This window comes from Cornus florida, unplaced genomic scaffold, assembly GCF_030987335.1.
Source record: "Cornus florida cultivar Cherokee Brave unplaced genomic scaffold, ASM3098733v1 CherokeeBrave_3.0.0_Hap2_Chr05, whole genome shotgun sequence".
NCBI lineage: Eukaryota > Viridiplantae > Streptophyta > Magnoliopsida > Cornales > Cornaceae > Cornus > Cornus florida.
This window is the reverse complement of record NW_026775575.1, coordinates 68175284-68247372: the sequence shown is the minus strand read 5'-3', so window position 1 is coordinate 68247372 and position 72089 is coordinate 68175284. Positions and strand designations below refer to the sequence as shown.

At 35.7% G+C, this 72089-nt stretch overlaps 1 protein-coding gene across 1 annotated transcript; it reads right to left on the bottom strand.

Moving 5' to 3' along the window:
* Positions 1-45927: 45927 nt before the first annotated feature.
* LOC132309413 (uncharacterized) lies at positions 45928-46824 on the bottom strand. Its single transcript, XM_059807724.1, has 2 exons — positions 46639-46824; positions 45928-46527 (listed from the first exon to the last, which is right to left on the bottom strand). Exons 1-2 carry the CDS (start codon positions 46822-46824, stop codon positions 45928-45930), a joined length of 786 nt encoding a protein of 261 aa, XP_059663707.1.
* Positions 46825-72089: the final 25265 nt, after the last annotated feature.

Genomic DNA, 72089 nt, shown 5'->3' with positions numbered 1-72089 from the left:
TTAAATCATTGTGTTTCAAATCATTTTTTAACAAAACCTTTTCAACATCATTTTTCAAAACTTCTTTTTCAAACACATTTTTCAAGACTTTCTTATTCACAAGATCATGTATATGCAATGAAGGAGGAATGGGATGTGAAACGGGACGGGTGACAACTTGAGGCTGCACCGGTTCACTCTCTTCATTGGACATTTCAACTTGATTGTCCACAATCCTACCATTCCACAAGGTAGTCACCGCATTAACATGTTCAATGGTGTGGCCTTCTGATGAGAAATGGGTTTCCACAACACATTGTTGCTTAGGTGGGGCATTAATAGGCATCTTTCCCTTCTCTCTTGCATTGAGAGTGCTTGCTATTTGCCCTACTTAGGTTTCTAGCTTCGTAATAGATTGAGAGCGAGAATGAAGCAATTGAGTGTTAGCCTCTAAAGTGCCTAAAGCATTCAAAACTTTTTCTTCAAAGGTGGGACTTTTAGTATTTCCTTGGGAATAAGATTGGTTGGGAAAATGAGAATTAGCAAATTGATTCCCTTGTGATTGATAAGGTCTATAACCTTGGGATCCTTGGTTTTGAAGTGGAGGTGGAATGTACTTCCCTTGAAAACCGCATTGGGAAGGGTTTGAGCCCTCTCATTAGTTTTTCCAAAAGAAATTCGGATGATTCCTCCAACTTGGATTATAGTGAGTACTATGAGGATTGTTCCCTTGGTTCACAAAAGCTGCATTGACTTGTTCATTAGGTTCTTTTTGCACTTGTTCGTGAGGACAATGAGAAGTAGAATGAAGAACACTAGAATGAGTCATACATGTTTCATTTGATGCACGATGAGAATGGTTAGGGAAGGAAGATACTTGGTTCACCGAGTTTTGGTTAATAAAAAATTGATCAAACCTTTGAGATAAAGACTTCATTTCGGCGGTTATTTCATTTGAATGGTCGACTTAATGTAAGTCAACACTCTTCCTACCTTGTGAATTTCTACCATTCTTGGATGATAATGTTCTATACAAAGAATTTTCACTCATGCTCTCATAAAGACGCCACACGTCATCCTCATGCCTATCGATGTATGAGCCACCCATGGAAGCATCAACCATACCCTTATAATTGTCTGATAAGCTCTCAAAGAAATATTGAACTAATTGCCATTTGGGCATGTCATTATGTGGATACTTCCTAAGCAATTCATTGAAGCGTTCCCATGCCTCATGAAACGTTTCTCCATCCCCATGTGAAAATTCTCTAATTGAGATTCTCATGGCATTGGTCTTAGAAACTGGATAGTACTTCTTCAAGAACTCTTGTTGCATTTCTGCCCAAGAAGTGATTCAAAAAGGCCTAAGATTGTTAAACCAATACTTTTCCTTGTCTTTTAAGGTGAATGAAAAAAGTTTGAGTCTTAAAACCTTTTCCGGTGTGTCCGTATATTTTACGGTGGAACATACTTCAAGAAACTCATCCAAATGCTTGTAAGGTTCTTCACTTGGAAGTCCATGATAGTTAGGAAGCATTTGAATGGTTTATAGCTTAATTTCATAATGATGTGCTCTAAATGGAGGCAATTGGATGCATGTAGATGCATTATACTCATTAGGCACATAATAGTCTCTTAAGCAAAAGGTGGATTAGTTATTTGAGGTGTAACATAAACACCTTGGTTTTGAATTCCTTGATTGATGATGGGAGGTTGTGGAGCATACATTGGCCTTGGTATTCCATATGGAACTTAGCCTTGTTGTTGTGGTGGTTAGTGAATGTATGGCCTAGGCATGCTTGATGGCACTTGTATGTTCTCATTGTGCACATTAGGATGAAGGATACCTTGTTAGTCTATGTGACCAAAGTCTTCAACATGATCATCATTATGGTCATCCATTAATAGATTGGTTCTATTTGAACTTCCTCTTCCCCTAGGATTTCTAACGATGGATTCAAGATACTAATCAAGAGGGACAAGAGTTGGTCTCAATGAATGACATCCATGCATGTACAATGCAAAACACAACTAGCACAAAGAATGACAAACACTATGCCTTCACAACAATGCAATTAGACTTCTTCCACAAACACTTAATTCATACTCCCATGCTTTAATAACAATGATGCAAAGAACAAATAAAAATAAGCCTTCACGTGGGCCGACTATTTAATTAAGGGATTGAGTAAAGAAAGTCTCACAAAAGTCCTTTAGTACTTCAACTCCAAATTTAAAGCTTAGCTTAGTAAATTTTTTAAATTTTAGCATTTTACTTTCTTTGCTTGCTTGAATGCTCCTTTGCTTGCTTCCTCTCCAACAATGCACCTAGTCAAGTATGAACAACACAATAAGTAACCAAAAAGAAAAATAAAAATAAAGTAAAGACACGATCAAAAGAGTACTAATCCTAATTGATTCCACAATTCTGACGTTGCCAAATTAAATCAATCCCCAGCAACGGTGCCAAAAACTGGTGGTTCAGGTGTCGCCGTCCTACCACATCAAGTTTGGAGAGTGTGCATTGAGGCGAGGGCCAAGAGTTTTACATTTATAAAAGCCACTACTACCTTTCACTATCAATATAGCTAGGGCGAGTAGGGATCGTCCCAAGGGATTGTGAGGGTCGAACAAGGTTTTGGAATCGCTATTAGGGCTAGTAGGTCGAGTGATCAAACAATTGGTTGGTTGGTTGATTAGACTAGAGAATAACTAAATTAAACTAAGTGATAACAAAAGAATGCAATTAAGAACAAATAAGAGAGAGAAGAGTCTTGGGGTTAGAGATTACCACCAAGCAATGCATTTCTATACCATTGACAAGTGACTAATGAGGGCTAATGGTGTGTTGCAATATTGGTGTGTGTGTGTGTTTGGTTGATTCAACAAGTAAGGATGACTAGTTAAGCATGTATTGTCTGAACATCATGTGAAAGGCATAATATATCTAAGCAATGAAGCATATATTGTCTAAACAGCATGTGAAAGGCACAATAGATCAAAACAAGTCATTAATCATTTCATTAAGCTAACAATCCAAATACAACACAAGGTTAGAGACATATGCTACTTGCATTCAAAAGCTTGGATTATCAAACAACAAGCATGGATTGTCCTCCCATTTAACACTACACTACAACTACACTACATCTACATTACTAGCATGAAAATAAATTAGGGGAGAGGCACAATCCATCAAGGAATAAGCATGAACCATCAAGAAAATCACAAGAGTATTCCATTAAGCACTATGCTTTGACAATTTCTAAATCTATAGCATCAATACACATAAACATGCATCAATAACACAAGAAATAGAGACAAGCACATGAACATCTATTCTAGCATACATAGACATATGGATAGAATGAAATGGTTAATTGAAAGCATTTAACCACATAAATTATTGAACAATCAAGATCTATATATATCAAAGTGTCAAAACATTAATTACAACACTAATCCCTCAATAATACACAAGATTAAGATATACAAAGCATGCTTGGGGCTAACTTTAGCCCCAAAAGGATGTTTAGCCACTCATGGTGATGTTGCTCCAACCCTCAAGGGCTAACTTCATTGAAGAAATCTGTTCCTTAGATGATAAAGAGTCTCCAATGGTGTTTCTAGCCTCCTCCTCTTTTCTTTTACACTAAGAATAGCCTCTAAAATTGTCTCTACCAAATGCTAAGTCTCTTCCTTAAAAAGTGCATTATATTCCTTTTATAGGTAGGTCAAGTGACACACCAAATGAGCTAGGGTCGTGCAAAGAATATTCTCTACTGATTGGATAGAGGACGGATTGAACAAGCTGGCTTTTTAACTTTTTCGCACTGGAGGAAGTTCGATCGATCGAACCTTAGACTTGGATTAATCGAACATGGCTGAGATCCATCGAACTTATGCTAGATCGATCCAACTGGTTGAGCTTTTTGGGAAAAGACAAATCCGAGATAATTTTGGGAAAAAGACAAAAGTGGTTAGTGGGTGGTACAGCTGTGGATAAGATCAATCATTTGAATAAGGACAAAAGTGTTCGATCGATCGAAGGGTGGTGTTGGATCGATCGAACTTTGGACTTTATGCTTTGGGTCAAGGTTTGGATTTATCTTGAAGTACTGAGAACGATCATTGTTCGATCAATCAAACCTTGAAGTTGGATCAATTGAACTTTGCTGCTTCCCACCTTTGGCTTCATTTGCTTCTTTTTTTCTCCACTTTGCTCCTTTCTTCATTTAATCCCAGAATTGCTTCAATTAAGTTCTTATTTGGCTGAGTTAGCTTATTTTTTGATAAGTGCCTGAAAATAGAAATAATACGAAATCAATCTAAAATGGTAAAGTAAGATAGATAAAGGTACTAGAATGCCTAAGCTTGAGAGGTTTAAATACGCACTTTTCAGCGCTCATCACAAGGTCAAAATGGGAAAACTCCTCCGTCTTTTTAATGACTGTTGTGTCTTCATGGGTCGGGAACTCCGTGGAAGAGATGGATGGACCACCTCTCTATGTTGATTCCCTGCTTTGTTCCACTTCGGTCTCATTTTAGGGAGGATTATTATCCTTCTCCTCAAGATTCCCATTACCACCGTTTGGATTCAGGAGATCTTATCGTGGGTAGTTCTGTTGAACCAGTGGAACAAAATGTTGCAGGAGTTTTGCATTTTGTTGGATCTTCTAGTTGATACCCTAATTCAGAGTTTGGAATTGTAGTTCAACGCTGTAAGCCGATCCTCGTCGTTTGGGACGTCTAGGTGATCATCCGACCCTTCCCCTTGACCAGATCCCTGGAACGATGTTCCTTCGGTAACCATACCGGACCGCACACGCATATACCCAACCGAACAACTTATGGATTTAAGGGAATCATCCTTCCCACAGACGGTAATTTCGTCGCGGCCTGATACGACACCGTTTCTTGTAAAATAAAGACGGCTAAGTTAGGCACTGGTGTGGTGCCGGTCTTAGACCCTCCGGCCATCAAGTTAGTGGGGGTTTAGAAAGAGAATTAAATTGTAATAGTTGAAGTATGATTTTTTGTCTTATACCTTATTCCAGAGTTGTCTCATATTTATGGTCTCTTGTTGATATAGTTGGTTGAGTGTATCTCGTTATTAAAGATTTGATTTATCTTCAACAACAACTTCCCTTATCATTGTTAACGGAATGGCGTCGTTCTTATCGTAGACTCTGTCATCATTCGAAAGTTGAAGAGGTCTGGCGGCTGGTCAACACTTGGTTGCTTCTATCGTTAGGTCATTGTAAGTTTATTTTACCTTATCAATCACTATACATGTCACATGAGTGGTAACATAAATAAATTTACATTGAGTAATGTTATTACGAGGTCTATATCAATGAATTCTATTTCAAATTAGTATACTTTAGACAAAGAAAATAATGCACAAATTATATTATTATGTTGCAAAAAATAAAGTAATTTCACTATTAAAAAAAAAAAAATCAATTCAAAACATCATAAAATGAAATTATACGAGATGATCAAAGTTAATAATATAATTTGGCCTCAAAAGAAAGAGTGTAACACTTTGACTGATTTATGTAATTTAGTGGAAATGAATGTTGATACTAAATTTTGACTATATAATCTTCATGCAATCCTCTTTAAAATGGTTAGAATCAAACCCTAATATTTGTAAGAATTAATCATTTTACTAGTGACATTTATGTCATTTTCTATTACAAGAAGATTAGGGGATAATTAAGAATTGATTGAATGAGTTTCTTGTTGCATCTTTAATTATATACAGTAATTTTTTAAAAAATACTCCTCTATGCAAATAAAGCCAACAATTATGTAATTTTCTTATTATAAAGGGATAGTAGTAAATGAGTTTCCAGTTACTTCTTTAATTATATTTTAAAAATGGATAAATTACGCTAACTTTCCTTAAGGTTGGACAAATTACATGCAGGTAGAATATTTGATCTTTATTACTTTGACCTCTCCTAAAATTTGACATGTGTGCTTAACACCCCCTATCGTTAATGAAAATTCAAAAAATGACTAATTTGTCATTTTTTGTGTTAAAAGATCTCAATAACTTTTTATTTTGATATTAAATAACAAAAATACTATGAAATGCCATTAAAATAATGCAGATTATCAATTTTCATACCAATTTTTTATTATTAAATCTTACAAAAACATTTTTTTAAAAAAAAAAAAAAAGAAAGAAAAAAAAAGAGAGGAAGAAAGTAAGGGTAATATACCATTTACAAGTAGGAAAAACAAGGACTAATACGGACTTTTGATTTGACAGATTATTTTTTGCTAAACTATCATCAAATTAGATAAGGGTAGTATGAAACACATTTCATACTTTTAGGAGATGTCAAAGTAATAAATGTCAAATGTGTGTAATTTGTCCAAACCTTCGGGGAGATCAATGTAATTTACCATTAAAAAAATACTCCTACCTACATAAAAATTACTTACATTTGTATTTTTTTCTTATTACAAAAAGATTATTGATTTTCCAAATGAGAAAGAACTAATTATATAAGGACGGTAGTAAATGGGTGCGCCTCATAAATAAAACCAATCTGCATTTATATTATTTTCCTATTATAAAAGGATTATCCGTTTTAATGAGTTTCCTTTTACAAATTTGATTATATTGACAATTTTCTCCTCTTTATAAATGAGCAAGAATTAATTACTTTAATTGAACTTATTCATATTAGCATACTATATCTGTATTTAAAATGCTACCTAGACGTAGCAATTTTATTGGGCGTTACAAAGAAGTAAAAATAACTATCAATTACCTTTATATAACGTTAAAAAAATAGATAGAATGATCCAATTTATTAAATCCATAAAAGGAAAATGATGCATAAAAAAGAATTTGTGTCCACACAATCACAAGATTTATACCACAAATAATTAACACTGGCCCACTCGAATTCATATAGCTAACACAGTTCATCTCTATAAATTAGGTTTGCCAAATCTAGATGTGAAACAAACAAACAAAGTTTCAAGCAGTATACAAGATGGCTAAAAGCAAATATTCTCCAAGCATCCAACTTCTTATGGCAGTCCTATTAACCCTTTTGCTTCTGGGTTCAGGTAGAATCCTATCTTAATTCTTAATTTGTGTACTAAAAATTAATATATATATATACACCCACACACACACACACAACAGAATTTATGTAAGAAACATTGGTCATAGTATTTTAATAATTTATATTTCTTGGATAGGTTGAATAAGGCATTGATATAAATCTCTATTAGAAGTTTTGGCTAAACTATTAGGTCTGAATAACATTCTTCCACTTCTTTCGAGCTTTTAAAGCAATGGGAAGTTAAAGGATATAGATTATATATATTTTTTCAACGATTTTTGCACTCCACAAATTCTCACTTTTTTATTTTTATTTTTTTTAAATAAATAACAAACACACACTAACACACGATTGCTCACGTACACTCGGACTGCAACCCTTCCCACCTCTGAGGATAGAGAGATTTACCATTGGGCTACATACCCATTGGTACGTACATTTTATTAGGTTATGTAGTTATTATCATCATCTCCTTCTTCTTTTTTTATCTTTTCCTAATTTTTGCTAAATTAGTAGCAGGGCAAGCAACTAAAGAGCATGCACGTTCTAGTTGCATAGGAGATTGCAATCAAATCAGGCACTGCGACCATAGCTGCCGAATGGCTGGATATGCTGGTGGATTCTGCGTCCGTCCTCATGAATGCTGCTGTGACCTAGTTTGATTGGAATATTGGACTTACCTTGGTTTAGAGTACAACTCCACGTACCCTAAAATTATTTAACTTCTTATGAATAAAATGGTTCATTTTCTTTCATCTTCTGAGTTGTAAACCTTTTTATCTGTATAAGATATTGAACTTCTTATGAATAAAGTGGTGCTGACGTTTCTAGTTCAAATTTTTTATTTTCGGTACGTATCACAAACATAGAATAATTAGGGGTTCTGTCATGTTAATGATTGCTTTTGATCTATTCGAAAATTAGAAGCAAATGATGCAACATGTTACATACGGGTGTCCTCCCATCAAGGATGGAGCCAGTTAAGGTTCGGGGCATGTACCACCCCTGCCCCCCAACTTTTTAAAAATTGCATTCTCTTCCCACTATTTTTAAAAATTTCATTTTTATATGTATAATTCTTTAAAATTTTAAAATTGCCCCTTCAATTTTAAATTTGTTTATTTTTGTATTATAATTCTTTAAAGTTTAAAAATCCCCCCCCCCCCCCCCCCTAACTTTGAATTTTTTTATTTTATGTATAATTTTTTTAAATTTTAAAATTCCCCCCTCAACTTTTAATAATTTCACTTTTGTATGTATAATTCTTCAAACAAATTAAAATTGCCCTATCTCAAAAAAAATTATTACATTGTGTCCCCTGAACATAATTTCTAGCTTCGTCCCTCCTCCCATGGATCATTGATCACAAATAAAGAATAATATTCTTATATTTAATATACTTAAATTCCCGCCCAGCACAATACTTGTGCCAACATGGAATTTGTTAGGGGAGAATGCATCCCAGATGGGGTAAACCCACCTCAATGACACAACACACTCTTTCAGAATTTGTGTTAAAAAGTTTAACCCCACTAAGAAATGATACAGGCGTCGAGACTTTGTGCAGAACAAATAGCTAAAAATTTTGGAACCCGTTTAGACCCTCAAAAGGTCAAATGGGCGGGCTGACCTAGTTTTTTTCGGATGATTTTGATGAATCCATTTTTGACCCAAAAAAAGTCTAATTTGATCAAAAACAGCCTAACTCATAAAAATCAGAAGCTTTGCTGCTGAAGTAAGGCGCCTTTTGGCCGAATTCAATTGTTTAGAGCTCAAGAATTGAGTTTTCCCAATTTTGAATATTTCAGTTTGTTAGGGGAGAATGCATCCCAGATGGGGTAAAACCTCCTCAATGATGCAGCAAGCACACTCTTTCAAAATTTGTGTTAAAAAGTTTACCCTTACTAAAAAATGATACAAACGTCTAATACTTTGTGATGCAGAACAGATAGCTGAAAATTTTGGAACCCGTTTGGACCGTCAAAAGGTCAAACGAGCGGGTTGACCTTAGAGGTGACAATTCGTGTTCGTGAGTCATAATCGTGTCATGTCGATGTAAAGGTATTCTACTAAATAGGTAAACCCAAACTCGACCCACTTAAGAATCTTGTTCGGAACCCTTAACACTAAACCATTTAATAACCTATTTATCAAAACGAGACATTTAATATTCAATCAAATAATAAATACAAGAAAAATTTCATCACAATTAACCCAAATATTCAAAAAAAAAAAAAAAAAAATCATAAGGCGTAGTCAAGATTTATGTTAAAATGACTTAATTGTTCATCGTCATTGGATTTAAACAGGTAACATATTACATAGGTCATATTCATTATTATGACATGTTAAGTTAAACAGGTATAAACGGGTTACGCGTGTTGAACCCCCTCAATCCTAACCCGACACGGCTAAGTAAATATGTTAATCGTGTTAACTCGTTTATGACCTGAACCTAATAAAGGTCAACCCAAACCTACTTATCTCGTGTCGTGTTCAAGTCATATTGGCGGATCGTGTCGTAATTTGCCACCCCTAGCTAACCTAGTTTTTTTCGATGAATCCGTTTTTTACCCAAAAAAATTCCAATTTGACCAGAAACGGCCTAACTTGCTAAAATCAGAAGCTTTGCTATTGAGGTAAGGTGCCTTTTGGCCGAATTCAATTGTTTAGAGCTCGGAAATTGCATTTTCCCAATTTTGAATATTTCAGTTTGTTAGGGGAGAATGCATCCCAGATGGGGTAAACAATGATGCAGCTAGCACACGCTTTCAGAATTTGTGTTAAAAAGTTTACCCCCACTCAAAAATGATATAGACGTTTGAAACTTTGTGATGCAGAACAGATAACTGAAGATTTTGGAACGCGTTTAGACTGTCAAAAGGTCAAACGGGTGGGCTGACCTAGTTATTTTCGAATGATTTTGATGAATCCATTTTACCTAAAAAAAGTCCAATTTGACCAGAAATGGCCTAACTCGCAAAAATCAGAAGTTTTGCTGGTTAGATAAGGCGCCTTTTGGCCGAATTCAATCGTTTAGAGCTCGGGAATTGCGTTTTCCCAATGTTGAATATTTCAGGATTTTCGTTCAGAGAGTAAATGGATTCAAATTGCTTTCCTTTTTGGTATTTAGTAGTTTTTAGTAATTAAGTTTCTTTCCTTATTTTTATATAATTTTCAGAGCATATTTATTTTTGAGTAGTTTTCTTGTGTGAATTCTCTTTTTCCTTGTGGATTCAAGGTACCACCTTATGAATTTAAGGTAACCCTCATTTCTTATGAATGTTTAATTGTTTTTGTTGTATCACTTTGAGGTGTGTAATTCACTCTCCTTAAAGTGTATCCCCACTTGGAAGAGTTTTCTATCAGGTTGTTTGAAAAAATATTTCTTGAATATGATAAAGTCTGAATTCTACGATTAACAATACTATTTGAAACACAATTATAACGAAGATTGAAAATGATTAGAGAGAAAAGAGAGAAGAACAATGAAAATTATATGAATAGGGCATAGAGGACGAATACACAAGTTTAAACTAAAAGTCGTCAGGTGTGATTGTTCGTTCTGCAGCTACACCATCTAAATAGTTTAAACAATCAATGGTTGATGCCAGAGTTGGCCCTGAGTTTCTCAAAATTTTGAGAAGTCTTAAGCGAACTTTCAAATGTGATGCACTTTATATCATGAAGTTGATATGGACATAATGCATTGTAACAATGTTTGGCTTCTAAATGTAATTAGAGAGGACCTCATTGATAATATTTGTTGTTGGTTGAAAAATAAAACTAAAAACATAAACAATTAGGAAAATTTTATTTTCCCTCCAATTAATATACTTTCTAAATTTACAATTTAAAGTATTCACCTCTATATATTTAACTTTAGTAAAAACTCTTTAAACTTTTCATTTGGAGTTTGTATCATTGCTCGTCGTATTAGTCGATTTGTAAATCTTAATTTTTTAAATGTGTGATACCGCTACACACCTTCATAAATTGACCGGTTCGATCGATTTACACCTATATTCATCCGAACCCGTTACTCCGCAACTACATGCAACTGATACCGTAATTGATACGGCCGCGACTACAAACCTTGGCTTTTATTATCAAGACACTTATATTGATTATTATATTACAATCTATTTACAAGATTATGTGGGGCTCATAAAGAATTGTCACTAGACAACTAGACTTAAATAGAATAATTTATCTATAAATTATGTTTGATGTACTATATTTATTACTCTCTTATTCAAGTTTAATAGTTATTTTTTTTTATTTTATTCTATTATTATTATTTTTTGTATATAAAATGTTCAAACTATTTAAATACATCTTTTCAAAAATATCTTTTTAAGTCTTTAAAAAAAGTTTGAATTTGATGCTTAAATATATAAAGCATTTCTTGGGCATATGCATGTCTGAGAAGCAACAATCTACAAAAATATTTTCTGCGACTTAAATCTTAGTAGTTTATAATCATCTATGTGATAGTTAATTATTCGGCATAATATAAATAAAACATTACTCCAAAAAGAAACATATAGAACATAAAGAAATATAATTTTAAAATAAAAAGTTTGGGCGAAAAGATGAAGGGAAATTTTTTTTTTTTTTTTTTTTCCATTTACTTTTTTGATCATTGACATTTGATCAGTAACTAAGGACATGTTTGGTTCAATTTTGTGAAAATAGTTATCAAGATTTTATAGATTTGTTTTCAAAAAATTATTAAAAAAAAAAAAAAATTATAACCGAAAGTTTTTCTAAGAAGAATTTGATGAATTTTCAGGAAAATATATCTAAAAAACTATTAACCAGACAAATTTTTATACTATATTCTAATATCTGAAAGATTTTTTTTTTCTTTTCCATTTAATTTGATGAATATCATTGATATCTATTAATTTCAGTGTGATTTACGTAGTAGATAGACTCGTCATGAATTTTAGAGGTTATGAGTGATGAAAGATCTGTTTGGATCAATTTTATGAAAAGTTCCTAAGAATTTATAGATCTATCTTCAATAAATTATAAAAGGATTTTATTTGAAAATAGACTTTTTTAAATGAGTTTTCAAAAAATTATTAACCAAACAAAATTTTATACCATATTCTAATTTCAGTAATCTGAAAAAAAAAAAAAAAAAAAAAAAAAAAAAGCAAATAACTGATGGGTTCTAAATTTTTTCCTCTCCTTCAGCCTTTAGAGTAATAGGAAACGTTTGGCATACTAATGATGGATTCAGTATCCGTACAGTGAGCAATGTAGAATATATAAATAATTAACACACAAGTATATTATATCAAATATTTTTAAAATTTTGAAAAGAAGGGATTTTTGCACTCCACAAAGTCTCATACTGTAAACACACACCTTTTTTATTTTTTTCTTTTTTTTATTTTTTTATTTTTTGGGGGCAAGTCCCCTATAAACAAATAATTTCCTTTTTATGATGATTTTTTTTTAGTTGAAAAATAGACCAATTAATCAAAATACAAATGGAATGTGAGCAATAAACATAGATGCAATTATATTAGATGAATATTCATATGATAATGATTTGAAGCCTTAAGTTTGGATAGCTTTGACAGATTTATATGTATGGGACTGGCGACATCATGATGACTTTATATCATTACTCGTACACATATTAATCACTTTCTTTTCGCAACGATTAGTCTGTTAATTTTTCCTCATTTTGTAGGAGGACAAGCAGCTGAAGAAGGTAAACAACAAAAATGCGTGGGACCTTGTACAGAATTTCCGAACTGCAACAATGATTGCACCAACATGAAATATTCTAAGGGAGAATGTCAATCAGTTGAAGGAACTCCTCCTCAATGCTGTTGTATCCCTTGATAGTGTACAATTCAAGCCTAATATTTATTTTCTTCATCCATTCAAATGGCTTTGAATTGTAACTATATTATCTGAAATAAGAATGTTGAACTAGTTATGAATAAATGGTCTTGTTGATGTGGTTTGTGAGTTGCGTTGATGTTTTACTCAAATTTTTGCTTATTTATTGAATTAAAAATAAATTAATTAACACACGAAGTAAAAATAAAGTAAAAGTAAAGTAAATAAAGTTTGAAAGATGACACTAAGGTTTTTGTGTGTGAAACTCTAGTTGGAAGAAATCCAACAAAGCGGAATGAGAACCACGAAGTCTTTCAAAACCTCGAGTGAAATGATACACTATAACTGAAGTAAAATATAATAAATTTAACCTTAAGCTCACACCATTTCCCTCTATCAAGAACCAATTATTGGCCATTTTTGGCTGCGATTCCCCCGTCCAACAACTCTCGATCTCAAATTTACTCCCTTGATTCTTATAGACGGATTGCTGGTAGATCAAACAACACTCCGCGAATGCTTTGACCACTTCAAAGTCTAATTATTTCCTCTTTTTCTTCAAGTCTGAATTTGATGAAGATAAGTAAAAACTCTAGTTTTCTGAACGGAATAGACTGAATCTTCATTATGCTTGAACTCCAATTAAATGGAGAACACAATCCTAAGATCATTCTAAGTGTAACAGTGTGTGCTCTCAAGTATATAAAAATATGCAGAACAATCAGGGTGATTCTCTGTAGAAAAATACTTTCAAACAATTCTCTTAATTACAAAAATAATAATCTTCAAACTCTAAAAATTTAGGAGAGAAAGAGAATTTATATAGAGTTTTAGGAAAACGAGTTTAATTCGTGCAAAAAAAAAAAAAAAAAAAAATCTGATTAAAAAAGAATCCTAATTGAAATAAAACTACAATTTCCATATTTGTTCTAGGATAAAATAACCGGTTCTGGTTTGGCATAAGCCGCGTAACTGGTTCTACTTAACTAGTGAGTAATTCATCAAAAATGAATTCAAAAATCAACCAATGCAACCTGTTCCGCCACTTTTTTAAAAATAGAACTTTGAAAATGTTATAAGTGCCTACACCAAAACTCACCAAAAATGAAAAATAAAGTGTCCACACCAACACACCTTCTCTAAAATGATGTTCTCATACAAATCAAAATTGAACACATATTGGTTACATTTGTTGTTCCGCTTCCGCCATTGAGACTCAAAATCAAATCGAAAATTTCAACTCGATTAAACACGTTTTTGCATCGAAATTTACCAATTATAAAATTAATATCTCACAATCTCCCTTTTGGAAATTTTGCGACAAAACCCCCTAAGACAACATGTAATCTACTTAAGTAGAAAAAGAAAATAATCTACCCAAGGGAGAATTGAAAAGCAAGGAGCTAAGCTAAGTATAAAAAGGCTAAAATCTAAAAATTGCAAGTTGAGCAAAATTGAAAAATGAATTGAAGTTGCTTAAGGACCCTTTGTGAGCTCTTTCTTAACTCAATCTCTAGTTAAATCGTTGGTCCGTATGGTGGCAAGTTCTTAAATTCTTAGATAGATCGTGAGCCCATGTGGAGGCAATTTATTTTTCTTTGCATATTGTTGAAGCATGGGAGTATGGGATCATCGTATGTGGAGATTTGTTGATTGATTTGTTGCGGGGGCGAAGTGCTTGCTTTGTTGATTTTGTTGTGTTGCTTGATTTTTGTGTGGTCTTAATCAACCCTTCATCATTCTAATGGAAAATCTAAAGGGCCATCTTGGTTATTTAGACCCGAATTTCATGGAACATCCGCCTTTTAACCAATTTCCACCCGGAATTCAATCTCCAATTCCTTCAATGATCTTTCATGATCATTACAACCTTCATGAATATCATTCACCAACTTGCATCTTGCTACCTAATTTTGGGGCCAATCATTATGAAATTAAGCCTGAGACTATTCAAATGTGTCCACTTTTCTATGGCTTAAATGATGAGGAACCTTACAAACATCCTGATGAATTTCTTGAGATATGTTCCACCGTGAAATATATAAATGTTCCGGAGGCAGTTCTTAGGTTACTTCTCTTTCCATTTACTCTAAAAAATAAGGCGAAACATTGGTTCAACAATTTGGGGATAAATTCAATAACTTTTTGGATACAAATGCAAAATGAATTTTTGAAAAAATTTTACCTCGTAAGTTTAACCAATTCAATGAGAACCACCATTAGAGAATTTTCTCAAGGGGAAAGAGAACTTTTACATGAGGCTTGGGAAAGATTGAATGACTTGCTAAGGAAATGCCTACACCATGGCATTCTTAAATGGCAAGTGATTCAATATTTCTATGAAACTCTATCTGACACTCATAAGGACATTTTTGGTACATCATGTGGAGGTTCATATTTCGGAAAACATGAGGATGACATTTGTCACCTTTTTGAGAAAATGAGCGAAAATTCATTGCATAAGTCTCACACTTCTCGGTTGAGTCATGATCATATTAATAAAAAGATAAATTTGAAAATACATCAAATTGAGAGTCCAATAGAGATTGTTTCAGAGGTCAAAACTCTTACTCAAAAACTTGATCAATTTTTATTGAGTCAAAAATTGGTAACTCAATTATCTCCTCTTCTTAATCATCATCTTCATCATTCTTGTAAGCCATGCATGAGTTGTTTAAGTGTATTACACACTACTTCCAATTGTCCCCATAGACATGTGCTTGATGAATGCTATGAACAAGTCAATACCGCATTTGCTCACCCTCTTCCAAATGCTTATGTTCCGGTGTGAAGTGAACATTCAATTCCTTTTCAAGTTAAAAATTTTTAAAACCGATATATTCCTCCTCATCAAAGAAATAAAGGTTCAAAAGGATTTGTTTCATCCTCTTCTTATCATCAAAGAATGAATCATTTCTCTCATCCTTAAGTTTATAATTCTCAAAGTAGCTCTAATCATCCTCATGCACTTTCTAGCAACTCCACATTTGAAGATAAGGTCTTAGTGGCTTTGGGTAGTTTGTAAATGAACACTAATTTGTTACATTCTCATTCTCAATCGCTATCAAAGCTTGAGTCTCAAATTGGGATGATAACTAATGCATTGAATGCGAGAAAAATTGGTAAATTGCCTAGCCAACTCGAAAGGAACCCAGAAGCCCAATATCTTGTGAAAGCAAACTCTACGTCAGGGTGTCCCTCCCAAGAGCAACTGCAAGCAATTACCACTTTGAGAAGTGGTAGGCAAGTTGACAATAGGGTTGAACAACCAATTGAAGATAGTGAACCGGTGCAATCAAAAGTTGACACTCGTCCCGTTTCCAATTCTACTCCTCCTTCCTTAGATGAAAGTGTCATCATCAAGAATTCTCAACCCTCTTCATTATCCCCTTAAGTTGCAAGGTCTTATGAGCTAAAAACTCCATTTCCTTATGTTTTGAAAACGACTTCGCCTTTTGGGAGGCAAGAAGGAAAAATGCATGACATAATGGAAGTCTTTAAATAAGTTAACATAAATCTCCCTCTCTTGGATGCAATTAGGCAAATCCCGCCTTATACAACATTTTTGAAAGATCTTTGCATGCAAAAGAGGAAGATTAAGGGATAAGGCCCTAAAAAAGTATTCCTAACGGAGCAAGTGAGCTCCATCATTCAACATAACAATCCACCTAAGTTCTAAGATCCCGGTGCTACGACCATCTCATGTGTAATTGGAAATCACGAAGTTCGTAGAGCTCTTCTTGACTTAGGAGTGAGTGTTAATTCAATTCCTTACTCCGTGTATTTCCAACTAGGTTTGAATGAGTTGAAGCCAACCTCGGTTGTACTTCAATTAGCCGATAAATCAATCAAAACACTTAGGGGCATGGTTGAGAATATTCTCATCAAGGTTGACAAATTTTATTTCCCGGTTGATTTTGTGGTTCTTGATACTGAACCGGTTACTAATCCTACCAATCACATCCTAATCATCTTGGGAAGGCCATTTCTTGCTACCGCAAATGCAACTATCAATTGTAGATCTAGGGTTATGGACCTTTCTTTTGGTAACATGATGGTTAAGCTTAATGTATTCAATGCAAGTCGACATCCCATAGATGAAGACAAGTGTTGTCTCATAGATGTCTTAGATGAGATTGTAGAGGAGTCCATTCCTTCCATGGTCATAAAAAACCCAACCGAGGACAATCTTTCATCTTTTCTAACCAAGGATCCTCTTGCATCTTATCTCCTTGAAATGTATGAACGTTGTGGATTTGATAATGAAAGATCAATGAGTGAGGTTAATGACTTAATAAAATCCGTTGCAAGTTTAGATTTTCCACCTTGGAAACCTCCAAAAGAATCTCTTCCTCCACTCTCTAGCACTCAACCGGTCCCATCTTTAGTCACTCCACCCACTCTTGAGCTTAAAACTCTCCCTCCCGATCTTAAGTACGCTTTCTAGGCCCGAAAGAGACTCTTCCGATCATCATCTCTTCAACTCTTGAAAAAGATCAAGAGAATGCTCTTTTGAATGTGCTTAAAGAAAATAAGGAAGCTAATGGATGGAGTGTGGCGAATTTAAAGGGAATTGACCCTTCCATTTGCATGTATCGCATTCTTATGGAAGATGATGCAAAACCTTTTAGAGATGCCCAAACGAGATTAAATCCAAACATGAAAGAAGTGGTTAAGAAAGAAGTTGTTAAGCTCTTAGATGCCGGTATTATTTATCAAATCTCTGATAGCAAATAGGTTAGTCCAACTCAAGTAGTTCCCAAGAAATCGGGGATTACGGTGGTTAAAAATTTGAAAGGTGAGGCAATTTCTAAGCGTACTGCCAATTCATGGCGAGTATGCATTGATTATCACAAATTAAATGCCGCCACTAGAAAAGATCACTTCCCTTTGCCATTTATTGATCAAATTCTAGAGCGATTAGCCGGCAACACTATTATTGCTTTCTTGATGGCTATTCAGGTTACAATCAAGTAGCCCTAGACCCTTTAGACCAAGCGAAAGCCACATTTACTTATCCTTTTGGCACATTTGCTTATAGACGGATGCTATTTGGTTTATGCAATGCTCTTACAACATTCCAATGGTGTATGATGTCAATTTTTTCGGACATTGTGGAAGAGTATCTAAAGGTCTTTATGGATGATTTTTCTGTCTTTGGGTCTTCATTTGATGTATGTCTCAAAAATCTAAATTTAGTGCTTAAAAGATATCATGAAACAAACCTTGTTCTTAGTTGGGAGAAGAGCCACTTCATGGTTCAAGAAGGTATTGTTTTGGGTCATGTCATCTCAAAAAGGGGAATTAAGGTTGATAAAGCAAAAGTTGAGCTCATTTCTAAATTGCCTCCACTTTTTACGGTGTGAAAGGTTCGCTTTTTTTTAGGCCATGTTGGCTTCTATCGCCGTTTTATCAAAGATTTTAGCAACATCGCTAGACCCTTGTGCAATCTTCTTACCAAGGAAACTCTATTTCTCTTTGATCAAACATGCCTTTACGCTTTTCATAAATTGCATGACTTATTGTCATCTGCTCCTATTATGCAACCTCCCAATTGGTCATTACCATTTGAAATCATGTGTGATGCCTCTGATTATGCCATGGGAGCAGTTTTGGGGTAAAGGGTAGGAAAACTTCCATGCACTGTATACTATGCAAGCTCTTGGGAGCTCAATTGAATTACTCCACTACCGAGAAGGAATTACTTGCCGTAGTGTATACGCTTAATAAAATGTTGTCCTATCTTTTAGGGTCAAAAGTCGTTGTCTATTCTGACCATGCTGCTTTGAGGCACCTTTTGACTAAGAAAAAAATAAAGCCTCGTTTGATAAGATGGATTTTGCTTCTTCAAGAATTTGATTTTGAAATCAAAAATAAGAAAGGCACCGAAAATGTAGTTGCCGATCATCTTTCAAGGTTAGTAGTAGAATCTTCCCCAAGCCCACCAATCCATGATTCATTTCCGGATGAATAACTCTTCCAAGTTTCTAATGGACAAATGCCTTGGTTTGCCGACATCGTAAATTTTCTTGCAATTGGCAAACTTTCGACTAATTGGTCAAAGCAAACAAAGAAGCGTTTCTTTGCTAACATCCAGAATTATTATTGGGAAGATCCTGTCTTGTTTCGATATTATCCAGATCAAATTGTGAGAATGTGCATTATGGAAAGTTAAATTCCAAGTGTACTTGTGTTTTGCCATACCCTTGCATCGGTGGGCATTTTAGTGTAAAGAAAACCGCTTTGAAAGTGTTTCAAAGTGGGCTATTTTAGCCTACCATCCATAGTGATGCCTACAATTTTTGCAAGGAGTGTAAGGGATGTCAAAAAATGGGATCAATGTCGAGAAGAGACATGATGCTCTAGACAAATATTCTTGTTGTTGAAATCTTTGATATTTGGGGCATTGATTTTATGGGTCTTTTTCCTATGTCTTAAGGATTTCAATACATTTTGCTTGCCGTTGATTATGTTTCTAAGTGGGTGGGGGCTTGTGCTACCAAAACCAATGACCACTCCGTGGTTGTTCAATTCATTAAATCCAACATATTCACTCGTTTTGGTATGCCAAGAGCCATGATTAATGATGGAGAAAAGCATTTTTGCAATCAATTCTTAAGGCAATTATTTCTTAAGTACTCCGTTACTCATAAAGTCGCCACTCCTTACCATCCTCAAACAAATGGGCAAGTAGAAGTTTCAAACCGGAAAATTAAACATATTCTTGAGAAAACGGTTAACACAACCCGGAAGGATTGGTCACGTAAGTTGAATGATGCTTTGTGGGCTTACCGAACGGCATATAAGACTCATATTGGCATGTCTCCTTATAGACTTGTTTATAGAAAGCCTTGCCATCTTCCGGTTGAGTTAGAACACAAAGTTGTGTGGGCAATTAGAAAGCTCAATCTTGACCTTAAGAAAGCCGGAGAGAATCAGTTACTCCAATTGAGTGAGTTGGAAGAGTTGAGACACAATGCCTATGATAATGCCAAACTCTACAAAGAGAGAACTAAAGCTTTTCATGACAACACATTGTGAAGAAATCTTTTGAACCTAGTTAAAAAGCTTAGCTTTTCAATTCTCGATTAAAACTCTTCCCCGGAAAGTTGCTAACCAAATGGGAAGGTCCTTATGAAATCATTTCTGTTGCGCCTCATGGGGCGGTTGAAATTCGAAGTTTAAAGAATGGCAACACATTCAAGGTGAATGGGCAAATGTTGAAACCCTACACCGAGGGACAGATTTTTCAAAAACATATGGAAGCTGCCCCTTTGGTAGATCCAATCTATGAAGAGATATAGTGATGCACTCATTGTTCTCAAGAGAAAGTCTAATTTCCTGCATATTCTTGCATGCTCGATCGATCTCAAAAGAAGTTCAATCGATCGAATAGTCATCTCTGTATCCAATCACCTCTCTGTCTCATCGTGCGTAAATTTCCTGTAAATTTTAGCTCTCTGTGTATCGTTCGAACTTTATTTTCGATCGATCTGAAAATTCCTAAATCCATCCAGTTTCCCTTGGATCGATCGAAGTTCTATACTTAGAAAAATTTTGGATGCCTGCATATTTTCTCTCTGTGTGTATCGTTCGAAACTGTCTGCAGAATTTTAGAGTTTGGATCGATCGAAGTTTGATCAATCATTCTCAGATCGATCAGAGTTTGCAAAAAAAATAAAATAAAATAAAATTTCAAAGCAGCATTTCGTTTTGCTAGAGACGTTAAACTTAGCACATACACGACACATTGTGTCTTTTATCTCTTGTATCATACATGTTCATTTTCATTTCTTTATTTTTCTTCCATTTAGTTTCATTGTACATACTTTCATAAAGAGAAAAATATAAAAACTTTTCATCATTGTGCCCTTATGTGTAGTCATGCTACTTTCATGCTTTAGTTAGGCCTTGATCTCATATCTCTTTCATCTTGTGTTATATTGCCTTCAATTGCATGCTTTGGTTATGCTTATCCCATTCAATATTTGATGTGAGTTTACTAGTGTGGTCATTCAAGTAGGTTGTTGATTCCAAGTTTGGGGGAGACGTCCTTCGAATTGGATCACCACTGGGCTTCATGTTCTTCCACTACGGTATACTCTTTCCATCTTTTCTTTGTTCTCTTTGCATATTGAGGACAATGTGCGATTTAAGTTTGGGGGTAAGGTGTCTTTGTTGCATTCTACTTAAAATTGAGCTTTAAATGCATGATTGAGATTGGAAATCCATGTTAGCTATGATTTTGACCTTTTGACGACTATATTGCTTAAAATTTAAAAATTGCTTGACTTAAGAGTCCAATATTCCTTGTATGCCTTATGGATGCCACTTAGGAGTAATTTTTTTTGAAAGATTTGTATCTTGCTTGCATTTGTGGTCTACATCATCCTGATTTTGTAATTGTTTTAAGATTCACTCTAGGATTTTACACTAGCACAGTCGCACACTAGCATTCATTTGTGGAGTACATACTTTGTTGATTATTGAATTGATTATATCTCAATTGGGCTAGTAGTGCATTAAAAGCTTTCATTCTTCATAAAGGTAGATAACAAACCCTTTTCATTGAGTTGTTAGGATTCTAGCCTCATCAAGCACTGAATTTCTCGCACCGAAAGGTGGAAGGCCCAAACTCTAGGTTAATAATTGAATGCTAAAAACAAAAACAAAAAAAAAAGAAAAAAAAAAAAAAAAGAATGTGAGGACTTCTCCAAAAGGTGAGAAGTGGAAACTGATTAGATGAATGTTGTTTTGATTTGTAGCCTAGTTGATTAGAGCTTGTAAGTCATTAGGGGTGTTTTAACACCTAGTGCCCTAAAGCCGTCTAGTTTGGGAGTCATTAACCTAATGCTCGACCTCATGGATCACTAGAAAGCTTAATAAATCAACACATTGCACTACGCTTCCATCTTTGATCCTAGGGATAAATTAAAAAAAATAAAAATAAAATAAAAATAATAATAATAAAAAATTGAGTGAAAAGAATAAGCGCGCCTAGATTAATAAAGTTTTAATAAAAGCTCCACTCTTTGTCTTGATGATCGGTACTAGATTTATGTGCTAGTTTGAGGGTAAAGATCTAATCATTTCTTTAGTTGGCTAAGATAGCAACATACTTGATGCCGGTCCACTTAAAAAGCATTTTAGAGTTGTTTTGATTTGCATGATCATTTTTTTTATGTGTGGAGGACCATATTTGTTTACTTGATGTTAAAATTTTAGGAGATTGCTTGGAAATGGTTGAAAATTTGCATACTTAAGGTAGTTTTCTCCCAATGCTTATTTGCAATATTGGTGCCTCTTTTGTGAGAATGAACTTAATGTTTGTGGGTATCCTTTCTAGAAACCCTCACGAGACTTCATGCAATACCCCTAATTTCTAACGGACGGCATTTAATTTATTGTTTTAATTGAATTTTAATTATTTAATTATTTATTGGCGTGTTTATTTGCATTAAATGACGACTTGTATTATGATATGTTCTTTAATAGAATTAATTATTTTTCTTCATAGTCCTGGTATTTAATTTATTATTTTAATTGAATTTTAATTATTTAATTGTTTATTGGCGTATTTATTTGCATTAAATGACGACTTGTATTATGATATGTTTTTTAATAGAATTAATTATTTTTCTTTAATAGTGTTAATTGTTTTCTTTCATAGAATTTATTGTTTTCCTTTAATTGAATTAATTATTACATGGATTAATTATTAATTATGAAAATATAGTTAGGGTTCTGTTCAGGTTTAAGTTATAAGCCAACATAGACTTTAATTAGGATTTTCTGTGGGCCGACCTAGATTCAGTTTAGGGCTTGAATTAAATTTAGGTTTTGTATAAACCTATAAATATATGTAATAAGACTCTACCTAGGGTTTTAGAACCCTACTCACGGTTGTGGAGGCAGAGAGGGAACAGAGGAGGATTTCAGTAGGTGGTTCGCCAGAGAACTTAGGAAGACAACTGTGCAAGGCTAAAGGCAAGTTCTATCCTTACTCTATCCCTTGGAATTGTGTTCTTTGCATCTCTATTACAACTCCAGGAGTAAATAAACTGCTAAGTTAATCTGGTTGCATGTTTAGGTTCGTTGTTGACTGTCTGTGGTTACATGTCTTTGTATTTTTTTGTTTAATGGTTCTATGTGTATTTCTTGTTCATATTGATGTTGATTAATGATTAAAGATTTTTATAATCTCTGGAACTTTATTTTAATCAGTAGAAACATTAAAGAGGGAGGACAGTTCAACTATAGTCGCCGTAAATCAAACCAGTGAAGGAGGAGTAGAGAACTGAGCAAACTAGAGAAGGAGACGGCTCCCCACAAGGGTGGAGCTGGCTCCAAGAGAGGTGGAGGTGGCTCCACATGGGGTGGAGCCGGATCCCCTCAAAGGGAGGCGGCTCCCCTTTATGGGGAGATGTCTCTTTTCCCCCTCTCTCTTGATTTTTGATATGTTTCCGACTCTGGGGTGGTTTTTTTAACCTGTCTGAAGGGAACGGGGATTGTACACGGGAATTTAAAAGTAATCTAAGGTTAGATTGAGACTTCAGAGGATGTGGGAATGGAGGATAAACCACTTAGGGATTACAAGTTGAGCGGTGAATGTTTCTTAACAATTATGTAAACTATCAGTGGATGCGAGTGATTAAAATAGCTTGTGTTGTTTTCAATAATTTTTCGAGAATGATTATATCATTTTAATCATGTAACAATCGTGTAAAATGAGCATATTAAAGTCTATCTTATTTTAATTACGCTTGTTAATATAAATTGATGACTAAATCTGAGTACTTGTTCATCAATTGCTGGACTGGATGTATAAGCATGATAGGTTGCCTAGGTGTATTGTGCTTGCCATTAAATTAATTGAGGTGCCATGTTCCAGTGGTAAAATATAGACATGTCAGATTACAAAATTATAATATGCTTATAAAGGATAAATGGAGTTATACATGTATTAAATGTAATATCAATTCTTGGATAATTGTGTAGTGGTATAAAGTAAGCATGTTCAAACATATATTTGGATTATGCTTATTACGGATTAAAGGATGTATATACTTGTTCACTGTACTATAAGTTATGAGATATTCATGTAACAGTGGTAAAAGACAAACATGTTAGTTTACGAAATTCTGTTATTCCTTGTATGCAATTAGTGGATGTAAACACTTATTTATGTTCTATCAGTTATATGGATGCTGTCGATTAGTTGGTATTTATATTCATTATATGTATTATCTACTATTGGATGGATGGATTATATGCACTGGTATGGGACGGTGATATACTAAGGAAGGATTAGTTTCAAAATACTACATCCTACTTATACGGAATAAGGGAATGGATTATGAAATCAATCCTACTTATAATTAAGTCAAAGAAGCTGCATAAGCTGAATGACTAAATGGATTACTTGTTATCAAAGTTAAGTTAAAGAAGCTGAACAAGCTAATGACTAACTGGACTAGTTTGAATGGATAGGAGAGGACTTTAAATATATTTTTATGGTACCGCGATATGAGCTTGAGTCTCAGAGTCGTCGGTTAGGGAGCGTATATGCAATAGGATGCGTAGCTGGATATGAGAGGTTGAGGTGTACCTTGTTCGGTCTAGGTACTCATGCCCACCTGTGGGTGCGTTTTCACATGTTGCCTTCTATTCATGCTGAGACCCTCTCCATAGTCCAGTGAGAGTCCTGTAGTGTGAATATATATATGTATATTTACGGACTATTAGCTATTGTTGAGTTGGTTAGGATGTACATGCGTATCGAGTCTCTGCTTGAATTGTAGTAGGTTAGAACTTGTTCGTGGGCCTGACCCACTCCTATTTTTCAGGTGTTCGTCAGTTCCAGGATTGAGCTTATTCGTGCTGAGCATAGACGGTTACTCATTCTTCCGACGACATAGGACTTCTTACCATGGTTTACTTTGGATGTTCTTTGAGTAGTTTCATTTTAGTTGGGATTTTGTTAGGGGTCCACTAGAGATGGATTCCCGAGTTGTTTAAAATACTGAAGGTTTTGGATTACCGGATTTAAGTATTTATGGTTAAAGGATTTTATATTTTAGATTTCTTTCAGCTTAAACTATTATTTCTTAAATTCATCTTGTATTATGTGTTCACTTTAAAATATTAATTGTTTGATATTCCCTCGGGTTTGGGCCTGGGCCTGATCAACCCGTGTCTCGGATCCGAGGGGTATCACAGTTGGTATCAGATCACTCTAGGTTCAAGTGTCTCTAGGATATTTCGTATTAAGACTTCCGCATAGCATTTTCTCTTGATTAGCTATTAAGTTTAGGATTCATAGTATTCCTTTATGATCCGTTTAGAAATTTTACTTATGTCTGTCTTTCTATGTTAACAGATGGTTAATGGTAGGAGAGGAGGATAGAACAACAGGCAAAGAAGAGCGGCACGTATGTAACAACAGTTTTTCCTATAGCGTCAGCAAATTATGGAAGAGCAGCAAATGCCTGCATTTCAGAATGGTGATGATCAGTTGCATATCGAGCAGGAGAACGTACAGTTGACTCAGGAGTCTCAGGATCGGGGCTACAATCAAGATAGGAAACCAGAGTTTTCTTCTCAATTAGTTTACACCATTGTTCAAGCTGTAGCAGAGGGCATAACAACTACACTTCAGAGTCAGCTACACGTTCAGCAGACACTAGAAGCAGTACCAGTGGTGCTGAATGTGTTTAAAGGACATTGTTATGCCTACGAAGATTATGGGCATACAGCCAGACAATGTCCTAGGTTCGCTCAGTGACAGCATAATGAGGGACCACAGGCAGGATGGGATCAGTCAGAGGTTAACCTTCAGATGAGACCATTTGGTACTTTTAGGGGTACTTGCTATACTTGTGTGGAGATGGGTCACACTTTCAGGCAGTGTCCCAAACAAGGAGATATCGAGCCGTCCAGGCAGGACGGTACCGACTCACAGGGAGGATGGTTCTATTAGGAGTTTTTTTATTATTATTTATAGTAGTGGAAGTATTACTAGAAGTATGGTACAGATTTAATCATGCACACTAGTAGCGTGTTAAAGAATATTTTATTATTTTCTTTTGACAGGTTATGGTTTAAAGTATGTTGAGGTTTCTTCTATAAATGGTTTATGGAACTATTTTGTTTTTATTTATTATTCTTGTTGCAATAATAAGGATTATCACAGTGGAGTGATTGGTTTTGGATAAACAAACAGATATTTGTTTATATGTACGTTGTGTTGAGGCAGGACGATTACCAAAGAGTTATAAACGAACTTGTGTAAATCGATATGATAGTTTTGTTACCGAATGATGAAGTCCCACTATAGCACGATAATCTAAAAGGGTGTAGCTTCAGAGTATTTTAGTTACCTTACGTATTTTGCTCTACGGAGTATTCAGTATTCTGGTTTGGATAGTTTAGTTAGTGACACTAGATGTTGCAGGCTCAGATTTTTAGCCAATCTAGTGGTTCTGGATATGCACACTCATGCTGTGCTACTTGGGATGGGCTGGTTATCCTATTACTGTGGCCAAGTTAATTATTATGATGGGTCAGTTGTTTTCACCATACCTGGTTAGGACATGTACGTCGATGTTATGCCACGTTCTAGCAGGGTCACTAGCACCTATTTGTTTCATATGGAGGAGGAAACAGAGGAGGGGACTATTGTATCATTGGATAACATACCAATTGTACAGGATTTCCCGGATGTATTTCAGGAGGTTCCAGGGTTGTCGCCTAGTTGCGAGATCGACTTTGTGATAGACTTAGCTCCAGGCACTACGTCTATTGCTAGGGCACCGTATAGGATGGCACCAGTAGAGATGCGTGAGCTAAGGGATCAGATTCAGCAGCTACTCAGCCAGGGTTTTATTCACCGAGTACTTCACCCTGGGGAGCACCGATATTATTTGTGAAGAAGAAGGATGGTTCGCTCCGCCTGAGTATAGATTACCAGGAGTTGAACAAGGTTACTGTTCATAACAAGTATCCGTTACCCAGGATTAATGATCTTTTTTATCAATTAAAGGGAGCTGTGTATTTCTCTAAGATTGATCTGTGGTCTAGATATCATCAACTTTGGGTTAGGGAGCACGATGTTCCGAGGACAGTGTTTCTCACTAGATATGGATCTTATGAGTTTCGGGTGATGCCGTTCGGGTTGACTAATGCACCAACGGTCTTCATGGATTTAATGAACAGGGTCTTCAAGGCCTATTTGGATCAGTTTATCATTGTTTTCATTGATGATATTTTAATCTACTCGAGGTCAGAGGACGATCATGCTAGACATCTTCGGATAGTCTTACAGACGCTTCGTGAGCACCAGTTGTATGCCAAGTTCGAGAAATGTGAATTTTAGCAGTGGGAGGTGAAATTTCTGGGTCACGTGGTGTCAAGAAGGGGAATAGCAGTGGATCCAACCAAGGTCTCAGCGGTGGTTGAGTAGGGATAGCCTACTTCACCTACCGAGATTCGGAGTTTCCTCGGATTGGCAGGATATTACAGGAGATTTATCCAGGGGTTCTCTAATATAGCAGGGCCATTCACTCATCTGACTAAGAAGGGTGTACGGTTCGTATGGGATGAACATTGTCAGAAAGCTTTCGATGAGCTGAAGACTAAGTTGACTTCTGCACCAGTTTTGTCTACCCCATAGAGTGCGATAGAGTATCTTGTGTACACAGATGCTTCGTTGCAGGGTCTTGAATGTGCTTTGATGCAGGAGGAGCGACCGATTTTGTATGGATCTTGGAAGCTTAAGTCTCATGAGCTTAATTATCCAACGAATGATTTAGAGTTGGCAGCTGTGGTCTTTGCCTTACGGATTTGGAGGCATTATCTGTTGGGTGAGTCCTTCCGATTATTTAGTGATTACAAGAGTTTGCCGTACTTGTTCACTCAGCGGGAGCTGAATATGCGACAGCGCAGATGGTTAGAGTTTGTAAAAGACTATCACTTTTCTATACAATATCATCCAGGGAAAGCGAATGTGGTGACGGATGCACTCAGTCGCCGACATGTCGGTAGTCTTTCTACTCTGTTCACTATTGAGTGGAATGCTTTGAGGACGGTGGATGAGTTGTCGAATGCTTTCATGGCTTATATGGTCATTACACCTTCTATCATTCACAAGGTTTTGAAAGCACAACTCATGGATTAGCAGTGCATTGATAAAGTTGCAGAGATAGCTTCTGGAGAGGTTTCATTTTGCTATGTTGGGGCTGATGGAGGTTTAAGGTACAAGGGACGGTTGGTGGTACCTTCTGCTGATGATTTGAGGAAGGATGTGATGACTGAGACTCACCACTCTGAGTTTTCTGTTCATCCAGGAGGAGACAAGATGTATCAGGATATGAAGCGGCAGTTTTGGTAGGCAGGTATAAAGAAGGACATTGCTCTTTTTGTTTTGCAGTGTAGTACCTATCAGATGGTTAAGATTGATTACTAGAGGCCGCCAGAAGCTCTACAGCCATTGCCAATACCGGAGTGGTAATGGGAGAGCATTTCTATGGATTCTGTAGAGGGATTACCAAAATATTTCAAGGATCACAACTCTATTTGGGTTATCGTGGACAGACTGACGAAATCATCTCACTTCTTGCCTATTCACACTGACTTCACTTCAGAGCAGTTGACGAGACTTTATATTTTAGAGATTGTAAAGTTGCAGGGCATTCCATTGTCTATTATATCGGATAGGGATTCGAGCTTTGTGTCAGGATTTTAGAAGAGTTTTCAGTAGGTTTTGGGCACAGAATTACACCTTAGTACTGTTTATCATCCTCAGATTGATGGACAGACTAAGCGGGTAAATCAGATCATGGAGGATATGCTCCGGTCGTGTGTTCTTGATTTCAAGGGCTATTAGGAGGATTACTTACCACTTGTGGAGTTTTCTTATAACAATAGTTTTCAAAAGACTATTGGGATGACACAATTTGCGGCGTTATACGGCCGACCGTGTCGATCGCCTGTTTGTTGGATGGAGGTTGGTGAGAGCAGATTCTTGGGTCCCGAGTTCATTAAGGATATTTTTTAGCCGATTGTTCTTATTCGGGATCGTATGCGCACTACTCAGAGTAAGCAAAAGAGCCGTGTTGATCGTCGCACTCGTGCTTTAAAGTTTTAGGTTGGGTTAAGTTGCAGCCAGATGCAACATATTTGGGGTCACCATGTCGTATTGTCGACCTTCGGGATCAAATCCTTCGTAACAAGGTTATCTCTTCAGTTCGTGTTCCGTGGAGTCATCACAATGAGGCTGAGTCCACTTGGGAACGAGAGGATGTCTTTCGCTTGTAGTTTCTTGAATTATGGGAAGCAAGTAAGAACGAATTTTGAGGACGGAATTCCTTTTGTTAGGGGGGAAGAATGAAATACCCCTAATTTCTAAAGGATAGTCCTGCTATTTAATTTATTATTTTAATTAAATTTTAATTATTTAATTGTTTATTGGTGTGTTTATTTGCATTAAATGACGACTTATATTATGATATGTTCTTTAATAGAATTAATTATTTTTCTTTATAGTCCTGGTATTTAATTTATTGTTTTAATTGAATTTTAATTATTTAATTGTTTATTGGCGTGTTTATTTGCATTAAATGACGACTTGTATTATGATATGTTCTTTAATAGAATTAATTATTTTTCTTTAATAGTGTTAATTGTTTTCTTTCATAGAATTTATTGTTTTCCTTTAATTGAATTAATTATTACATGGATTAATTATTAATTATGAAAATATAGTTAGGGTTCTGTTCAGGTTTAAGTTATAAGCCGACATAGACTTTAATTAGGATTTTCGGTGGGCCGACCTAGATTCAGTTTAGGGCTTGAATTAAATTTAGGTTTTGTATAAACCTATAAATATATGTAATAAGACTCTACCTAGGGTTTTAGAACCCTACTCACGGTTGTGGAGGCAGAGAGGGAACAGAGGAGTATTTCAGTAGGTGGTTCGCCGGAGAACTTAGGAAGACGACTGTGCAAGGCTAAAGGCAATTTCTATTCTTACTCTCTCCCTTGGACTTGTGTTCTTTGCATCTCTATTACAACTCCAGGAGTAAATAAACTGCTAAGTTAATCTGGTTGCATGTTTAGGTTCGTTGTTGACTGTCTGTGGTTACATGTCTCTGTACTTTTTTGTTTAATGGTTCCATGTGTATTTCTTGTTCATATTGATGTTGATTAGTGATTAAAGATTTTTATAGTCTCTGGAACTTTATTTTAATCAGTAAAAACATTAAAGAGGGAGGACAGTTCAACTGGTGGTCGCCGTAGATCAAACCAGTGAAGGAGGAGGAGAGAACTGAGCAAACCAGAGAAGGAGACGGCTCCCCACAAGGGTGGAGGTGGCTCCACATGGGGTGGAGCCGGCTCCACTCAAAGGGAGGCGGCTCCCCTTTATGGGGAAACGTCTCTTTTCCCTTTCTCTCTCTTGATTTTTGATATGTTTCCGACTCTGGGGTGGTTTTTTTGACCTGTCTGAAGTGAACAAGGACTGTATATGTGAATTTAAAAGTAATCTAAGGTTAGATTGAGACTTCAGAGGATGTGGGAATGGAGGATAAACCACTTAGGGATTACAGGTTGAGCGGTGAATGTTTCTAAACAATTATGTAAACTATCAGTGGATGCGAGTGATTAAAATAGCTTGTGTTATTTTCAATAATTTTTCGAGAATGATTATCCAATTTTAATCATGTAACAGTCGTGTAAAATAAGCATATTAAAGTCTATCTTATTTTAATTACGCTTGTTAATATAAATTGATGACTAAATCTGAGTACTTGTTCATCAATTGCTGGACTGAATGTATAAGCATGATAGGTTGTCTCGGTGTATAGTGCTTGCCATTAAATTAATTGAGGTGCTATGTTCTAGTGGTAAAATATTGACATGTCAGATTATAGAATTATTATATGCTTATAAAGGATAAATGGAGTTATACATGTGTTAAATGTAATATCAATTCTTGGATAATTGTGTAGTGGTATAAAGTAAGCATGTTCAAACATATATTTGGATTATGCTTATTACGGATTAAAGGATGTATATACTTGTTCACTGTACTATAAGTTATGAGATAATCATGTAACATTGATATAAGACAAACATGTTAGTTTACAAAATTCTATTATGCCTTGTATGCAATTAGTGGATGTAAACACTTATTTATGTTCTGTCAGTTATATGGATGCTGTGGATTAGTTGGTATTTATATTCATTATGTGTATTATCTACTATTGGATGGATGGATTGTATGCACTGGTATGGGACGGTGACATACTAGGGAAGGATTAGTTTCAAAATACTACATCCTACTTATACGAAATAAGGGAATGGATTATGAAATCAATCCTACTTATAATTAAGTCAAAGAAGCTGCACAAGCTGAATGACTGCATGGATTACTTGTTATCAAAGTTAAGTCAAAGAAGCTGAACAAGCTAATGACTAACTGGACTAGTTTGAATGGATAGGAGAGGACTTTAAATATATTTTTATGGTACCGCGATATGAGCTTGAGTCTTAGAGTCGTCGGTTAGGGAGCGTATATGCAATAGGATGCGTAGCTGGATATGAGAGGTTAAGATGTACCCTGTTAGGTCTAGGTACTCTTGTCCACCTATGGGTGCGTTTTTGCATGTTGCCTTCTATTCAGGTTGAGACCCTCTCCATAGTCCAGTGAGAGTCCTGTAGTGTGAATATATATATGTATATTTACGGACTATTAGCTATTGTTGAGTTGGTTAGGATGTACATGCGTATCGAGTCTCTACTTGGATTATAGTAGGTTAGAACTTGTTCGTGGGCCTGACCCACTCCTATTTTTCAGGTGTTTGTCAGTTCCAGGATTGAGCTTATTCGTGCTGAGCAAAGACGGTCACTCATTTTTCTGACGACGTAGAACTTCTCGCCATGGATTACTCTGGATGTTCTTTGAGTAGTTTCATTTCAGTTGGGATTTTGTTAGGGGTCCATTAGAGATGGATTCCCGAGTTATTTAAAATACTGAAGGTTTTGGATTACCGGATTTAAGTATTTATGGTTAAAGGATTTTATATTTTAGATTTCTTTTAGTTTAAACTATTATTTCTTAAATTCATCTTGTATTGTGTGTTCACTTTAAAATATTAATTGTTTGATATTTTTTCGGGTTTGAGCCTGGGCCTGATCAACCCGTGTCTCGGATCTGAGGGGTATCATACTTCACTCGTCCACTAGGGGTAACCTAGGGGGTTAAAAGACTTGTTGCATATGCTAAATGCAATCGTGTTCACTACAAAAGTGGCATTATCCATTTATTACTTTCTAGTTCATAGTTGTATAGTCATTCATTTCATTCCTTTACTTTGTAGTTCATTGCTAGGGACTAGTAATATTTAAGTTTGAGGGTGTGATGAGTGCTGAAAGTGCGCATTTAAACAACTTAAGCTCAAGTATTCTAGGACCATTATCTATCTTATTTTTCCGTCTTAGACTAATTTCATGTTATTACCCTTTTCAGGCGTTTATCCTTAAAATAAGTCAATTCAGCTAAATTAGAGCATAAAAGAAACAATCTCAAGCTAAATGGAAGAATGGAGCAAAGTGGAAGCAAAGTGGTTGAAATCAGCAAGCTTCGATCGATCAAACATATTTTTGATCGATCTCACAGTGATTGATCCAACCCTGCCAAGATGGTCAAACCCCTTGTTCTTATCCTCAAGAAATTCCATCTTCGATCAATCCAAGTTTCTTTAGATTGATCGAACTTCCTTGATCTTATCCCCACCTACCACTTTTGTCTTTTCCCAAAATGTCCCAAAAATATCTCAAATTTGTCTTATTCCAAAAAGGCGCCGCTTTGGATTGATCGATCTGGCCTTACTTTAATGGATCTGGCCAGAGTTCGATCGATCTCATCTAAATTCGATCGATCAAACCTCCTTAAGTCCAAAATAAAATAGAGTCCGCCTCATTATAAGATGGCTCGTGGTGCAATCATTGAGAGGACCCTAGTGCACGAGACCTGACCATTGGGTGTGACACTTGAGCTACCTATATAAGGATTTTAAGCCATTTTTACATCATATCTCATATATCTCATAGAGAATATCATATCATCATATCTATCTTGGAGAGGAGGCTAGAGATTAGAGAGACATACACTATTTGGGAGTTCTTCCATTCTTTTAGGGTTTCCATCAAGAAGAAGATCATTCCTACCATGGAAATGGCTTTTGAGGGTTGGATGAATACATCAATGAGTGGCTAAACATCTTCTTGGGGCTAGAGTTAGTCCTAAACATGCCTTCTAGACCTTGATATTTTGTATTTTGAGGGAATTTGTGTTGTAATTTTGTCTTGACATTTGATTTATATATGAATCTTGTTTTTATAATAATTTGTGTTGATTAATACTTCCAATTGATCATTTCATTCTATTCATATGTCTATGTATGCTAGAATGGATATTCATGTGTTTATCTCTTGGTTTTGTGATATTGATGCATGTCTATGTGTATTGATGCTATGAATCTAGAGATTTTCAAGGCATAGTGCTTAAATAGAATACTCTTGTGATTTGTTTAATGGTTCATACTCATTTCTTGATGGATTGCGCCTCTACTTTAGTTTAATTAGTTTAATTTTCATGTCCTTGGCTTAGATGTAGTTTAGTTGTTTTACTTTCTTAGATGTGAGAACAATCCATATTTGTTATTTCATGTTCCATACTTATGAATGCAAGTAGTATAATTCTCTAACTTGTTAGTATATTGATTGTGAGCTTAAAGGAAGGAATAATGGCTTAGTTTGATATATTGTGTTATTCACTAAGTTGTCTAGACAATGTATACTTAATTAGTCATCTATGCTTGTTGATTCAATCAATCACACCTTTTTGTATTGCAACACATATTTTTCCTCATTCATTACACATTAAGTATCTAGAATGGTAATATTTAGTGATGACCTCTAGATCCTAAGACCTCTCTCTCTTGTTCTCTACCCTTTATTTATTTTAGTTGCTTTGTATTGAATTTATTTATATTATAGTTTAATTAACCAATCAAACCATCTTTTGATCACTTAACCTACTAGTCCGACCTTGTTTCCATTTCAAGCACGCACCTAATCCCTTGGGACGATCCCTACTCACCCTAGCTATATTAGTAGGTAGAGTTAGTAGTGGTATTTTATAAATTTAAACTTGGCTACACTTTATATTGCAATTTGGGTTTACACACGATGAATCACACCACTCAGCCGAGCCCGAGCACCTCTATAAAGATAACGATTCGAGCCTGAGCAAACCAAAGTTTGGCCCGGTTTATTTGCAGCCCTAACTGTTTATGCCTATGGGGTCTTCCTTAGGGTGGCAAATTTGACACAACCAGGCAACACGACTCGAACACGACATGAGTTAAACGGGTTTAGGTTGACCTTAAATGGTTCGGGTCATAAATGGATCGACACTATTAACCTGTTTAATTAATCTTGTCGTGTTTGGATTGAGGTGATTCAACCTATGTAACCCGTTTAACTAGTTTAACTATACACGTCATAAACAAATTTATATTTATGTTCTAAAATTATCATCTAAATTTGTGTATAATTTACTCTTTTTTATAATAGAGATTATTTAGTAATTTGATTAGATTAAAACTTATATTTTTTTAGTATTTATTGTTTGATTGAGTATTATTAATAATTTAAATAATATAACTTTTTTATTTTAGTAAATAGGTCATTAAACAGTTTACACGTGTAACCCGTTTAATAAATAAGTCGGATTAATGTTGAGGTTTCTGACACGAATATTAAATGAATCATGTTTAGGTTGAACTATTTAGTAGAATATCCTTAAATCGACACAAAACAAATATAATTCGTGAACACAAATTGTCACCCCTAGACCTTCACCATATTCCTAGTGAGATTGAGTTCTTAGTTTTTCATATTTTGGCAATAAAAAGGTTTGGTGCAACTTTTATTATTATAAATAGTAATGACTTTTTGTCGGTGGATAAAACTAAACTCTCTTTCATCTTAGCTGATGTTCTCTACATTTGTAGTCAGGGAGAGACCCAGAAAATTAGGTAGGGGGCAAAAGTGAAAAGTGTTTTTATAATTTTAGGGGGTAACACTAAAATTTCATTAGTATATAATTGTAATATGAAAAATTTCCTGGTAATTAGTGTTAAAATAATAATAATAATAATAATAATAAAATTTGAGGGGCCCCTGGAGCGTCTTTAAGTTCGTCCCTATTTGTGGTAGAGAAAAAGTTGATATTAAGTAATACTAACATGAGATCTACCTTTTGACATTTCTCATGAGCTCTCCTTCATATTAGGGCAAAGAAAATAATGCACAAATTATATCATTGTGTTGACAATATTAAAGTAATCTCACTTTATAAAGAGAAAGGGGGGAGCGATCTCTTGCTCATGTGGAGCAAGAAAATTCTTCTGCATTTTCTATAACAACTTAATCTAATGGTTACATTCCAAACTCACATATATGCTTTCCTTTTAATACAAAACCATTAACACTATTTTTAGTTTTTAAATTTAATATTTATCAATACCACTAATTACAATAGTAAAATGTAAGTACCGAAAAGATAAAAATAGAAGTCTCGAAATCACGTCTCCCAGATTTTTGTTTTCTTTGAAAAAAAAATTAATAAGTGTTAGAAAATTGCATCCATGACTTGATACTAAAGTTGACATTTCCTATTTGTTTAAGTGTGAAAAAAGAAATTAAAAATTACACTATTGACATAGGAAACATTGACTCAAAAATAATAAAAAACTAAAAATAAAATCTTTTATTTCTTTATCCACTTGACCAACCCAAGGTAACCTGTGATTTGCACAACACTTCACCAATAAAAAAATTAATTTATTGCAACCGTTGTGTATATATATATATATTTTGTAAATCTGATGTGTCATGATAGATTTATACAAAAAATTTGGATTATTTATTTTTAGCTCTGGCGGTTGTTTTATATCTTGTGTAAAAATATATCCTCCAACAATAACCAATCACGTGTCATGCTAGGACCCCACATAACTTTTACAAACCTACTTAATATAAACTTGATTCTTTAATGGAATAAGAAAAAGGGAGGAGAAATGAAATATATTGATGTGGCTGTATAAAAAGGTTGTATAAAATACACAACAATTTTACATATAGGTGACGTAGCAGTGTATCTTAACCGATTGCTAAAGATTAAAAAAATTTACACATTAGACCTTGGCAATGTATATTTTACACAAAAGAGTATTTTAAGAGACTGTTGGAGATGCTCTTATGCTACGTTTGGTGTGCAGGAATGGAATAGAATGCAAGTGGGAATAGAATGAGAATGAGAATGAGAATGGAATGGTCATTCTCATTCTATTGTTTGGTTGTAAATATGAAATGTGTAGGAATGTAATGATAATAACCATTCTAGTATTTGGTTGGACCAATTTAAAATTTAGAATGGAATAAATTTCTAATTGAATTCTCCAAAATATCCTTCTTAGTAACAAATAAATTAAATTAAAATAACAAAATGATATTCTCTAATAATTTTTTTAAAATAAATGGTGGCAGTGGCGGTGGTGGATGGTGGAAAGCGGTAGTAGTGTAGGTGGTGGTGTTGGAAGGCGGTGGCAGTAGTATGGTGGAAGGAGATAGTGGTATGACCATGGTAGTGGTGGAAGGCAGTAGAAGTGGCGGTGGTGGTGGTGGTGGAAGGAGGCGGCGGTGGTGGTAGTGGTGGCGATGGTGAAAGGCAGTGGTGAAAGGTGGTGGCGGTGGTGGAAGGTGGTGATGGAAGGTGGTAGAAGGCGACGGCGATGGTGAAAGGCGATGGTGGCGGCGTTGTTGGTGGTGGAAGGTGGTAGCGGTGGCCGTGGCGATAGTGGAAAGCGGCGATGGTAGTGTAGGGCTGTGGCAGTGGCGGTGGTGGTGGTAGTGAAAGCTGTAGCAGTGGTGGTGGTGAAGGTGGTGGCAGTGATGAAAGGCGATGACGGCGGTGGTGAAAGGCAATGACAGTGGTGGTAGTGGAAGGTGGTGGCGATAACAGTGGTGAAATGTGGGAATGGGGGTTGCGGTAGCGGTGGTGAAAGGCAATGGCAGTGAAAAGTGGTCGGCAATGGTGAAAGTCGGTGGTGGTGGAAGGCAGTGGTAATGCTGCTGGTGGTGAAAGGCGGAGATGATTGTGGTAGAAGGTATTGGTGGATTTTGGACTTGGAATATGAGGGTGTTTTGGGAAGTCGATTTTTTAAAATAAATTACTTGGGAATAGAATGGCCATTCCATAGGTTTAGTTGTTTAATGTATTTTCATTCTCATGAATGGATTTTAATTCCAATGGAATGGCCATTCCCACTTTAAGTTGCATACCAAATAAATGAATGGTTGGAATGGACATTCCATTCCATTTCTGCACACCAAATATAGCATTAGTGTTTTCTTTAATACTGCTATTATTATAATATCTTTATTTTTTTATTTTTTTATAGTGAGTAAAAAAGGCAAGAAAGGCAGCTAATTAATATGTAAAATTACAACAAAGGCATCAATCCACCACTATTATTACATGACTGCCCCATTTCGGTTGGATCACAAACCAATTGCACAAGATAACAAATTGAAAGATTTGATCATGGCTATTAGGTTTTGAAGTACCAGTCATTAACTCTAGCATATGAACAGAAATGTTTTGAATCATTGAATAAATGTAGATTTTGAAAGAAAAAAAATGCTTGCTTCTAAAGACTCATTTAAAATTCAATGATTATTTCTTGTCTTTCTTTAGAGGAGATGCTAAATGAGGACATCTTCAAGTCTTTGGACTTCTGCAATTATTTTTTCTCACTTAAAAGAATAGGCAATGTCAACTTTAGTATTAAGTGATGGATACAATTTTCTAACATTTTTTATTTTTTTTTTTTTATTTTTAAAGAAAACAAAAATTCTGTTTACTGGTGAGATGTGATTTTCATAGAACTATTTTTACTTTTTTTGATACTTACCTTTTAGTATTGTAATTAGTGGTATTAGTAAATATTAAATTTGAAAACTAAAAATAGTGATAGTGGTTTTGTATTAAAAGGAAAGTATATAGATGTGTTTGGAATGTGATTGTTAGATTTAATCTAATGGTTGTTATAGAAAGTGAGAAGAATTTTCTTGTTCAATGAGATCACTACTATATATATATATACACACATATCTCTTCAAAATACCGTTCAAATGAAATTATAAAAAATAAAAAAATAAATTAAAAAAAAAGTCAAGTTAATAGTATAATTTGATCAAAAGAATGAGCGTGTAAAATTTTAACAAACTGGTGGAATCCTCTGTTTTCAAAGGTGGATGTATTTCATAATTAAGCAGCATCCTTTAAGCGAGGCTTGAGTGTGTTGACGTTTACAAAGGAGTCAAACAAGAACCCCCAGTTACTCTCATTTTTCACAAGAACCCCCAGTTACTCTCATTTTTTAGACATTTATGTCATTTTCTTAGAGACACTATACGCACACTCCACTTTCATAATTAAATTACTATTATTTTAAATACCACAACTAGGGTTCTCGCATTTTCACATACATTTATGTCATTTTCTTAGAAATGCTATACACACACTCCATTTTCATAATTAAATTATTATTGCTTTAAATATCACGACTACCATTTTAGATATATATATATATATATATATATATATATATATATATATGAAACTATCAGTTTTTCGATTCCTATTACATCTTAAATTATAGAGTGAACAACATTAAACCATTTTTTTCTACCTGTGTTTTTTTATTAAATCTCCTTTTTCTATTTTTTTTGTCAAAAAATTCCCCTCAACTATTCAAGGGAGGTGATTTAACAAACGAAAGTTAGTTGAAAGAGAGCTGAAAAATAAATTGACTTAAATACTTATTAAAGCCTATTTGAAAATCAACTTTACTTCTTGTTTATTTATTTATTAAATTATATTCTAAAAAATAGTAAGCTTACATTTATATCATTTTTCTACTAAAAAGGATTGTCCAAATCATAGATGAGTAGGAAGTTTATACTTAATCTGATGTGGTGCGAAATTAGTGGAACACGTTTCCTTTTAATACAAAATAATAAAAATTAAAAGATTTGAGATGTTATCCGGATTAAACCTAATATGATCCAAATCTAACTCTCTCTCTTCCCCCTCCCCCCTTTCTCTCATGCTACTCTTTTTGTCCAAGTGAATGAAAATGGGATCTTGTCGAAAAAAAACATTTTAAGCTAAAATTCTTAAATAAAATAATATTACAAGATACCAACAAAGCTCTAAATGATGAATAGAAAGAATAACTATATATATTTGTTTTCTACCAAAAGAAAACCAGGTTTTATGTAATTGGGTGTACTTTAGGTAGAAATAATTGATAAGTATATATATATAAATTACACATTAAATTATGAAAGAAAAAAGTCAAAACTTTCAATATTAGCAAATTAGGGTTTCAGCAAAATAGTTTGAGAGAGGGAAAGAGAGAGTAGGATTTAATTTGCATCCTTTTGAGTTACCTGGTAAGCATTCAATTTTTTAAATTTTTATTATTTTTTATTTTAGGGACACTTGTCACATTACTTTTGCGCCACATTACGGTTAAGTATGAACTTCCTACTTACCGATGAATAAGTAAGTATTGTCCAAAATTAATTATGTAAGGATGGTGGTAAATGAGATTCATGTTACATCTTAAATTATATTGAAAAATAATCCTCCTTATAAAAAAAACCAATCCACATTTTTATCATTTTCCTATTACAAAAGGATTATCCATTTATTATAGGGCAAATTGCAAAAACAAAAAACCCCTCGACTATCACTCACTTGCAAGAAACCTTTTTATGAATATTTTTAGCAAGAAACCCTCCTCAACTATACTAGGGGGCTATTTTAACTTAACACCGTATAATGATTTTTTGAAGCAATTTTTTAAGACCAAATTACCCCCAAAACATTGTGGATAGGTCATTGTTCAATCCTCTAATTAATCCGGTGATGAAGCGGTTAAGGGAAGAGAGAATAGGTTTGCAAGAAATTTATTTTTTAAGATGCAAAGAAGAAGATGAATAGTGTTTTTGCTATTCCCCAACTTTTTAAGATGCGAATAAGAAGATGAATTCAAGGAACAACAAATCGAGTACACCGAATCCTCAACTCCATCAAATGATATGTACAATGAGAACAACAGTAACATCGATTCCATCAAATTGATTGCAATTCTCCGACCTGTTCCAATACCCAGAAAATTCGCTGCCTTCTTTGCATTTCAAATTATATATATATATATATATATATAGAGAGAGAGAGAGAGAGAGAGAGAGAGAGAGAGAGAGAGAGAAGAAATAAAGTTTGTATGAAGTCATTTTGATTGGAATAATTCTAAAAAGAATGGTACAAAGAAGTACATTTGGGTCTTGAAATCTCAGAATATGAGTGTGTGACTAGTCCTTCTTGTTCAAGTGAGGTAGAGGATGACTCATCAAAATGTTATTCAAATCACATGTCATAAAATCATCTTTATTTAATAATTTTTTTTCCTGAATTTACTTTCACACCCCAAATTTTAACACGAGAACTACTTATTCTGCATAAAAAAATCTAAAGTATAACTTACAACAATTCTCAACATACATACACCATAAATAGAGCTACGATGAATCTCATCATTAAATCTACTAAACATGAAAGCCTGACAAATTTATACAAATAATGAATAGAGGTGAAATTTCCTCTAAAATAATAAAAAACATCCATAACCACTAAATCAACTAAACAAAGTCTCACAAAACACCAACTTTATTACAATGATCATAATAAAGGAAAACCGACTAAAAATAAGTAAATGTGCAACGAGCTAAAATTCGTCCCCGTCACGTGTCTCCATCACGTTCTTACTCTACGAGCACTTAAAATGTGATAATGAGGTGAGTTCACAAGCTCAGTAAGAAATGCTAAATACAATAATCGTTCAGCAAGCTAACCATACCTTATATTCCCATATATAAAAGCAACTCAATTAAGTGGAATACTAAAAAATATTGTATAATCTCCAATTAATTATAAACTTAACAACCATCATTTACTTTTATTAAATTCACATAACTCATATGAGCCCCGAACTCCTATCCAACAAAGTGATGTGAATTGTATAGTCCCTGACTACCGAAAACACACATGTGGCTAGATTGTATGTCTACTCTCCAAATAATCCCTGATCACGACCACACAATAAGGGCTTATTAGTCCCATGGCCAGACTAAAAGCGTAGTGCACTCCCAAATAGGCAGTTCCCTGACCATACCCAAAAGTCATCATAGGGTCAGTCCCTGATTACCCCTCCGACTAACTAAACTCATCCATTAATTATTAATTATGGTGAATTATGAAAGACATTATCAATTAATAATAATTAATGTATCAAATACACCTTTAATTAACCAATTATGAGAATTACAATTAAACTTTTATGAAATTTCCCACTTCACTATCACGTGGTCGAGTAACTTAAATTATCGTCAACCACAGTCCATATGTCCTATAATAGAACCTATTGATACTAGTCAAATTGCATATATATATATATACAAAACATTAATCATGTGGTTTAATGGTCACTAACCCATATCACCTTACTAACGTTTTCCAACGAACAATAATGTAATTTCAATGCTATAGAAAATAAAACAAATAAATATATTTCTATAGTTACATGTAATCAAAACCCAGCCCAGCAGTGATCATGTTACTTTATCTTTTCTTGAAGTATAGATATATTATTTAATAGATAACCATGAAACCAATGATTACACCTAGAACATATACTTTAAATGTTTTAAAATTCAATACTGATAATCAACTATATATTTTTTACAGATATACACGCATATACAGAATGCCCAGAGACCCAACACTACAATTTCTATGATTACAAACAGAGTTAATAAGTAATATCAGTACATAATATGTAAGTAAATATAAAATTTATTGCATTTATATATAAATCCATTACACATTTAATGTATACTTAATTGATACTCAACATCAGAAATTCATAATTCCACCTGCTAAAACTCTAAGCCAGCTCAATAGACTAAGTAATGAATGAGTCTACATTAAGAATTCATACATCAATATATATGTAACTAAATTTATGTGTCAGTTAAGTTTCTAAAGATAGTATAACAGTGTAATATATATATGTATGAAGATATATATATATATTGATCTACTCATTAATGGCCATTCACACAAATTACAGAATAAAGACTTATATTAGGATAGCATACAATCCATACACAAATATTACTATTTAACAAAAATCGTTTGAATTGCTCAATTACCAATTATAAGTGTGTATATAAATATAAGACCAATATATATAAACGAATAATGTACAACTATTTTCAACAAGTGCTTAATATTAACAAGATGATCTGCATACTATGGAACACATAATTCAGAATTTAATATTAAAACTTTAATACGCAAGTCAGTCGTATATATAAAATTATAAGGCAAGATTAACTTGCCTCAAAAAATAATGCTACTCCTTCTTCATGTATGTGACCTTTAATCACCTCTCCTTCCAGCCACTGCAAAATGTTGACTTTGCTTTAGTAATCGGTACCCAGGAATTAACGTGATAAGAGTTTAAGGTAGGTTTTGAGAAAGATGGTGTTTTTCTTTTCATTTCCTCACCCAATACAATACAATACAAACTCTATAATATAGATATTATCCTTAGAGTTTTAAGTCAAATAAAACTCTTTTAAAATTCAAAATAATAGGATAACACAATCATAATCCGTTCATAAAAACATACATATCTTATTTATTTATTTTAAAGATTTTACATTCTATCCTCCTAGAAAGAAATTTCGTCCTCGAAATTTACGTACCTTATTCGAAAAGTTGTGGGTACTTTTCCTTCATCTCTGAGTCTAACTCCCAAGTAGCCTCTCTTTCGTCCTGATGACTTCATTGCACCTTCACTAGAGGTATTTCTGTCCGTTTTAATTGTTTCACCATATGGTCAACAAGGCGAACAGGCGTCTCAACATAGGTTGTATTAGGGCGCATCTGGACCTCTGTGCAGTCAATAGCTTAAGTCTCATCCCTTAAGCACCTCCTCAACATAAAGACATGGAAAACATTATGAACAACTGATAGTCTGGGTGGTAAAGCCAATCTATATGCCACCTCTTCAATCCTATCTGTGATCTCAAAAGGTCCGATGAATCGATGAGCTAACTTCCCTTTCCTCTTACCAAATCTTGTAACCCCCTTCATTGGTTATACTTTCAGGAACACCAAGGCTCTCACACTAAACTCCAAAGCTCAATGGCGTCGATCTGCATAACTCTTCTATCGACTCTGAACTATACGAAGTTGATCTCGAATGATGGCAACCTTCTCTGTAGTTTTTTGTACCAACTCTGGCCCTAAAAAACTACCATCACCATCTTTGGCCCAACATACAGGTAAACGACAAGGTCTACCATAAAGTGCCTCATACGGTGCCATACCGATACTAGCTTGATAACTATTATTATAAACAAACTGAACCAATGGAATGTGATCCTCCCAACTGCCTCGAAAATCTAGCACACAAGCACAAAACATATCCTCCAGCACCAGAATGACCCTTTCGGACTGGCCGTCGGTCTGAGGATGAAAAACAATACTCAAACTCAAAGGAGTACCAAAAGCTGCATGAAAACTACTCCAAAATTGAGATGAAAAATGAGGATCACGATATGAAACAATAGACACTGGCACTCCATGGAGCTTAACTATGTCTCTGATGTAGATCTTACACAATTCCTTTACAGTATCGGTAACTCGAATGGGTAGAAAATGAGCTGATTTAGTCAATCGGTCCACTACCACCCATATTGTATCATGGTTATGTATTAACCTCGGTAACCCAACAACAAAATCCATCGTCACTTGCTCCCATTTCCACTTAGGCACGGACAAAGGCTGTAATAGTCTTACTGGTCTCTGGTGCTCAGCCTTCATTCGCTGACAAGTGAGACATCTAGAAAGAAACTTTGCCACATCACGTTTCATGCCTTTCCACCAAAACTACCTCTTAAGATCATGATACATCTTAGTGCCACCTGGGTGCACTGTGTACCTAGAATGGTGTGCCTCCTCTAAAATCTCTCTCTTGAGGTCTGCTAAGTCTGGAACACATAGCTTACCTCAAAATCTCATACCACTATCAACTCTATATATCCAGTCGACATTACTTTCATAATTAACAGCGTCACCTACTTTGGTCTATAACCTATCATCCTTAGTCTGAGCATGAATGGTCCAGCTGATCAAAGTTGGTTGTACAGTTAAACTACAAGGAAGAGCCCCTGTACTCTGAGAACTCGGCGTGATAGAGAACTCTGCCAATGCCTCTAACATCATCCATTCCTGAATCATCATAAAGGCAACTAATCCTCTCGGTTTCCGACTCAAGGCATCTCCTACTACATCTGCCTTCCCAAGATGATACTGAAGGGTTATATCAAAGTCATTCATCTTCTTCATCCACCTCCGTTGCCTTATATTCAACTCTTTCTTAGTGTAGAGGTACTTGAGGTTCTTGTGATCATAGAATAACTCAAATTTCTCACCATACAAGTAATGCCTCCACACCTTCAATGCAAGAACTACTGCTACTAACTCCAGGTCATACGTAAGGTAATTATACTCATATGGCTTAAGCTGCCTAGAGGCATACGCTACCACCTTACAATCTTGCATCAAAACACATCCAAGACCTTGATGTAACACATCTGTGTAGATAACAAATCTCTCACCACTAACAGGAATAGTAAGGATTGGTGCTGAAGTCAATCTCGTCTTCAGCTCCTCAAATGCTTGCTCACAACGATGGTCCCAAACAAACTTCACTTCTTTCCGATTTAAATAAGTCAAAGGTGTAGCAATCTTAGAGAAACCCTCAATGAAGCGCCTGTAGTATCCTACCAGTCCCAAGAAGTTACGAATCTCAGTGATAGTAGTAGGCCATTTCCAACTCATCACAGCCTCCACCTTAGTAGAATCCACTAAAACTACATCCTTAGAGATCACATACCCCAAAAACTGAACCCACTCCTGCAAAAAATCACACTTCTCAAACTTAGCATAGAGTTGATGCTCACACAGAGTTAGAAGTGTAATGCTCAAGTGTCTCTCATGCTCCTCCTTGTTCTTGGAATATATCAGAATGTCATCAACAAATACCACAACAAATTGATCCAAGTAAGGTCGAAACACTCGGTTCATCAAATCCATAAAAACTGCCAGAGTGTTAGTCAACCTAAAAGGCATAACTAAGAACTCATAGAGACCATAATGAGTCTTGAAGGCAGTATTAGGAATATCCTCCTCCCTAATCCTCAACTGATGGTAACTAATCCTCAAGTCAATCTTAGAGAACATCTGCGCCCCTCTAAGTTGATCAAACAAATCATCAATGCGTGGCAATGGGTACGTGTTCTTAATAATGACTCTATTCAGTGCACGATAGTCAGCATATAAGCGGAGTGACCCATCCTTCTTAATAAACCCCCGATCTTGCAACTCTTAAGTCTACTTCTTCAACTCACTCAATTTACTTGGCGTCATTCAGTAGGGTGTCCTAGAGATAGGTGAAATATCAGGAGTGAGGTCGATGCAAAAATCCACTGCCTTCCTAGGAGGCAAACTCAGAATATCCTGAAACACATCTGTATACTCTGAAACTATAGGCAACTGTTCTATAGTCAAGCATTGCTCAACCACCTCAATGTGGGCGAGAAATCCCATAGTCATGGTGCCCTCAAACTCCCCACACTTATATCAAGAAGGTAACTGTCCCGGAACTGAGAATACAATAATCCTCTCATGACAATCCAACTGAGCATGATATCTAGCCAATCAATCCATACCCAGTATAGCATCAAAGTCTCTTATACGTAATACTATCAAATCAATAGGATACTCCAACTCCCCATTTGTAACAGAACAAGCACGACATATTCTATCAAGTATAGTTACGCTCCCAAATGGAGTTGTAATAAATAGGGTATTACTCATATGTCCAAGTTCTAATCCCAGTGTGTCCACAAATGATAGTGCAATAAAAGAACATGAAGAACCTGAATCAAACAGTACTCTAGCTATACTACCATAAATAGTAAGTGTACCTTTTACTGCTGGTGGTGCACGGTCGTATCTCCCATCTGGAACAACTGCATAAAACCTTACACCTCCGTGCTGCTGTGGTGCTTGACCTCTCTGATGCTGTTCATTCTTACGAGGCTTGAGACAATTACGAGCCATATGTCCTTTCTCACGATAATTGTAGCAATACCCGATGAATTGATGTGGCTGTGTATCATGAGGCGTGGCTGGTACTAAAGTTGTGGATTGATCATCTTCACTAACTCTCTGACGTTTCCCTGCTCGCCAATCTTGTCTGCCTCTCTGCCAAGATTGACCCTGCCAGTTTCTCTGAGTCTGTTGTTGCAGACCCCTCTGATTTTATTGAGAGCTGCTAGCCCTTTTACTTTTCTATTCTGCCTTACGCTCTTTCTATTTCTGAAAGGCAATGTTATTATTTTCCTCTATTGTCGTGGCATATTCCACCACTTTAGCATATGTGTCATAACGATAACCCACCACAAACTTCTTCACGTGAGAGATCAACCCTCGCTCAAACTTTTTAACCTTGTGTACCTCATTTGCAACAATGTGAGGAGCGAATCGGGATAGCTCTGTAAACTTCCTCTCATATTCACTAACTGACATATCACTATTCTGTTCCAGCTGCATGAACTCAGTTGCCTTCTTCTACTTCACTGATAGTGGAAAGTATTTGTTGTTGAACCGAGTTTTAAAATCATCCCAGGTCATAGCTGTAATGTCCACAACCATCCTGGTCTCTGACTGCCACCATTGACGTGCCTCACCAGATAAAAGAAAAGCACCAATCTTCCTTTTCTGCACCTCAGTGCAGTCCATCATCTCAAAAGACTTTTCCATATCTTCAATCCACTTCTCGGCATCAAGTGGATCGATATATCTGACAAATTCAACAGCTCCCAATTTACGTATATCTCTGATAAATCCAATCATAGGATTCGGCGCATAAGGTGCATCCTTTAATTGAATATTGTCATGGTCAACACCACCACGATCGGCACCTCCCTAACCTCTGCCTCTAGCAGGTCGTCCTCTGCCTCTTCAAGCTCCTGACATCCTATTTTTAGTAAAAAAATGTCAATAATAAGTCTCACAAGTAATTTATACTTAAAACTGAAGCATGGTAAAAGAGCAAATAATTCGTATAAGTATATACTCCTATTCTTACTATCAGTTCTCTTAGCCAGGTAATTCTTAACTTAGGTTCTGATACCAAATTGTCACACGCCAAATTTTAACATGAGAACAACTTGTTTTGCATAAAAAATCTAAAGTATAACTTCTAGCAATTCTCAGCATACATCCATCATAAATAGAGCTACGACGAATCTCATCATTCAATTTATTAAACATGAGAGTCTGACAAATTTATACAAATAATGAATAGAGGTGAAATTTCCTCTAACATAATAAAAATAATCCATAACCACTAAATCAACTAAACAAAGTTTCACAAAACATCAACTTTATTAAAATGATCATAATAAAGGAAAACCGACTAAAAATAAGTAAATGTGCAACAAGCTAAAATCCATCCCCATCACATGTCTCCATCACGTTCCTACTCTAAAAGCACCTGAAATGTGATAATAGGGTGAGCTCACAAGCTTAGCAAGAAATGCTAAACACAATCATCGTTCAGTAAGCTAACCATACCTTATATTCCCATATATAAAAGCAACTCAATTAAGTGTAATACTAAAAAACATTGCGTAATCTTCAATTAATTATAAACTCAACAACCATCATTTACTTTTATTAAATCCACATAACTCATATGAGCCTTGGGCTCCCGTCCAATAAAGTGGTGTGAATCGTATAGTCCCTGACTATCAAAAACACACGTATGGCTGGATTGTACGTCTACTCCTTAGATGATTCCCGATTACATCCATAGAATAAGGGCTCATTAGACCCATGGTCATAGTAAAAGGGTAGTACACTCCCAAATAGGCAGGTCCCTAACCATACCCAAAAGTCATCATAGGGTCAGTCCCTGACTACCCCTCTAACTAACCAAACTCATCCATTAATTATTAATTATGGTGAATTATGAAAGACATTATTAATTAATAATAATTAATGCATCAAATACACCTTTAATTAACCAATTATGAGAATTAATTACAATTAAAGTTTTATGAAATTTTTCACTTAACTATCACGTGGTCGACTAACTTAAATTATCGTCAACCATAGTCCATATGTCCTATAACAGAACCTACTAATACTAGTCAAATGGCATTTATATATATATATATACAAAATATTATTCATGTGGTTTAATGGTCACTAACCCATATCACCTTACTCACGTTTTCCAATGAACAATAATGTAATTTCAATGCTATGGAAAATAAAATAAATAAATAAATAAAATTCTATATTTACATGTAATCAAAACCCAGCCCAGCATTGATCATGTTACTTTATCTTTTCTTAAATATATATTATTTAATTAATAACCATGAAACCAATGATTACACCTAGAACATATACTTTAAATGCCTTAAAATTCAATACTAATAATCAACTATATATTTTTTTACAGATATACGCGCATATACAGAATGCCCAGAGACCCAACACTATAATTTCTATGATTACAAATAGACTTAATAAGTAATATCAGTACATAATATGTAAGTAAATATAAAATTTATTGCATTTATATATAAATCCATTACACATTTAATCTATACTTCATTGATACTCAACATCAAAAATTCATAATTCCACCTGCTAAAACTCTAAGCCAACTCAATAGCCTAAGTAATGAACGAGTCTACATTAAGAATTCATACATCAATATATATGTAACTAAATTTATGTGCCAGTTAAGTTTCTAAAAATAGTATAACAGTGTAGTATATATATGTATGAAGATATATATATATATATATATATATATATATATATATATATATATATATTGATCTACTCATTATTGACCATTCACACAAAATACAGAATAAAGACTTACATCAGGAAAGCATACAATCTATACACAAATGTAACCATTTAACACGGATAGTTTGAATTGCTCAATTACCAATTATAAGTGTGTACGTAAATATAAGACCAATATATAAAAACGAATAATGTACAACTATTTTCAACAAGTACTTAATATTAACAAGATGATTTGTATACTATGGAACACAGAATTCAAAATTTAATATTAAAACTTTAATACGCAAGTCAGTCGTATATATAAAATTATAAGGCAAGATTAACTTGCCTTAAAAAATAACGTTACTCCTTCTTCACGTATCTGACCTTTAATCACTTCTCCTTCCAGTCACGGCAGAAGGTTGACTATGCTTTAGTAATCGGTACCTAAGTATTAACGTGATAATAGTTTATGCTATGTTTGGTTGGAGGGAAGGATTGAGGAGGGATGGATGGGAGGAGAGATGGATGAGGCCTTTCGTGTTTGGTTGGAGGGAAGGGAAGAGAGGGAGGATGCAAGGAGGGATACTTCATCCTTCCTTTTTTCATGTTTTTCTATCTGCCCAATTTTGGGGGGAAGGGAGGAGAGAGGAAATGAATAACTAACTACAATATGTAATTTCCAATTTTAACCTTTTCAAAAAAATTCAAATGGATATCTACTTTTTATTATTTTATACAGTGAGGATATATTGGTAAAAAAATATAAAAAATTTATTTTCCTTCCTTCTAACTAAATAAAAAAAAGTATCACCTCATCCATCCTTTCTACTATCCATTCCATTCAACCAAATAAAAAATGAAGGAGACACCTTCCGTTCCCTAGGGATTCCTCATCCATCCATTCCCCTATCTCTTCCATCTATTTTTCCATTCCTCCAACTAAATGAAGCATTAAGGCAAGTTTACTCTATAAGATAGATATTATCCTTAGAATTTTAAGTCAAATAAAACTCTTTTAAAATTCAAAATAATAAAATAACACAATCATATTCCGTTCTTAAAAACATAAATATCTTATTTATTTATTTATTTTTATTTTAAAGATTTTACATTTACACTTTTACATAATTTTATTAATTCGTTAAGGCTAAAATCCATTTGCCATGACAAATATTAACAGAAATAAAGCATAGTTCCCAAAGTGTGTTTTCTTCCACCCGTCAAATAGAAACAAATCTTTTGACTCCCATCTTCCAATGAAAAAATTGAAAAAATTATTAAATAAAACCCAACTCAATTGAAAAAATTATTAAATAAAACCCAACTCAATTCTTGGTCATGATGCTCAGCGTTGGTCCTGCCATTGCGGGTTGTTGATGAACAACAGGTGTCTCTAAACTGTGAGTGAACGTCAATCAATCTTCTTCAGAGATGAGAAAAACCAAAAAAGAACATCAATTAATCTTCTTCGAAAAAAGAACATCAATCAATCTATTTATTATTTTTTTATTTTTGCAATTCGCCCTTTATTATATATGCTTAAGAACTAATTGTGTAAGGACTGTAGTAAATGAGTTTTCTGTTACATCTTTAATTATATGGAAAAACATACTCCTCTCTATAAATAAGCAATAATTAATTACTTTAATTGAACTTATTCATGTTAACACTCCTATCTAGAAAATCAGAAATAATTAATTACTTTAATAGAACTTATTCATATTAACGTACAATAGATGCATTTAAAAATGCTAGCTAAACGTAGCAATTTGACTGGGCGTTACGAAAAAAGTAAAAATAAGCATCAATTAGCTTTATATAACAGCATCATGTGCTAAAAAAATAGGTAGAATAATCCCATTTATTAAAGAAAATGATACATAATAATCAATTTGTTTCCACACTATCACAAGATTCGTAAGACCCACAAAGAATTAAATTTGGCCATTCGAATTGATATAAACTAGCACACTTCATCTATAAATTAGGTTTGTCAAATCCAGGTTTGATACAAACAAACAAAGTTTCAGATAATAAGAGCGCACAGATGGCCAAAAGCAATTCTTCTCCAATCATCCAACTCTTTATAGCAATCCCATTAACCCTTTTGCTTCTTGGTTCGGGTAAAGTCCTATCTTAATTAATTCTGAATTTGTGTACCAAACATTGATATATATATATATATATATATATATCTTAATTTGTGTAAGAAATATTGGTCACAAGTAACTTATATTTATGAATAATGATTCTCGCATTTAATAATTTAGCCGCTAATTCTAGAGATTCTAGGCCCTCATGGGCATAGCGGCATTGGTAGGAATCTGGGAGGTAAGTCATTGAAGTCTCGTTTTCGAATCGCATTTCTAACTTGAATAGTGCGTGTGTTAAAAAAACAATCCTAGAGATTTCTATCTCTTAATTAAATATAGTGATTGAATATGGCCAATAATAATATAAACTTTTTTTTTTTTTTTTTTTTTTTTTTTTCCTAGTTGGTAGTCACACACACATGCCTCCACCGAAGTTCGAACTCTATACTTTTTTAAAAAGGTAAGGGTCTGGTGCCCCTAGACTACTGGCCCATTGATTATTAAAATTCTTGACTTGACTATTAGTTAAGAGAAGCATTCCCTTGAGAAAAAAAAATAATAATAAATAACAACAACAACAACAACTAATTTGACTGACAAATGCAAAGACAAGATGAGCAATACACATAGATAAGATTACATAGTGTGAAACTTCACATTAATCACATCGTTTTCTCGTATGCTTAATTTTCTGCTTGAGTAACATCAATATTTTCTGATATATTTGAATGGTATTGACTGACTTGAAGGAGATTTTCTTGTAGAGTTCAAATATAATATTCTCTTGAGAATAAAAAATTATTACATAGTGTCTGGTTAATTAAGTGTGATGCATCAGCAAAATGCATGCATATATAAGCTTTAAACACAAGTTGATGTGTCAAATGGTTATTGGTTGAGATCAATGATTCCACGACCATATAATAATTTCTCGAAACTAACATACAAGACCAAAAAGAGGATTTTTTTTTCTTCTTATTTTTTTTTTTTTTAAGTATTTGGTAATTCAGTTGCAGGGCAAGAACCTAAAGTGCCAGGACGTTTTAAATGCATAGACGATTGTAATGTTATAAAGGACTGCGACCATAACTGCCGAATGCTTGGATCTGCTGGTGGAAAATGCGTCCGTCCTCACATATGATGCTGTGACGAGGCTTGATTGGATTAGAATTAGATGATTCTCTAGCTTTTCTTTCATCTTCTGAGTTGTAGACTTTTTATCTAAATAACAAAATCGAATAAAATGGTGCTGATGTATGCAGTTTAATGCTAGAAGAGTTTTTCTAACTGCATGGCAATTCATTTACACGTCCGTTATGTTAAGGTCATCTTTCGATCTATTTACAAATTAGAAGCAAACGATGAAGCATGTAGTAGACTAGTATCCTCCCATGGATTATAACAAACAGAGAATAATATATATAGTTATATACTTAAATTAAAGGCAAATTAAGTTTTATTTACTCAATTAATTATAATGACTCAAATGCTGCCAATGTAGTTCATTTGTTTATTTTCTTATTTAGTATCACTAGTAAAACTCACATATTGTGCAAGTTTTAAAAATCACTTCTATGAAGAGAGAGCTTTTAGAAAAAAGGAAAAGTTTTTTTTTTTTTTTTTTTTTTTTTGTTTTTGTTTTTGGAATACATAATTAATTGAGTAAACATAAATTACACATAAAGAAAGAAAGTTGAAGTAACTAAAAATTTCTCTCCATTTTAGAAAAGATATTTTCACACTTCCAATCTTTCAATCCCTTTTCCCTCTCTTTTTCCTTTGTTTATAGGATTTTACAAGTCTTCTAAAGCCTCCCTCTTTCATTCTCCTTGTTGGGCCGATCCCTTGGGCTTTCCTTTGAATATGGATTCATTTCTTTCCTCCTTCATTTTGGGCCTGGAGATCATCTTAGTAAGTATTGGGCCTGTTGGGCTGTCATCCGACTGGGTCAATAGCTCTCTCCAGGTCCAGTTGTCAGTAGGATGGGTCATACCCGGCCCAACTCATTTTTGGTATCTTCACCTGCCCCCTAATCTCTCCTTAATTAATTAGGGTGAGATTACCGAAGAGACACACTTATGATGTGACGACTCAAAACGATGACGTGGGGGAAGTGGACAATTGGTTCAGAGTCCCATACTTTGAAATTTGAATTCTCATCATTAACCTGACGCCTCGGTCAATGAAAACACTCTTATTAAAACCCTTGATTTGTGCTTCCAGGGTTTCTCTTCTGTCATTCTCTGTATTTTGTCATTTGCTCTTCTCAGCCACAAAATCTTCTCCGGTGAGCTTTTTCTTAGGGGTTTCTCGTTTTCCAGCCTTCTGTAGTGTATCCATCAAATCCATCTCTTAAGGTTAGTCCCAATCCTTGGTTTCTTTTTAAAAGAACTTTCTTCTCTTTCTTCTTTATAGATCTGCGAGTTTCTTTGTCACTTTAATGGCTCTTAACTTAGAGATTCTCCGTGTGAGGTATGAAATCCCCGCAAATGTTATTATTAGACAGTGTCTCGAGGGGGTGCATGTGAGGACTGGTGAGGGTCTTCTTCTAGGAGAAATCATATTTTCCCTTCTTCACTTAAATATACTCAGATTCCTTTACACCGGTTCTTTTGTTATGCCTTTAATAAGCTAGGACTTACCCCCCTCCAAGTGAATCCCAACTTCCTTAGGGTAATAATAGTCCTTCTGATCCTAAATCTTGATAGGAATTTAGATCTTGATATTCTGGATTTTCTCCTCTATTACAAGGTCAATAAGATCAGGATAAACGATATGTACTACCACGTGTTCCCTATTAAAAATGTTTCATATGTACGGATAAGCTTGATTCTGAAAAGGGTTGGAAAAGCAATCTTGGGGTTAGAGGGGATTGGTACACTCCAGCTTCTAAAGATTTTCCTATCCCGAACGCTTTTGGGGAGTGTTCTATCCCCTTATACAAAAAGATTAAGAAAAATAAGAGTAACTGCCCTTATGAAATTTGTCTCCCGCACTTCTGTACTTTCCTTTGCCATTCCTTTGGCATTCCTCATGATGAGTTGGTTTTCAACGTTTGCAGGGCCAGAATTGATCATCTAAATGAGAAGGCGCTAAACAATATTCCTTTTGCTTCCGATCTGCTTACATCGGAGAACCTTTCTGACATATCAGTCTTGGGTACTAGTATGGAGGAGATACAGATTCCTTCATTCAGCAGGAGAAGGAACCCTTTAGGAGCTATCCTTGTGGCTGCTCCTGCAACTGTTCCTGCTGTTTTTCCAAACCCTGACCATCCTGTACCCGAGCCTCCTAGATCTGATCCGATCAATGTTCTATCCACCACGCTGAACGCCAATCCTTTTGTGGCTTCTCCAGCCACTGCTTTAAACGCTAAGGATCCTCCTCTTATCCGAACAATTGTTTCGGAAAAACGTCTAGCAAAGAGACCCTAACCAAAAATGGGGTCAGATTTGGATGACGTTCCCTTGTCTCAAAGGGTTAGGACCCATGGGGTCACCAGTGCCCTCCCAGCACAACAGGTTCCCACTTCTGGAGGACGGGCAATGAGAGCTTTAGCCTGTCCCTCTGTAGTGATTCTATGGCATCCCTAGCTCAAATGAGAGGATGGAACAATCGTTACTCCCACAAATACCATGTACAAGGATGGTGCAACTGCTTTTGCTTATTATAAGTGTATGTGGACTCCCAAGGCCATTAAAGTTCAGAAAGAGATGACAACCAAAGAAATGTACAGCCGTTTTCCTCTGGCCGCTATGGAGGTAACCCTTTCAATCCTTTAACAAATTTTCATCTTTCTTTCGTTTGGATCCCTTCAAATTCACATTGGGTGTGACAGATTGCTTGTGTCACTATGCAAGCTTTGTTTGGGATTATCACTATGTAGAGGCACCTTGAAATGGCCAATAGGAAAGTAAAATCCCTCTCCGTTAGGCTTGACACTGCCGTTAAGGATATGAATGCAACTGGCACAAAAAATGCAGAGCTAATGGTCAAGCTGGCTGAAATAGAAAAGGAAAGGGATGGTCTAAGAAATCAGAGAGATGCTATGAAGAACGAGACAGATTCTCTCCATGATGAGAAGAACGCTTTATAGACTGAGAAGAATTTCATGCAAACTGAGAGAGATATTCTGAAGGTTGAAAAGGAAAATCTCCAGTGCTCCTTAGTTTTTGAACAATCCAACCGGTCAGCTCTTGAGAAGAGGTATCTGGATGAGTGCACAGCCTTGTTAGATGTGGTTAACAAAGTTGAAGCCAGAATGACTGCTATGGATGGTCGTTTCACTCGAGCCAGAGCTCTGAGATATGCTGAAGGGTACAGAGACGGCTTCATTAACCGTTCTTTCCCTGAAGGTCAAACAAGTTTAAACAATAATCCAGATAAAGTTGACAAGGAATTAAAGATTGATCCTCCAGGCGTATATACCGATCCAATAGTTAACCCTGTTGAGTTCGTCTTTAAAAAATGTAAGAACATCGTTGAATCTGGGGTTATTCCTGCCATTCCAATTACTCAACCTCTGAACACTGCTTCATTCATTCCTCCTTTTGTCATTCCTCCTTCTTCAGTCGTTAATGTTCAAGTTCATCCGAACGAGGAGATTATTCAAGTTGATTCCTCATAGATTGTTGACGAAACAATGAATGAAGTCCAAGAGGATGCCGAATCAGCAAGAGAGAACGGAAAGATTGAATAGGATTTTGTAGTTCTTCAATCTTTTATTTAATCTCATTTTGGCCATAACTTTGTTGAGCTAAAAATGCCTTGTATCTTTTGAAATAAATAAAATCATATTGTTGCAAATCTACTAAGTGCTTTCCGTTTGTTTTATATTCATTTTCTTAACTATTTTTACACAAGTGTTTGGCGTTCAGCTCATAGTGCCATTTGCCACTTACTTGATTAAGTGTTTGGCGTTCAGCTAGAATGCCACTTGCCACTGACTTTTATTTGTGCAAGTGTTTGGCGTTTGGCTCATAGTGCCATTTGCCGCTTACTTGATTAAGTGCTTAGCGCTCGGCTAGAATGTCACTTGCCACTGAATTTTGTTTGTGCAAGTGTTTGGCGTTCGGCTCATAATGCCATTTGCCACTTGCTTGATTAAGTGTTTGGCGCTCGGCTAGAATGCCACTTGCCATTGACTTTTATTTGTGCAAGTATTTGGCGTTCGGCTCATAGCACCATTTGCCACTTACTTGATTAAGTGTTTGGCGCTCGGCTAAAATGTCACTTGCCACTGAGTTTTATTTGTGCAAGTCTTTGGCTTTCGGCTCATAACCCTATTTGCCACTTACTTGATTAAGTGTTTGACGCTCGGCTAGAATGTCACTTGCCACTAACTTTTGTTTGTGCAAGTGTTTGGCGTTCGGCTTATAATGACATTTGTCACTTACTTGATTAAGTGTTTAGCGCTCTGCTAGAAAGTCACTTGCCACTGACTTTTGTTTGTGCAAGTGTTTGGCGTTCGACTCATAATGCGATTTGCCACTTACTTGACTTAGATTTTTTGCTAATTAATTTTTTAAACAAGAAAAACTTCTTTTATAGATCTCAATTATCCAACATACTGGTATTTACATGAGCATAATTCTATATGGACAATGAAACAAACTTTGGAATTTAATCTTGCAATCTTATTCTACTGGTAGTACCTTTTTAGGGACGTTGCATTCCATGATTTGCTGACCAATCTACCAATCATCATTTCAAAATGTATGCCCCATTTCCTATGGATTCCGCAATTCTGTATGGCCCTTCCCAAGGTGACATCATTTTATTAATGATACCGACCTTTCTTTTCAGAACTAAATCACCAGGTGCAAAACATTTATGCTTCACCATTTTATTATAACAGTTCATGAGCGTCTGCTAATAAGAGGCAAGCTTTACTACTGTTACATCTCTTTTCTCTTCTAATAGATCAAGGTTGAATTCCAACATGTTGTTGTTCCGTTTTTTATCCGATGCCAGACTATGAACAGTTGGAACTATATGTTCGACCGGTATTACTGTTTTAGTGCCGTATGCCATAGCGAATGGGTTATCACCGGTCGATCGTCTAGGGGTTGTTCGGTAAGCCTACAAGACATTCAGCAGTTCATTCAGCCACTTACCCTTCTTGTCCTCAAGATTCTTCTTAATACAAGCAAAGATTATCTTGTTTTTGATAACAGCATGCCCATTAGCTTGCTGATGGCTAACTGTTGCAAATTTTTTATCAATCCCATGTTCTTCCAACAGGCTCTTTACTTGCTTACTATCCAAATTTGTACTATTGTCCATAACGATTGATCTTGGCACACCAAAGTGACCAATAATGTTGCTCCAGATAAAACGTCTTACTGGAGTTTGAGTTACACTCGGGTACGACTCTATTTCTACCCATTTGGTGAAATAATATGTTGCAAGTAGAATGTATTTATTTTGTGATCTCGCCTTTGGCAGAAGCCAACCACATCCATCCCCCATTGCGCGAAAGGCCATGGTTTGGCCATTACGTGCAAGTCTTTAGGTGGTTGGTGGATCAGTGGTCCGTACCTTTGGTACTTATTGTTACCCAAGTATTGACTCTAGAGGGGGGGTGAATAGAGTCAATGACAAACAATGGATAATTTTCGCAATATAGAAAAACAATTTCAAACAAAGTACTTAACACAATTGTGCAATTATAAAGATATGAAATAAGCAATTAAATAGCACAATTATAAGAGAGATAAGGGAAGAGAAATTGCAAACATTGACTCGGCGATTTTAGCGAGGTTCGAAAACTCCTACTCTTCGGCTCAAGACTCCTCTTGAGACTTCCCAATCCACTATGGCTTCTCCTTACGGGTAGAGAGCAAACCTTTACATGAAGTAAGACCTTGCTTATTTTCCTTGCTAGGAGAACACCATTCTCCTAGGCTTCTTTTGGGTCACACCAACCCTTACAAGTTTGTACAAAAGATTGTAATTGAAATACAAGATTGAATCTCTCTCAAGATAGATATACAAGTACAAGCTCACAAGAAATATCTCTCAAAGATTGATGTACAAACTTTAGCTCTCAACTGGAGTATATATTAATATAAGTGAATCTCAAACTCTATAATTGATATGAATGAGAGAAGATGATATAAGGAAAGAACAAAAGCTCTAATGAACTCAATAAGATCTCTCAAGTGTAGAATAGAACAAAAGCTCTATGAATATTTGAATTAGAGCAAAAGCCCTTTGAATCCTTAGTTAAATCTCTCAAGATTTTTATATGAGTGAATGAGAGAGATGAAGAGAAGATTTGAGAACAAAAGCTCTCTTTAATGCAATAGGATGTCTCTTAAATGATGTCTCTTAATTATTCAGACATTCCCCACTCTATTTATAGAGTTTGCAAGCTCAATATAGCTGTTAGGAGTTAAATGTACAAAGGTCGAGGAGGAAAGAGCCGTTGCATTTTGAAATCTACAGATTCGACAGGAACCGGTCGACGTATGGCATAAACCGGTCGACGTATAAGTGCCTTTTCTTGAATTTTGCTACTGCCTAGATACCGATCGACATATGTATCAAACTAGTCGACGTATATGTTATGTTCCTGAAATTTCAGTACTGCCTAGATACCGGTCGACGTATGCATCAAACCAGTCAACGTATGCATTAATAGTTTTGACAGATGACAGCTTATACATAAGACTTTTAGTACAGGACATCTGCACACAGCTTATTTAAATTGAAAACATTTGAGCAAATGTCTTTACAATATTTATATGTCCATTTACTTTAAGTTTACAATATAAATAAGAAAGTACCCCCCATTTGGATTCAATAAAAAATACTAAAAAATTAAAATCCAACTAAATCAAAATGTAGAAATTCAGTTTTAGTACAAATTTGGATTTCTGACAGTTTTAGTAAAAATGAATCCTTATGTAGACCAATATAGACTTGGTCAAAAATTCTGATAAAATTAATTTAGGCTAGTTGAAGTATAAAAAGTTATTATTAGGAAAAATTATTTTGAAATAATCATTATTTCAAAAATCCACTTTTCACACTTAGCCAAAAACACAGTTTTTCATGACACGCATTCAGGGGTCCTAATGTTTGTTACTAACTCGTGGTAATGAAGGCTTCTCATGCCTTAATTGTTGACCAATATGAATTATATGATTGTTGTGCATGGTCTTAGTATTTCTAGCACAAGTGATGAGTTCTTTCAAAGCTTATACAAGCTTGAACTAACTCACTCTTTAGCAATGACTTCATGTGTTACTTATATATGAATGAAGTGCATAGTCTATTGCTAATGGATATAGGAATATATAAATGATGATATGGTATACATGGTCCTATAGAGATGAGCTTCAAATGGATTCATAAATACTTTGACATTGAATCCTAAACACTCACCAGTCTATCTACTGCTTTCTTCATGCTTTGTCCATGATCTTATATGCTTCGAGGTATTCTTTCTTCCTTGCTTTCTTTCTTTCTTTGAGTTGTTTTCTTGATCATTGATGTCCAAGCTATCTTTCTTTGCAACTTCAACTCTTCTTTGTATCCATTTATTTCCTTGATGTGATTTTGAATAATGGAGTACTTGGAATGGTCTTTATAATCTTCATTGATGTTCTTCATTGAATATAAGTCATCTATAATACTCAATGTGAACATTAGTCCTTAAACACCATTAATGGTTTGTTATCATCAAAACAACTAGATTATCCTTGGATGGAGTCATTTAGGTCAACACTTATCATATCTCCTGGAATATTCCTCTGCATCCTGTGACATATTTGGCCAAAAATATCCTTGTGTCATCGCCTTGTGCGCTAAGGATCTTCCCCCAAGTGGTTGCCACATACCCTCTTATAATAGCTCGTAGAATTTGTCTTGCCTTCGAGGGGGTAACACACTTCAAATAGGGGCCTGAGAAAGATCTCGTATACAGCTGGTTATGGATGATAGGATACTTCACAACATTCGACCTATTTTCCTTACCTCGTCCTTCTGCTCGGGCAACACACCATCCCTTATGAAAGTCATGATTGGATCAATCCAACCTGGCTCATAAGGTATGACATTTATTTTAGATTAGCCTGAACAGAGCGGTTCCTCAAAAATAGAAGGTTGATGTAGCATATCGACAGGGATCACTCTTGCCAGATGTAACGACCCGAACCTGTGGGTCCGGACCATTAACCTGGTCCTTACCCAGACCCAAGGTCAACTAAGGGCAATCCCGTCCTTTTTTATATTTTCTTGAAATACACAAATCGTTCACAGGTCATTATATTTCTAAGGCACAATTCATAAGGGGAAAAGTCAAGATACAGGTCAACGAGCATCGTCAGCCAGGTCAATAGGAAGGTCACCCAGGTCAATAAGAAAAGCAGCCGGGTCAATGGCAAAGTCAGCCGGCTGATGTTCCTTTGTCAGCCGGCTGAAAGTGCAAGATCAGCCGACTAAACTACAGGGTCGACCGGTTGAAATGATTCTTTAAATTACTAGCTCTCGAGACTTTGGAAAAAAGGCTGTTGGCCGGCTGATGAATGGGATTCGGCCGATTGATGGTGGAGTTTCGGTCGACTGATGGTAAGGTTTGGCCGGCTAAAACAAGCTACTCCACAACTCAATTCACTGGGATGCTACGAAATGGTTTGTCAGCCGGCTGACAAGCCCCTAGAATGCTACTATGAATAGCCTGATAGTCCAGAGATCTGGGCTCTTTACGAGCCAAACCTGATAGTCATTCAACTCTGAATTCACGGCAACATAATTAGCATTCCATGGATATATATATATATATATATATATATATATATATATATATTGAACAGCTCACCAAATCACACATCATTTTCCATGCAAAACATCATATTATACATAATTCCAATTACATAAGGTACTAACAAAATTTTGGTTACAAAATATGATCACGTTTTCCACAAAACAATTACATTCTTCTAAAGTGATGTTTTATAAAAAGAAATGGGGTCCTTCATACCAAAGATGGTGAATTAACTTCTAGTCCAATAAACTTGTGGTGGATTTTCTTCCGCCACTTCTTTCCCCGAACCTGAAAATGTTTAGTTAAAGGGGTGAGCATAAAGCTCAGTAGAAGTCGCCTAAGATGTTAGTTTTGGACTCCCTTGAGTCACATAACATATAGGGGAAACGAGAAGAAAGGATCATGCTTTGGGTATGTGGAAATTACAATAAGCCACAAATACTTCCAGCATATAACACAAATTTTACTAATGTCGTGCATGATAATAAAATGTAAATGCACCCCATTCCTAACACGGTTTGAATATGCCTAACCCACAACTTTGGAAAACCCACTAGCTGACTTTACCGAGGCGAGATTGTTGAGTATCCCCGGTTCCAATTCTGGCAATGCGTGGTAATCGTTAATTGGTATAGTATCAACTTTTTTACACCCAAAACCGGGCCGCGCTCCCTCTAAGTCAAGCTAGCCCCGGACTCGTGAAATCCTGTTCATTTTACAGAAAATTTCTTTTCCACTATCAAAACTTCATTTCCATCATAAAAAAATGTTTTCTTTTTCAATTCCTCTCCAAAGCCCTTTCGTAATGCCATGATATGCCATGTATGAAAATTCATTCTCAAGTCATGAATCCATCATTATAACAACAACAACATCACCATTGTATATCATAATAATCAAAGAAATATCATGGCATGATTTAGAAATCTCATACTAGAAGAGTATTATCAACCAAGGTAAAACATGTGCAATTCATCTATAAGCATACTTATCACATAATCACTTACATAATAACAATTTATCATATCAAAGATAAGAATAATCCCTAATTTCATACCAAAGTTCAATAATTCTAAGGACATAATAAAGAAAGGAGAAAATTACTCAATTAAAACCAAAACTTAGGTATTAGAAAGACCCCTACCTCAATTAGAGTGCAATCCCTCAAAAATCCCCAAATTCACTTCAAACCCTAGAATTTGGAAATCCCAAAATGATAGCCAAACCGAGATTGACTCCGATCAAATCATAGATCTCGTCGTGGTCTTCAATTTGCCAGAAACGGCATCAAAAATCTCTCAAAGATGAGAGAGAAATCAAGTTTTAATTGTGTGGAATGAAAAAGAAAAGAAAAAGAAAAATGGAAGGAGAGGAAGAGAGAGAGGCATGAGATAGAAAGAGAGAATGTGAGACCAACTTATGGCCTCTTGACCATTTAAAAGGAGGAAAATGGTGGTGGGTCCCACCATACAAACATATCCCACTAAAACAATATATATATATATATATATATATATATATTTATAAATTAATTAAATTTCCCACCACCTAATTTAGCTTACAACAATAAAATTATGCATAAATAACTATGCATGATATGTAATAGACCTGTGACACAGTCCCCGTGCACAACAATTTCAGTAACGGTTCTATCCGGAACCTCCCGGTTCGAAAAATGAAAAAATGCCGAAATGGCGACCGATGCATTTCTAGGAGTCCTAAACTCAATAGAATGTCCCAACCAACTCTCGGATACCCCCGGCACACCCCACGGTGTCCGACACATAAAATGAGAAAAGACGAAAATACCCCCGAAAATTAAAAAATTTCTAAAATTAGAAAATAACAAAATTCAGGAACATTACATTCTCCCCAACTAAAAAAAAAAAAAATTCATCCCCAAAATCAAACCGTACCTGGGGATGGAAACAATGCTGGATACTTGGAGCGAACCTCCTGTTCGATCTCCCAAGTGGCCTCCTCAACTCTGTGATGCCTCCATAGAACTTTCACTAATGAAATCGTTCTGTCCCTTAACACCTTATGTCGTGTGTCAAGGATCTAGACTAGTCCCTCTTCATAGGAGATATCCTCATGAATGTCCATATTAACCCAATCAAGAATGTGAAATAGATCCGTGGTGTGTCGCCTACTTATGCACCAAAGTTGCAATGAAAAAGTGTGTGTAGTGTGGCCAAGTTTAAATTTAGAGATTGTCACTACCACTTCTAACTATAAATATAGCTAGGGTGAGTAGGGATCGTCCCAAGGGAAAGAGGGCAATATTTGTGCGGAAATAATGTTGGATTAGCAGGTCGAGTGATCAAAAGATGGTTTATTGGTTGAGTTAAACTACAAATTAAACAAGACAAATGCAATATAGAACAACTAAATTGAGTAAAGTGTAGAGAATGTGAGAGAGGTCTTGGGACTTAGAGGTCACCACTAAACATCACCTTCCTAGACATTCAATGTGTAATGAATGAGGGGGATTATGTGTTGTAATACTAGTGTGTGTGTGTGTTATTGATTAAATCAATAAGCATGGATGACTAAATAAGTATATATTGTCTAGACAAACTAGTGAATAGCACAACATATCAAATTGAGCCATTATTCATTTCTTTAAGTCCACAATCAACATACATCATTAAATTAGATAGATATATACTACTTGCATTCATGAGTATAGAACATCAAACAGCAAGCATGGATTGTCCTCCCATCTAAGAAAGTAAAGCAATTACACTACAACTAAGCTAGGGACATGAAAACTAAACTAAGTAAACTAAAGAAGAGGCACAATCCATCAAGAAATGAATATGAACCATTAAACAATCCACAAGAGTATTCCATTTAAGCACCATGCCTTGATCATCACTAGATTCATAACATCAACACACATAGACATGCATCAATATCACAAAATCTAGAGATAAACATATGAACATCTATTATACCATACATAGACATATGAATAGAATGAAATGATCAATTAGAAGTATTAAACTACACAAATCATGGTAGAAACAAGATTTATATATATTAAAGGCCAAGATAAGAATTACAATACTAATCCTCATTAATTACAAAACATCAAAGTCTAGGAGGCCTGTTTAGGGCTAACTCTAACCCCAAGAAGATGTTTAGGCACTTATTAATGTTGTCATCCAACCCTAAAGGGCTATCTCCATGTTAGAAAAATTCTTCTTCCTCCTTGGTGGAAACCCTAGAAGAGATGAAGAACTTTCCCAAATTGAGTATTCTCTCTCTAATCTCTAACCAAGTCTCTCTAATCTCACCAACCTCTTTACTTAAAATAGCCAAAATCCTTATATAGGTAACTCAAATTTCACCCCCAATAGTTAGACCTCATGCACTAAGACCTCCCAATGATTGCACCATGAGCACACATTTAATTTAGCTTGAAATCAACTTTTTACGCAACTCGAGGCAGTTTAATCGATTTCAAGGTTGGTTCGATCGATCGAACCTTGGCGGCACCTTTTTCGAATAAAGACAAGGCTGAGATATTTTTAGGAAGAGCACAAAAGTGGTATGTGCGGATAAGATCAAAGGTGTTCGATCGATCGAAGAATTGTTGGATCGATCAAAGAAGGCATCTTGCTGAGGATAAAGACAAAAGGCTCGATCCATCTTGGCATTATTGGAACGATCAATGTGAGATCGATCTGAGATACGTTCGATCGATCGAAGGAACTTCTTTTCACCAACTTGCTTCCACTTTGCTCCTTTCTTCCATTGAGCTTGAGATTGCATCTTTTATGCTCTAATTCAGCTAGATTAACTTATTTTGGGGATAAGTTCCTGAAAAGGGAAATAACATGAAATTAGATTAAAACGGGAAAATAAAATAGGATAAGGTATTAGAATGTTCAAGCTTAAAGGGTTTAAATGCACTCTTTTTAGTGGTTATCACACTCCAAACTTAAATATTGCTAGTCCCTAGCAATGAACTATAAAGTAAAGGAATGAAATGAACAACTATACAACTATAAACTAGAAAACAATAAATGGATAATACCACTTTCGTAGGGAACACGAATGTATTTAACGCATACAACAAGCCTTTAAACCCCTAGGTTACCCTTAGTAGACGAGTGAAGTCTCGAGAGGGTTTCCAAAAATGATACCAATAAACATTAAGCTCATTCTCACAAAAGAGGCACCAATATTGCAAACAAGTATTGGAAGAAAACTTCTTCAAGTATGAAATTTTTCAACCATTTCCAAGTAATCTCCCAAAACCTCAACATCAAGCAAACAAATATAGTCCTCCACACATCAAGAAAATGATCATGCAAATTAAAACAACTCTAGAATCCTTTTTTAGTGAACCGGCATCAAATATGTTGTTATCTATGCCAACTAAAAAAATAATCACATCCTTACCCTCAAAATAGCACACAAATATAGTACCAATCATCAAGACAAAGAGTGGACCTTTTATTAAAGTTTTATTGATCTAGGTGCGCTTATTCTTTCACTCGATTTTTTTTTTTTCTATCCCTAAGGATCAAAGATGGAAGCATAGTGCAATGTATTGATCTATTAAGCTTTCTAGCGATCCATGAGGTCGAGCGTTAGGTCAATAACTCCCTAACCAGACAGCTTTAGGGCATTAGGTGTTTAAACACCCCTAAGGACTTACAAGCTCAAATCAACTAGGCTACAAATCAAAATAACCTCCATCTAATCATTTCCCACTTCTCACCTTTTGGGAGAAGTCCTCACTTTGTTATTGCTTTTGTAATTTTTTTTTTTTTTTCAAGTTCAATTATTAACCTAGAGTTTGGGCCCTCCACCTTTCGGCGCGAGAAATTCAGTGCTTGATAAGGCTAGAAGCCCAGCTACTCAATGAAAAGGGTTTGTTATCCATTTTTGTCAAGATAAAAGCTTTCAATGCACTACTAGCTCAATTGGGGTATAACCAATTCAATAATTAACAAAGTATGTACCCCACAAATGAATGCTAGTGTATGTCTGTGCTAGTGTAGAATCCTAGAGTGAATCTCAAAATAATCACAAAATCAGGATGACGTGGACCACAAGTGCAATCAATATATCAATTTTTTGAAAAATTTACTCCTAAATAGCATCCACAAGGCATACAAGGAGTTTTGGACTCTTAAGTCAAGCAATTTTTAAATTTTAAGCAATATAGTCCTCAAAAGATCAAAATCAAAGCTAGTCATGGACTAATCATAGAAAATCCCTCAATTACACAAGTCATGCTCAAAATATTGAATTAAAAGAACACACATTACCCCCCAAACTTAAATGGTACAATGTCTTCAATGTGCAAAGAGAACAAAAGGAAAGAGTATACCAGTGCAGCTATGGCAAAGAATAGCTAGGACAGAAAGATCTGAAGTGGGTGGTATAAACCCCCAAACTTGGGATTAACTGTGGTCCTGAAAAGATGGCACTAGGATAAAGCTCATCAGATAACAAAGGGGATAATAATGGTACACAGTGGGCATTCTAGTGCAAGTGGGATAGTAAATGAAAATAAAGAGAGGGGGATAAGGGTGGTCCTGAAAAATTTGGGCCGCACTCTCTTACTGAAGTTACTGGGATGTACATGATAATGGAGTTAATCACAAACGGATAAATCAATATAATAGTCTGACATCCAAAAAGACCATGTATAAAATATAGAAAATAAAAACAAGATATGGTACATCACAGGATCAGGGCCAACATACTGGTTGCAAAAATATAACAACAGTATCAAAATGTCAAAGTAGCAGGCAAAGATCACAGATATATAAATGATAAAGAGAGAGAGAGGTCAGGCGGATGAAGTCGGTCTGACAGAGCGTAAACCACGGATATCTCTGGAAAGGCTCTGTAGTGCAGTCAGCACATTCTTGTGGAGAGAGGTCACATCTGCTCGAAGAGAGACAACAGCATCCTCCAATGCCTCGATACGCTCCCCTAGGTTGGGTGTCTGAGCTGGAGCATCAAGAATGGCAGGATCAGAGAAATGATGCTTACCCTGACTATGCTCCGGGGAAAGAAATGGTGACCCTGCCGGAGACTGATGTAATGACTCTGCTGGAGGCTCCTATTCCAGGTTTAAGTCTGTAAATGTACCCTCAGCTGCTGGTGCTGCTGCTGCTTATGCTGCCTCTACATCTTCTGCTGCTAGGACTGCCTCCTCCTCTAATCTCTGAATAAGAGCATTATAGCTCTTGTTTTAGTCATTCTTGCCATAATGGCAAGCCCCTGTCTCTAGATGCTCCTCGAGGTGAATAAGGTAATGCTAGTCCTGGAGGATTTGAGTGATCAAGTGCACAAAGGGAAGGAACTTAACCCGCTTGGGCTTTTTCTTGCTGATGAAGGAGTTATAAAACTTCATCATGACAGTCTAATAGAGGGCAGGGACTGAGAACCAATGATCAGTATAGAAAGTATAGAGCGTTACTAGAAAGTATGCCCGTCTTTAAATCTTGTGCCCTGCCATAAAAACATTTTGGTACAATACTGAATCAAATAACCATAGGTCATCTAGCAGGTAGGTCCTAATGGCAAATGTCTCACCGGTACTAGCAGGGCCATTAAATGTTGTGGCCATAACTGAATAAGGTGGCCGTGAAAAAACTGGATAATCAAAGCTAGGAGGGCAGATGTGTGGGCACTGAGAAGCCGTAGCAAGAGTCTCAACTGTGATGTGGATGGGATGGCCATCGATAGTGGTTCGCAACTCTGCCAGGTTACTCGGGGCTTGCCGAAGGTTCTGTTAAAACAACCAAACGAGCCTCGGGTAAACCAGATTGGCTACCAAGGCCAAAATAGAAGAGATGTTGCGTCGGTAGATCTCATCATAGGCCCACCTGGTCGTGGTCAACCAGGCAAAGAAAGTCTCATCGAACACTGACTCGTGCGCCACTGAAAGTAGCAGAAATCTGGGCTCAACCTGGTCACGAGCCATGCCAGGCTGTGTCAGTGGTACTGGAATAGGCGCAGGAGGTGGCGTGGGCGTGGCCTCCTGAGCTGATGAAGAAGAAGAGGTAATTGCAGAAGAGGAGGAGTGCTCGGCCTCTTGAGCAGAAGCTATCTCCTCGGGCTCCTCTACCTGCTGCCGGACTCGTCGGTTATAGGTTTGGTTCGCTGTGGTCTTGTACCAAGTCATGGTCTGCAAAAAGAAAGAAACACTTGCAAATAAAGTTGATCGGTTGGTCAATTAACATCAACCTTCGCAATAGCACGAATCATTGTAAAATAGGGCTATTGGTCGGGTAAGTCGAACCACTGGGACTGCGCTAGTCTTAAGGCAACCTAAGTGTCTAAAGTCATTTTAGAGTGATAAGGGGTGTTCATAGAGGGTTTGTTTGTTGTCACTTAAATTAGGAATTCAAAGTGCATAAAATAATAGTGTTAGTAAATGAGAGTTAGAGATAATAAAAGGGGAAACTAGAGAAGTGAATCCACCTACGCCCTAAATACATGCTAAATCAAGACTAAATTGGGGATAAACACTATATAAGCAATGATCAAGAATTATGTAGCAACACATAGTTGCTTCATAACCAATAAGAAGTTCATGAGATTAAAACAAGAATGGTCTATCAAAAGACAACACATTTGGACTACCTAGACTAGGGTGTAGTATCAAATACATTAACTTAAGCAAAAGACCATCAAGCATTCAATCAAATGATGAAGCACATGAAGGTAAGAATCAAGCATAATCCATCAAAGGAGGTACCTAAGCAATGGAATATCAAGTTTCAAAATCAACATGCCTTGAAAACCATTCATAGTTAATATCTTCATTGTCACTATGAAAATAAAAGCAATAAGACTAATGTAAGAATCATCAAGACAAGCTAAATAACTCATATCAATCATTTAAACATGAATATTCATTACAAGAAGTAATAAGCTCTTAAACTATGAAAAGACCAAAGTTTATACATTATAATCCCCAAAATAGAACCTAATCTAGAACATGAACAAAAGGGGAGGCTTCATCACCTCCCTAGATGAGGTTTAGTTACCCATGAGTGAGCTAGAAGAAGGAAGAAGCTTGCCCTTTTCCTCCATTTTCGAGCTCCCTTCCTTTTGCTCCAAGAACCCTCTTCTTCTTGCTCTCTTCTCTCTCCTCTATCTTGTAGAATATAGGATAATGATATGTGTGGCCTTCCTTGCCTTATCTCATTCAACAAAGCTCTCTCTCTCCTCCAAAAAACATCCCCAACCACCTCATAAAGAAGTAAGTAGAAAATGAGGAAACCAATGCACAAGTGGCTGCCAAAATGAGAATTCCCGAAGGCAATTCTGCCCCAAATTCGAGCACTCTAAGCAAGGCCTCGAGCGCTCGAATTTAGTGTAAAAATGCCCATGCTTCACTTGCTCCGCCCAGACCTACTTTGGTTAAACAGCCATAACTTTATGCTCCAAACTCCGAATGACGAACCGTTTAAAGATTTGGAGAGCTGATTCAGAGCTTTAAAAACTTCATGTGTTGATGAAGACCCAAATCTCAAGTCTGGTTGGTCGAAAATGGGGAGAAAGGCAGTACTTCAGTGCTGCCAGGCAGTTCTGCGCACCTCTGGTAACAAGGCCATAACTCTCTGCTCCGAGCTCCGAATGATGAACCGTTTGAAGATTTAGAAAGCTAATTCAGAGCTCTAAATATTTCATGTTATGATGGAAGTCCAGTTCTCGAGCTTTCTGGATCAAAATGGCGAGCAAAGTCCTAACTCCACTGCTGATCTCGTGAAGCAATCTGCCCTAATTTCGAGCACTCGAAATTAGGCCTCGAGCACTCGAAAATTGGCCAGAATGCCCTATGCTTGGTTTGCTCATCCCGGACCTACTTTGGTAAAACGGCCATAACTTTGTACTCTAAACTCTAAATGATGAACCGTTTGAAGATTTGGAAAGCTAATTCAGATCTCTAAAAACTTCATGTTTTGGTGGAGATCCAATTCTCAAGGATGATTGGTCGAAAATGAAGATCAAGGCAGAATTTCATTGCTGCCAGGCAGTTCTGCGCACCTCTGGTAACAAGGCTATAACTCTCTGGTCCGAGCTCCGAATGACAAACTTCTTGAAGATTTGGAAAGCTGATTCAGAGCTCTAAATATGCCATTTTATAATGGAAGTCCAGTTCTCGAGTTTGCAAGGTCAAAATGGTGAGCAAAGTCCTGACTCCACTGCTGCCAGAAATTCAGAATTGTGCCTTTTGATGGCCAAAACTCCACAAAGCCTTGATCTTGTTCCATTTTGGCCAATGAACCTGAAAATGCATAAAAACATAGAAATGAAGATAATCTACATAAATTAACATACAACAGACTTTACTAATGCAATTTAGGGCGCTTGAATATATAATATTCGGCGCTTATCACACCCCCAAACTTACATTTTGCTAGTCCCTTAGCAAAACTACAATGAATACTTCAATGAAAAGACAACCATGGGCATGCTACTACAAAAATATCATCCATGGTAAAATGAGATAGATACATAGCTCAAGTACAACTTGAAACAGACAAAAACTGGAGATGGGGTCATTGGGAAAACTACCTTGCATATATGAAGCATTGATACAAAAATTGGCTAAATACGTTTCCACATACATGCATCAACATCAAAGTCTATATAAATAACTCAATTATCATCTCTTGAATGGAAATCAACTCTAGCTTCAGTGAAAGTGAATTGGATTCTCAACATGCGGCTTTTACTTTCTTTTCCAATTCCAAAGCACAAGTTTTCAAATCATTGAATTCCCCTTTAAATGAGGTCCCTAAGGCATGATTTTATTTACAAGACAACTTTTATTGCTTGTTGACAATTTATTGTAACTCATAAGCGAAACATAGAATGGTTGTGCAATGCTGAAGTCCCTTAAGCTTTCTAACCAACCTATGTAGCAAGCGTTAGGCCAACAACTCCCAAACCAGATGGCTTTAGGGTGTTAAGTGTAGAGACACTCCATAGGGCTTAATAGCTCAAGTTGGAAAGGCTACGAACTCCAACGAACCATGTTTATTACTAGTTTATTTTTTTGAATGACCGTGCAATGTTTAAGTCCCTTAAGCTTTCTAACCAACCCCTGTAGCAAGCGTTAGGCCAACAACTCCCAAACCAGACGGTTTTAGGGTGCTAAGTGTAGAGACACTCCTAGGGCTTAATAACTCGAGTTGGAAAGGCTACGAACGTCAACTGATCATTATTTTCTTTCTTTCTAAGTTTTTTTTTTTTTTTTTTTTTTTTTTTTTTTTAGATTCATGCCAAAAGTATTCATCCATTAGGTTCATCAAATCAGATTAACTAGGGCAAGGTCAAGGTCAATCAAGTTGCATGCCTCACAGTTAAGTTTCCAATGTGCATCTGTGCATTGTGAAGCTTAAAAGAGTGTCAAATCCAGCGAGAATTTAATTGAGACATTTATACAGACTAATTTGAATCTACATGATCATTTTAACTCAAATTTTCTTTATTTTCAAAAATATCAGCTGCTTCTATACACAAAGTTTTAAACATATGCTTTCATCTCCAACAGGTTTCAAATTCCATTATCATTGCTTAGCAAAAATGTAAAACCAAAAATACATAAATGCACCCCCAAACTTGAATGTCACATTGTCCTCAATGTGAGAAGACAAGTAAATCAAAATAAGCGCAAAGAGGGTAAAAGAACAATAATACCAAGTGGAGTGACGACGACGTAGATGTTCAGCCATGTGAGTGCGCAACGGCGTCCCCCAAACTTGGACATGAAGACCTATCAAGACAGAACTAATGTACACAGGTGAAAGCATAGGTCTCTTAAGAAAAAAATCAAAACAGAAATGAAAACACTAAGACGAATGTGATTGCAAGGTAAAAATCCATACAAAATACAAATTGGCACACATGAGTCATAAGTGTAAAATGGAAAACAAAACAATGCCAAAAGCCGTGCATTTTTTTTTTTGAATGGCATGCATGAGGGTGTTGTGGAGGAATTGAGGATGGGGTTGATTGAGTGCGAAGGGTGGTGGGTGGTTAGGGAGTGAAGGTGCCGATAGAGAGATGGTGGCATGTATGGTGGGGTGAGGTGAGGAAGATGGTTTGCAGGTGAGGGAGATGGGGAAGATGGTTGATGCCGAGAG

What these genes read in the sequence shown, in the direction of transcription:
- LOC132309413 (XM_059807724.1), bottom strand. Translation starts at nt 46,824, where the DNA reads ATGCAGCTGGAACAGAATAGTGATATGTCAGTTAGTGAATATGAGAGG. An exon ending in ATGACACATATGCTAAAGTG is followed by an intron (nt 46,528 to 46,638) that starts GTGGAATATGCC and finishes CAATAAAATCAG; the next exon opens with AGGGGTCTGCAACAACAGAC.